A 62,134-nucleotide genomic window follows, 5' to 3' on the forward strand; every position below is an offset into this window, starting at 1 on the left:
TTCAACAACCGAAAATGAGTTTAAAGGGGGATGCACCTTATAGATTCAGAAATAATCCCATTATCGTTATCGAATGAGCTCACTTGAGAAAAGATAAAATAATGGTCACAGAGCGATCAAGTTAATCTTTGTTGGTATAAACAGATATACATACTGCACATTCTTTTAAATATTATACAAAAATTTTCAAGGTTATTTACAAACAGTTCCACTATTGCCCATGTAATTGTGCCCTTGTTACTTGATGTGCTCAGTTCTGGGTATAAACTTCTCCATAGACACACTGTGTCTCTTGGTGGCGCTGTAGGTCCACCCGGCGCTGGAAAGTGTGCTGACAACGGGAGCAGCTGAAAGGCCGGTAGCTGCTGTGCTTTCGGCTGTGGGTGATGAGGTTGGAGCTCTGGCTGAATCCTTTACCGCACACCTTGCACACGTGTGGTTTCTCACCTGAACAGGGAGCAGAAATAAGCCAGGCCATCATGTTTCATGCTAAAGTTTGAGATCCATAAATAGGACATTTTCTCTTGTATCCCCTCACCTGTGTGTATGAAGGTGTGTTTTTTCATATCAGACTTCTGGTGAAACCTTTTGCCGCAATACTGGCAGGGGTATGGCCTCGTGTCAGAGTGGATGAGGAGATGAGTGGACAATGTAGACGAGCGCTTGAAGACCTTCCCACACACTTTGCAGCCAAAGTTCCGCTCCTGGACACAAAGGCAAAGGCTATGAATAGTCCCCGTCGGACCAGGATTGAATAAAAAAACACTTAAGAGATAAAGACCTTTGCTCTGCTGTAGCTGCCAACTGCTTCGAAACCAAAGGGCACATGGGACATGTCTGTAGTAGTGAGCGATCTTGTCAAAGGAATAGAGTGGTTGTTGTTCACTCGATCCTGCGGGTGACTGCTTGACATTAGGACATCTGAAAGAGACTGAAAAGAGTGGGACAAGAAAAATGAAATAAACTCATATTAGGTTCAGTTTTGTAGAAGATTCGTTTTGCACAGAAATAGGTAAAATGGTACCTCAAGGAATCACCTAAGACATGGAAATGATTTTAAAATTTATTTTGTACCACCTCGACAATATACATCCAAATGAACAGTTTTGCCAAAAAACGGGGAAATATATTAAAATCCTCAATTTCTCTCCTTTTTGTTTTAACATTTTTCATTCATTTAATCAGTGATGGTTCTTGCATAAAGTGCACCCTTCCTTCTGCGCCTAAATTATTTTCAGTATAAAACTAAGAATCCCCTCTGTTTTACAGTGTTTCATAAATTCTGTTTTAAAGAATCTATAAACAATCTGCAATTAGTAGTTATTAATCCAGAGCAGGTTTTATCAGTCTATGTATTTTAGATTTAAAACTAGAGAAGATCAAATATTCCAGGTTCATTTAAAAAAGCTCCAGGTGGTTCTGTTTGGCACTAAGTAAAAAGCAGAGAACCAGATGCCAATTTCAGCGCATCAGTGCAAGGCTCAATTTCTCACAGTGTGTACACTCTGTACAACAAAGGAAAGTGCCCTTCTCATTGACCGGACTTGCAAATGAACGATAGAAAGCAACTGACAGATAACCTTTTTTCCGTTGAATGCTTGTGCCACCCTCTGATATGGTAAGTCATATTTCCAACATAAGAAAAAATGCTAATAATGCTTATATTGTACATAATTGTCATCTTGAAACAAACTCAATTAAGTAAACTGCAATTCAAGTATGTTTCTAGGACATGAACTCCATAACATAAAACAAAAGCAGGTTAAATTACTAATAATAAAATTTGCATTAATAGAGATATTCTTTAGAACCTGTCTAAGATATATTTATGGTCAAAAAACATGCTTTATACTATTTAAAATAATGTTAATAATGTAAATTTTCAAATGTTATCATCTGTTCATAAGAATATGATTCCATGGAAAATGTTTTCTGCCAGCTCTTCAAACTATAACTGATCAAGTACAAAAAATGGCACATTTTATGAATTAGTCATTTTCAAACCTTTGTATTGAGACGGGTTAATTGTTTCTGCTGGAATACTCAACAATTTGTCTTGTGAAATTATAGGAGGATATCATCAGCATATAGTTTTGCTTGGATAACAAAACACAGTATTTACATTTTGTTCTGTCTTTTATTCTTTGTTTCATAAGAATGTGGTTATCCTCACCTTCTCACAGAGTGGACAATTCCTGGTGGGTGATTTGAGGTCAGTGTGCGATGTGTGGTTGAGCAACAAGAAGACAAGCCTCTCCAGTTCTCTCTCTCTGTCAGATTGTTGTTGGTCTGATGACCATTGAGAGATCGGCAGAGGACAGTCTCCTTTCTCCCCAGGGGCTTTAGTCAAAAAATAAAAAGGATTAGGATTTCTAAACCAGTGGTTCCCAAACTTTTCAGCTTCCAACCAACATCGCAGTGCAAGAAACACATGACCCTGACTCTCCGTTTAGTCTACAAGCATTTCTACTAAGTCAATTAAACATTAGTATAGTGACAACACAAACAACATCACCAGTGGGTATATTGCTTTTATCTATTTGTTTTCTATTTGTTATTTCAGCTTTTTATATCTTTTAACATTTATAGCAATTATAGCATATGGAATATGTATAGAACATGCTTTACTATTATGATTTTTGGTAATTAGCTTACCTTCTGCTGATTTGCAACCCCAAGTGGGGTCTTCACCCCAACTTTGGGAAATATCAATTTAAGCTATACTTTTAGAGCTTTTAAAAAGTACAACAAATATTATATTTTGCTCTTTAATTGCCAATTATGGTCCTGTTATAATGTAAAAATTATCATTACAATAATGATCTCACCACGAGCGAGGTGCACCAAGAAATGGTTTTATACCTGAAAGCCAGAGCTTGTCCTTTGGGTCGCTGTAAGAGCTTTCTGCCAATCCATCTATTTGTGAGCAAGGATCATTCAAAAGGTCTCTCATCCCAGGGCATAAAGGTTGTGGAGCGTCTTCAGGATTCCCAATCCTAGACTGCACAGCGTGTGTTTCAGCCTGCTGTCTGAAGTTGTCCCTAGGTGGGCTAAAAGGAAGCGTCCGTTTGGTCTTAACAAGAAACGAGCGCGGCATGGCAGAAGCAGGCGTCTGAAAGAGTAACAATTTGCACTATAAATCTGCAGAAGTCTGAGAAGCCAACTCTTTCATCTCACTTTTAGAGCCTCACACACACTCAGATGTCACACACCTGTTGGTTCGTCTTCAGTTACAATGCCAAAGCTTGAGGTTTCCTTAACAAATACAGCCTGCCACCTGCACAAAGGTTTTGAGGGCTTTCACTAAGGATAACTCTGCTATGCTGGGAGGCAGCTTTGAAACTGATTCTGTTGCTGCTTTTACATGAACATGCTGTGCATACATATTTACAGCAAAAGCAATTAGATTCAGGATATTGAAACAACATAGGATTCCCTTAATTTTAAAATGAGGCTGTTACTATTTGTTTCTACATATATTGCAAGTTTTTAAAATGTTTCCCTGCCTGTGTCAAATAACTGTTGTTGACGGGTAGTGAAGTGAAAGAGAGGGAAGACCATAAGAGATTATTTGTAAAAAACCACATATCAGACTTTATTATTAGAGTTTATTTTAAACTCTGCAAATTTGTTTTTAATTCTTGTAAAGATTTCTCAAGCCCATGAAATACTATTGTAACATAATTACACTTCCTAATCTGGTAAATCTGTTGTATCTCATTCTGTCTCTGACATTTCTCAAATGCTTAAGTCCAGCAGATGATTGCTGTGTGAATAAATCCCAAACGATTGGGAATTAAAACTATCTTGGTCTATTTCTAATAAGAAAGCAAGCAAGAAATGGTTGATCTTACCTCAGTATTGTGGAGCTGAATGTTTCTTGTGTCATTGCTCGCAACATCCTCATTTCTTTTTCTCACACCCATCAACCGATGACATGTCACAAAGAGATTTGATTTGATTTTGAAAAGGCTGCTGAGGATTGTTTTACTGAAGGTAAAGGAAGTGAAACTACCTAAAAAGCTTTGAGGAGATAAAAGAATAAATAATAAAAAGTTCCAGCTTAACACCTTAGAAGCAAACAAGCCATATCTAATATTTATCTCTGACACTTTCTTGTTGTCAAACTGTTGAAAACAGAGCAGCAGCTTTGTCTTCTACAAACTTATTGATGGCTATAAAAATGTTTGAGCCTACCCTCAAAATATGGTGATAGTAAAATCCAGAAGATTATGGGTTTTTTTTAAGTTTTTTTTTATGTGGGACCAGTTTACCATTGATGGATTAATGTTGCAATGACTGTTCACGTGGGTGGACTTACAAACACACCAAGCATTGTTTGGAAAGTTTAAATATCTCATCGTTCTCATGTGAACACGTGAACCTTTACAGCCACGGGTGGGATATCCTATGGGTATTTTTGGAAATACCCTTTATTTTCACCTATCTAGGAGGTTTCTTTGCCACATGTGAGTCATTTTTCAGGTTTTGCATCTTCACCTATTTTCAGTGGCAAGAACGTTCACTTGATTCTAATTAGGGATGGTGATATAGACATAGAATTTGTTCATATTTTGTTGTATTTATTGCCATGATGATAAAAGTGATGATTCAACATATTACAAAATTTAACATGGACTTTATGGCAATGAACTCATTGAATATTGCAGTCACAAACAAAATTCATTATAAAGTTAAACTCACTCATGAAACAGGTGCCTTCACAATGCCAATTACATTAAGTAGAACATCTGTGCTGCTAAATACTTTGCAGTATTGACTGCAATCATATTTTGAAACAGAAACGCACGATTTATTTACTTTTTCATGGAGCCGACTGGGGAAAAAATTGTTCAAAGAAAAAAAGACACTTTTTCAACCTTATTATCAGTTTTTAAGGTGAGCAAACAACGTTCTACTACTGTTATTATGCTTAATAGTTATCCTTGTTCCTTGACTCATAGCCTGTAAGGGTGTCACTTAGTACAAGACCACTGACTAAAGAGCTGTTTAAAGAATGAGCTCAAAACTATACTATGAGAAAGTCCTGATGATAAAGCTATGACTCAGTATTTAAAGTTGAAACAAAGATGTTGAAAAATGAATAAAGTCTGGATTGAAATGAAACTATTCTCAAAAACAGAAAAACGAGTCATTAAAATGCAAAGAATACTCCAGAAAAATCCACAAATTCATTGAAATCAATATAACTTTTATTTTCCCTTGACCTAAGGGCACATGGGAAAATGAACCTGGATCTTTTACACTTATTCAAAACCATAATTAAACTCAATTCCTACTGTTGAAACCTTTTCCTTCTTTAAACATACTTTACACAGTTCATACCAGCTCAAGCATACAATGCAAAGTAAGAGAATGCACCACACAGATTCCTGGAACTGCAAGAGAGTAAGGCTGTTAGTAAATAACCTTTTCATACTTCTCACATTCACATTCCCACTGACTAATCAGTGCTAGTCTTTTAGCTGTTTGCTTAGTTTCACACATACTTCAAATGACAGGATAGAGGAGAGAGTTTTCTAAAAAATACCGATCACTTGACTTGTGTTGAATGTTGTTTTTAAGTGACAAAATGAGATAAAGAAAATTTGGGGTGAATCGTGGAGGATCTGGTACTGGATGGTGTGAAGCTTTTCCATTGTGGCCTATGAAGTGTAGGTTGGAGATATCGTATTTTCTTCTCACACTTTATATAAAAACAAATCATATTGGTATCTGGTGGTGAGATCTGTGACCTGTTGGCTGTTTTCCTAATCTCACGGTCCTTCAGAAGAGAAAAGTGTCAAATATGTTTCTGAAATCTTATCACAACATCATTCAAAAGCACATAAATTCAAGCAGCCTACAACAGACCCTAATGACAGAAGGTCCACTGCAAAGACAAAGGACTTATGACTTTGGACCAAATTTTTATGTAATCGGAAAGGTAAGCATTACCAAATGTAAAGATCATCCAATATCACTCGTTTTTACAGGTGAATATTTCAGCCACAATACAGATAACCAATAACCTTTTCGGAACAATGGTTATCATACTGTGGTACAAACAACACTGTTAGTATCTAGGCCGCCTTTGGTAGTACTCACACTAAAGTTGGATATTATTTGCCAGGTAATGACATAAAAAACAAATATGTTTGAGGCAGAGTTTATTAGCGTTACAAGCTAATAATGATTTATTTCTCTACATTTAGCAACATCTTCATTAAAGTAGGTTGTATATTACTGCCTGTGTGAAAAATGAAATGTGACACAAATCATCAAAAGTGCAAAAAAACTGTTTAAATAGTAGGTGACACTAAGCAGGGCAGCCATATTGTATTTTGAGGTCTGATTTGGTGACATCTCTTAGACTTCTATAGACATATATTCTATAGCATTTCAAACTTAAACTTTAGAAATGTCAAATTCTGAAAAATGGGCCACACAATTACACAAAAGATAAACAATATTAACTGATCAATCTGAAAATTTCGAGGTCCTAAACAAATAGCCCTGTTGTAGCCTTCTATTCAGTGGCGGCCGGCCCACAGGGGGCGCCACCCTCCTTGATAAAAGAGGGGGAAATGTAAAATATATTTTTACAAATTCTGTTATACATATATAAAATTTACTTACTAAAGTGTGCCTCTATGTAATATGAAATATATAAAAACTACATTTCCCACCTACTGATATTCATTCACCAGTGAATTCCCACAGACAGACTTGCATCTTTCTATCATGGTGCCCCAGTGGTGCAGTCGAATAGTCAATCGTGTGCAGCTGCTAGAGCAAATGAATAAAAATGTATGGCCAATCAGTGTCGCAGAATTTCATGGCCTTGGGGCACTGAAAATATCACCCCTCGCAGGTAAAAACAAACAAAAAACGCTTGTGCCACGCAGTCAATCAAGGGGATTATGGCAAACTTAATGAGCGAGGTGGAGCTTCACTGAATTCGGTGAGATCCTTATTTATCTACCTGTTCACTAGTAGGATGGTGGAGGAGAAAATCTGGGCTAAGGAGCAGGACCCGACAAGCCCAACGCTATCATCAACCAGCAGGCCAAGGAGAAAAAAAAACGTGTACAAATGGGGTTTTTGCAAGAGTTGGTTTGAGCGCAAGTTGTGGCTGATCGTCTGTGGTATAGCGAATGCACTTTTCTGTTGTCCCTTTTTTAAAGTGCCAAATGTGATTTAACTTGGACACAGCCAGGACAAACAGACTTAAAGCATCTCTCCAAACATATTAAGAAGCACAAACAATCAAGAGTTCATATGGAAAACTGTGTCAAGCTAGCTGTGCTTGGAAAGATTAGCATAGCGGCGCAGCTGGATGACGGACACCGCATTGAGTAAGAAGGCATAATAAGGAGGTTGAAAAATCATCATATTTTTTTTTTACTCTTTGACTGTATTAGCTTTTGTGGTGCTTTTAAACTGGCATTGCACGGGCATGACGAAAGGGATGCTGTTCAATAGTATTTGTCATCTCACCGTTGATTCAATTAGGTATATTCAAGTAGGTAGAGGTATTGTTACATCAGCCACACCAAGAATATTTTTCCCCAGGTGCCATTACTTCTATTGTTTTAAAAAGACTGTCAAGATGGTGGTACTTGGAAAATGTTGAAATTACCGACTTGTCAAAACTGTTTTCCTTTTCATTGATTTGCATTCATGGTCATGACAAATGCATACACTAAAGAAAGTAGTGTATGCCTCATAGCCCATTCCTCTGCGCAACAGTTTGGCAGGGACTAGCGGTGTGGAGATAACTTTGGGGTTTTTGGTGCTCATGCGGTAGCCTCCAGCCTGCTGGAATGACCGAGCTTCCGGCTTGGCCTGCATTGGGGGATGCTGCAGTACTGGGTTGGGTGGTATAGTGTCCTGCATTTCTCTTTTTGACACTTTCGCCCGAAGGGTGCTGATCTGGTGCTTTGCAGCCATTTTAACATCTTTGCACCTCCAACTTCACACCTTTTCTGTATATGTGTATGTATTCCACATACCCACACACATACAGAAAAGACAATCACACACACACACTATAGTATAATAACTTTGTAATAACCTCTGTATTTGTAAATACCTGCAATCATTGTAACTTTGGCACAATCACCTCCACTACTTACTGTACCTAAGTTATTTTATTTTATTCTATTATTACAATACACTGCTCAAAAAAATAAAGGGAAAACTTAAACAACACAATATAACTCCAAGTGAAACAAACTTATGTGAAATCAAACTGTCCACTTAGGAAGCAACACTGATTGACAATCAATTTCACAGCTGTAGTGCAAATGGAATAGACAACAGGGGGAAATCTTTGGCGATTAGCAAGACACTCAATAAAGGAGTGGTTCTGCAGGTGGGGACCACAGACCACTTCTCAGTACCTATGCTTTCTGGCTGATGTTTTGGTCACTTTTGAATGTTGGTGGTGCTTTCACACTCGTGGTAACATGAGACGGACTCTACAACCCACACAAGTGGCTCAGGTAGTGCAGCTCATCCAGGATGGCACATCAATGCGAGCTGTGGCAAGAAGGTTTGCTGTGTCTGTCAGCGTAGTGTCCAGAACCTGAAGGCGCTACCAGGAGACAGGCCAGTACACCAGGAGACATAAAGGAGGGCAACAACTCAGCAGCAGGACCGCTACCTCCGCCTTTGTGCAAGAAGGAACAGGAGGAGCACTGCCAGAACCCTGCAAAATGACCTCCAGCAGGCCACAAATGTGCATGTGTCTGCACAAACGGTTAGAAACCGACTCCATGAGGATGGTATGAGGGTCCGACGTCCACAAATTGTGCTCACAGCCCAACACCGTGCAGGACGCTTGGCATTTGCCAGAGAACACCAGAATTGGCAAATTCACCACTGGCGCCCTGTGCTCTTCGCAGATGAAAGCAGGTTCACACTGAGCACATGTGACAGACGTGACAGAGTCTGGAGACACCGTGGAGAGCGATCTGCTGCCTGCAACATCCTTCAGCATGACCGGTTTGGCAGTGGGTCAGTAATGGTGTGGGGTGGCATTTCTTTGGAGGTGGCCCTCCATGTGCTCGCCAGAGGTAGCCTGACTGCCATTAGGTACCCAGATGAGATTCTCAGACCCCTTGTGAGACCATATGCTGGTGCGGTTGGCCCTGGGTTCCTCCTAATGCAGGACAATGCTAGATCTCATGTGGCTGGAGTGTGTCAGCAGTTCCTGTAAGATGAAGACATTGAAGCTATGTACTGGCCGGCCCGTTCCCCAGACCTGAATCCGATTGAGCACATCTGGAACATCATGACTCACTCCATCCACCAATGTCACGTTGCACCGCAGACTGTCCAGGAGTTGGTGGATGCTTTAGTCCAGGTCTGGGAGGAGATCCCTCAGGAGACCATCCACTGTCTCATCAGGAGCATGCCCAGGTGTTGTAGGGAGGTCATACAGACACATGGAGGCCACACACAATACTGAGCCTCATCTTGACTTGTTTTAAGGACATTACATCAAAGTTGGATCAGCCTGTAGTGTGTTTTTCCACTTTAATTTTGTGTGTGGCTCCAAATCCAGGCCTCCATTGGTTAATAAATTTGATTTCCATTGATGACTTTTGCGTGATTTTGTTGTCAGCACATTCAACTTTGTACAGAACAAAGTATTCAATGAGAATATTTCATTCATTCAGACCTAGGATGTGTTATTTGAGTGTTCCCTTTATTTTTTTGAGCAGTGTACTTGTTCTTTCACATTTACCTTGTTCTTCTTTGATTGTACATTTCCTAACTATCTGCACCCTACTTGTGTGTTACTAAGGGCAGCTGCAACAAATTAATTTCTCCATTGGGAGATCAATAAAGTCTATCTTATTTTCTATAGAGAGAAAGAGAGAGAAACATATTATTACATAGATTTGTGAAGTTTTTTGGTCTAAAGCTTTCGACAGCAAAATGTGTCAATGAAAAATAACAGCGTACAGGAATGAGGAAGATCCCGATGTAAATATAAATTCAAATCACCATTCTCTTCCTGCCTTCTTTTCTCTGTGCAACCCTTGCTACATAAAAAATATAGAAACATTCTTGTGAATTCTGTAGCCACTTTCCACTGTGATGTGTGGAGATGTTCTGAGCTTTGCTGATACTCACACCTTGGGAACATCTGGGTGGGTTTGAAGGCTGTGCTAGCAAACTGTCTAAAAAAAAGAGATTGACTTTATGTCTTGCTAAAGTCACATATGTTTTCTTTATAGTCGCTAATATTTATCACATGTATATCATAAAGTAAAACATTATAGATAGTGAATGTATTCCTTTCTCCAATTATTTCAGAATGTAGTTTTTACTTAGTGCCATCAGACCGAAATTAAACAAGATAATTTAACTGATTAGATGTTCACTTCAGTTATGTACTGAAATAATATGTAGTTGTTTTTTCTTTTATAATCTTTTTAGCGTATACATAAAATTGGGAGAAAAATATTGTTTTTCTGCATGTATTGCTTCACAGCAGTTAGCAAATCCTACATGTTTTACCCACTTAACCCACTTGTAGCCACTAAATCAACCCAGGCCGTTTTGACTCATGGCTGGGTTACTAAGTGTGTGGGCATGACCCAATGCAGAATTTGTCTCTTTGCTTAGTTGCACTTCATTGCATTTAATCGTGAGTTTGAATGACAAACATTTGCACTTTCTATGAATTTTATGGAAAAGACAGCCATTCCTTGCATGTTCACTTTGAGAAAGTACCAATGATTCCACAACTCATAAACTCTTGATAACCCCATTTTCAATTTCACCCTTTCTCTTAAAGTCATAGATGACAGTGCAGATTTCCTGACCACCTACAAATGCCATCTATAAAAGAATGATGCCATGATAATATGAAAATACTGATATGAAACTAGCTGTGTGCATTCTATACTGAAATTATAAAAGTCAACATGTAGGCATATGCTTTTAAAATCATTTTATTTGCCTCTTAAAGATTCAAGTATTTTCAAGTAACAAAGTCTGAATCTGTCCTCAGATTGAATACTATTGTCAGAGATCACATATGAACTGAAACCAACACTTTTTTCAGTGTGTCTGTATTCTTGCATGCATCTTATTTCCCTTCTGCTCTGAGCAGCATGAAGTGGAGCCAAGCCTTCCTTGATGTGCAGAAAGACAGGCATGGCAGAGCACTGTGGTTCATGTGGTGGGGGGCTTGGAACCTTCTCCCAGGGGTTGTCTGAAAGAGCACACGAGATGAGTGCAGGGAGCCAAGACGAGCTGGTGGGTTCGGTGGGTTTCTGCTTTACTTGAGCTGGGGGGTTTAGGGGCTTCTTGTTACCCTGATGGTGGCATAAAACTGTCTTTCTAGGAATCTGAAACCTAAGGAGGAGGTAGGAAAAGAACAACAACATGTGAAATTAGTCAGTTTTTTCTTATCCTGTGTTTTAAAGATTTTTGTCATTCTACCGAAAAGCAACTAAACTATGCGAAATAGTAGGCATAGGCATAATAGGCATAGAGAAGCATTGTCATAAAAATATATATGAATAAAGGTGATATAAAAAAATTTTATGTAACTTTTTAAAAAGTAAGAGAAAGACCTAAAGGAATGCAGCAAAATATTTTCCTCTTAAGCTAACGTTACAAAGTACAAAGCACAGCCACTGACACATTTGGCCTACAGAATCACACAACTACCCCGTTTGTTAAAGTTTTAAAGCACATTTAAGCTATTTTTTAATCACATTTTCTAGTTTCTAGTCTGTACTTAGCAGCTAGCTTTGTTGGCAACTTTTAGCAGAGGAGCTAATTAAATTTAAAATGTTAGCAAAAACACATACTAGCTAACTAGTATGTTTTTTCAGCATAAAGCTTGTATTTTCATAAAATTAAAAATACATTTTTAGGTCTACTTTGACTTAAAATATGGAGGGTAGACGAACAAAACATTTTATTTGCAAAATGGTGGTTGTTGTGTTTCAACATTTTCCAAACAAACCAGATTGGAGAGTTTTTCAGTGTACTTTTCTTGGGAGGGGTACATCTGCAGACTGTAAGTGGGAGGACTTTCATCCACACAAACATTGCTTGGTTTGTTTAATTGGCCCAGCTTTCCCTCTGTTTCTTTAAAAGCTATGCCCATAAGCTAAAGATACGCCCATGGTGACCTGGGCCTATCTCATTCAGTTATGTTTTGCTTTATTTAGGTTACATCTTTCCTTGTTACAAATGTACCAACTTACGTTTCGGTCAGAAAAAGAGAAATCCGCCAATCCCAAAATCGCGCTGTTAGGATGTTTTGAATTTGATGGTTAATGGGGATGTCCTAGGTAGTATACTGGTGTACGAAATGTATAAGGTAAGCTAGCTTACTTGATTAACAGAGTAAAGGTATAAATGAACCAAAATCAAAACACAGATTAACCAAATTATTAATTTCAGTCATATGGTACTTTATATGACAAACAAACCTCAGCCTTACAAGTCTGTTTTTTTACATCCAAAAAGTGTGGTTTATTCATACAGATAGCGATATGTATTACATTTTCAAAAATATGAAAGTTGGATCTAGGATTGATATTACAACCCACTAACATTAAACCAAGTGCCAAGAGACATTGAGGGCCATGGCCAAGTGTGGGGATGAGCAGAGGAGGTTAAGTGGAATGTGCTCAGGAGGAAGAGGGAAAGTGGCATCCAGCTTAATTTGACATATTGAAACATGGAGAGTGAGCAGAGTGACACTGGTAGTTTTGCCACAAATAGATCTTTTGAGGACGAGGATTTTTGATCCCCTTCATCCCCAGAGGTTGAGGGAGGCTTTATGGAGCCCAGCAGGCTTGAGCCTCATCAGTTTGAGCTGCTGGCTCAAGGTGCTGGGCCAGCAATGCCCAAAGCTCACTCGCTGCTGGCAAGGCAGCAGAGGACAGAATGGTTCCAGTTTCTGAGTGGTAAAGTGATGTTAGCTGCATCATTGCTAACATGAGCTAACATTCAAAGCAGTAACAAACTTTCAGAAAGTTTACATTTACATGTAGATTTATATTTTCTTAAGTAAAGCATATGATCGAAGATATAAAGCATAAAACTCTTTGAACAAGGCTCCCAATTCCAAATCTGACTCGCTATGGGGGCGAGTGTCTGAGAGAGATTTTTTATACCTGAACATGGGGGCTATGACGTAGACATGTAACAAGGTGTACCATTTGAACCAGTAGGAAAATTCAAGAGTGCAGCACCAAGATGGGTTTGGGACAAATATTGCTGAATTAAACAATATTACATGAAAATGTAAAAAATTGCACAGTAACAAAAAGATAGGTTTCTTAAGGCCCAATTTATACAGTTCATCTGGAAAAAAAAGTTGATTTCGGGTTCAGTTCCACTGTCAGCATATTCCATTTCGAAGTTCTTGTCATGGCTTGTGTGGCGGAGGACCCTAGAATGCAGACGAGCAGGAAGTATCGTAATGTAAAAGTGGATTTAATAAATGCAACTCACTCCAGCAGGTGGTGGCAAAAACAGGCATGGACAGGCAGGCAAGACAGGCTTGGCATAAACAGGACAGACTTGGCAAAACCAGCTTTGCATGACCAGAGTGAATGTTTCCGCGAGGGGTAAACAGGACGACGGTGTATATATGGAGCGTTGTAAAGGTGAACCGAGAAGACTGATTACATGATCCAAGTGGACCAAATGAAGCTGATTGTTATGGTTCACAGGGGCAGGGAGAAACAAAACGTAACTGGGCAAAACAGAAATCCAAAGATATAAAACTAATCGGGAAAACACAACATACAGAACATGAACAATACTAAGAAACTAAAGCACAGCCAGGAAAACAGAAGCAAGATCCAAAAATGTAAACTGGAAATAAGAGTAACTAAAACCCAAGCAAAAACCAAAACATCCTCAAATCATGACAGTTCTACAATCAGTAGGATTTGTTAATATATGTGCTGATATTTTCAGTGACCAGTCCCACTGGTAATAGCAAAACAGACAAATCCTAATGTATTCCTCTGTATTTTGCACTTTTTAAAACTGCATCTATCATGCCTACAGAACTGTGTTCAGGTTGATGTGTGTTGTGCTTTTTCTCACCTCCTCTCCACAGGGTGCAACCGGCAGGTGCAGCTCCATATGTGTGGTGCATGAAGGTTAATCAAGAGGTGCGTTTAAGGAGCAGGAACCAAGATCTACAAGCATTGCAGAAGCATTGCTCAAGCAGGTTTACTGAAAGTTCTGTTTAAGCTGGTGTCGGGAAATGACTCGCCTAGCCTCTGACAGCCTTCATACAAAAGTCTCACCCTTCTTCAACTGGTGGTCTGGACGACCGAGTAGCCTCTCGCAGTCATCCACACTTTCAACAGTCACTTTTGTTCACGGCTGCTCATTCCCTAATTTACAACTGGCTCTTGGTATATGGGCTAGGTTAATTTTAGTAGCTCGGCACGAGCCCCAAGGGCGCTGTTTTAACAAACTTGACTAAGGCAACCTATAAAAACCTCTTAAAATATCTTAGAACCAGCCAACAAGACTTTTTACCACCAATGAAAAACCAACAATACGGTGACTCAAATAATTGAATGTCCACGATTTAACTAGGATTTTATATGCTTTCTTTAATTAGTAACGCTTTTGCAGGGGTCAGTAACAGCTTTAATTCGGCAACACAAAATAATTTCAATAATAGAAATGAATCAATCAACTCAACCTGTCTTTTCCTGATGCTGAAACTAGTGAGTTTGGAGAGGCTTTGAAGACGGAGGCTCATCCATGCACCTGATGGAGAAACATTCTTCTGGTAACAACGAGTGATTTCTTGAAGGGAATACAACTTAATCTTCAGTTTTCTTCCTTTAAGTGGCAGGCACTGATGCTCCAGGCTTTGATGGTTAAACAGGATCTTTGTTGTTATTTGTCTCAGAAGACAGTAGTTTCCAGAGGCTGAAGAGTTGAAGGAAACCCGGAGACATAAATGAGGTTGATTCAGGACTTCCAGAAGCCTGAAACTTGGAGCAATCAGCTGTTCACCGATCAAGTTCACTTCTGTTGTCTGGATAAAAAGGCTTTAGATGAAATCAGATTCTTAATTCTGAGGCACAGTCCTTTCTGGGCTCACTGGTTGATCCTCTTTTTAATGCAGTCGATCAGTGGGGCTGTGTCTCTGTTCCTTTTCCATCCAAGCTTATCTTCTCCGTCCGATCTTGTTCGCTGGTCTTCTGCGAGGAAACAACCCCGTTCCCTCCTTCAGCATTGCTTTTATGGTGCTTGATGCTTTCACCAGCCAGCCCCTTATTAGGCTTCTTAGTTATTGCGGAACCTTTTCACCTCAGCTTCTTGATTATTGCTCAATACTTTAGTCATGGTCATTGTGACCTACTGATTCTGTTTCTCGGCCTTGGAGATGCCGATAATAGCCACGCAGCTGGCTGTAGTCGCATCCTCCCTTCCTCCCGTTTGCCTTGAAAAGGTTCGCTGTCAGCATGCAGCTGGCTCTCGTCACTCCAAGTCATCTTACAGTTCTTTCCCTAATCTGCTCAGTTTTAAACTTTACACAGTATTATACTTTCCATTCTTCAGCTTTCAGCATTCACTTTAAAACACCGTTGCAAAACCATCACTTCATTCTTTTTATTCATGCTTCACAAATGATTAATGTTATATTTTTTCATATATAGCTGATTGAGAATGTCAAACCTTAATGTTTTTTTACTCTAATTCTCAGTTCTTAACCACATTTCAATCATACATCTTTTAACTTGTTAATCAATGACTACTAATTTCATTTAATACATGTGAAAGAATATAAAATCATCATACATCATTGGATACTTGTTTATACTTCTGCAAAATATAAGAGATAACATGTGGCAGATAATATGTGGCTCCACACAGGCCTCTCCAGTATCTCAGCTCCAGAATATCAGAACATGCTTGTTTCACTCCCTACTGCTTCAACTGTGTGTTTTACTAATTGTTGCATGGATTACACATAAGGATATTTATTGTAACTTTCATGGAGTTAACTGTGAGCAGTTACTAAATGTTGCATAGATTACATGGAAAGATCTCACCTTATTTTGACACAGAGGAAAACAGAACTGAGATTGAATTTGTTTTTTTGTTTTTTTGGATTATATAGCTATAAAAAGACTTATATAAGACTGGTGATAATTTAGTGATCCAAGTGAATGCTATTTTTTACTTTTCTATTACATAATTACTTTGCAAAGATATACCCATAAAGTATGCAGCTGACAGCTTATTTACATCTGTTTACTTATTGTCTATTCCAAATACACTCACCGGCCACTTTATTAGATACACCTGTCCAACTGCTCGTTAACGCAAATTTCTAATCATCCAATCATATGGCAGCAACTCAATGCATTTAGGCGGGTAAACATGGTCAAGGTGATCTGCTGTAGTTCAAACCGAGCACCAGAATGGGGAAGAAAGGTGATTTAATTGACTTTGAACCTGGCATGGTTGTTGGTGCCAGACGGGCTGGTCTGAGTATTTCAGAAACTGCTGATCTACTGGGATTTTCACGCACTACCATCTCTAGGGTTTAAAGAGAATGGTCCAAAAATAGAAAATATCCAGTGAGCAGCAGTTCTGTGGGCGCAAATGCCTTGTTGATGCTAGAGGTCAGAGGAGAATGACCAGACTGGTTCGAGCTGATAGAAAGGCAACAGTAACTCAAATAACCACTTGTTACAACCAAGGTGTGCAGAAGAGCATCTCTGAATGCACAACACGTCGAACCTTGAGGCGGATGGGCTACAGCAGCAGAAGACCACACCAAGTGCCACTCCTGTCAGCTAAGAACAGGAAACTGAGGCTACAATTTACACAGGCTCACCAAAATTGGACAATAGAAGATTGGAAAAACGTTGCCTGGTTTGATGAGTCTCGATTTCTGCTGCAACATTCGGATGGTAGGGTCAGAATTTGGCATCATCAACATGAAAGCATGGATCCATCCTGCCTTGTATCAACGGTTCAGGCTGGTGGTGGTGGCGTAATGGTGTGGGGGATCTTTTCTTGGCACACTTTGGGCCTCTTAGTACCAATTGAGCATCATGTCAACGCCACAGCCTACCTGAGTATTGTTGCTGACCATGTCCATCCCTTTATGACCACAGTGTACCCATCTTCTGATGGTTACTTCCAGCAGGATAACGCACCATGTCATAAAGCACAAATCATCTCAGACTGGTTTCTTGAACATGACAATGAGTTCACTGAACTCAAATGGCCTCCACAGTCACCAGATCTCAATCCAATAGAGCACCTTTGGGATGTGGAGGAACGGGAGATTCGCATCATGGATGTACAGCCGACAAATCTGCAGCATCTGTGTGATGCTATCATGTCAATATGGACCAAACTCTCTGAGGAATGTTTCCAGTACCTTGTTGAACCTATGCCACGAAGGATTAAGGCAGTTGTGAAGGCAAAAGGGGGTCCAACCCGGTACTAGTAAGGTGTCCCTAATAAAGTGGCCGGTGAGTGTTAATCACTGTACAATGTAACCAGGGACAGTTGTGATATTGTTAATAGTTCAATATTCAAAAACGTTGACGCCAGTCAGGAATTCACTCTTTCTTATTTATTCAAATTAATTGCTCCAAATCCAATGAATGAATATTACTTATAAGAGCTGATTGATTTTATGAAATCAAGATATTCCAAGATTATTTTTTGAACATTGTAATGAAAGTATGGGTTACTGTAAGCCCAAATGCTTACTCAATTTGCTTTCTCTTCCATCGTTAGGACGTCCACACCACTCTCACTAAAATCTGCATCAGGTTTGGGCCTTTGTTTACCACATTTCATTTTCCATTACGTGTTTCAAATAGGGAGGAACTTGGATTGGACTGTTAACTAACATGATCTTCATTTAAAAAGTATAGTATTCTATCTTGGAATGCTGCATCTTATACAAACATAATGATAGTTTAAAGGTTATAGACTACAGTTCCTATTCACCTCTCAGATATTTTGAGCGTGGAGTTTTTTTTAAGATGAATGAAATCCCCATTAGCATTGGTCCAGTTGTCAGTAGCATGAATGGGATTCTCCAGAACTTTTTTCTCCAAGGTAAAATTGTTCAAGGAGTTCACAGCAGGTAACATAACAACTACATTGTTTTACTTCACAAAATTACAACACAAAAAAATAACAATAATTTAAATGTTTACTTATTAAGGAGCAAAATTACAGACTACGCATAACTGCAGCTATGCTCTAATGTCTTCTGGAACAGCTTCTTATGACAGAGTAGAGAGCATTTAATGACATCACAGCAGTAAATAAATCATTATCAATGATCACAGCAAGGAAAACGTCACTTGTGTTGGTGACAGGTCAGACCACATACTCTGTTTTTTGATGTTTATATCTGTAGCTACTGTGGCTGGTGGCTTAAAGTGGTTTCAGTCATGGGACTTGCAAAATGAAGTGATGTGCCACTTTCTCACAGCCAGCAACTTCTCCTGTCACCCTTTGTAACCCCCACCCACCCATCTAACACTCATTTCCGCGCAGCTTTTCGACTTTCTTTGGCTATGTAAGTTAAAAGAGCAAAGGTTAAGGTCAGTGCAGGGCTTTCTTTTACTTTGTAGATGAGTGAAAGAAAATCAAGTCTTAAGAACCTTTTGAAATTTTGATGCCTACATGCATTACATGCAAGAGGCACTCATAGTTTTGAAATATACTAAAAGTATTAACTCATAACACTTTCCTTGTCATACATGACTTCTTATCACTAGGTCTATTTTTATTACAGCCATGGGAACGTTGGACTTGACCTATAATATTGTAATGTATTACAGAGTTGTGTACAAAAGTAAAAGCCACAAAGTTCTCAAGTAGGCCTTTGCCACCCACTGAACAGGAAACAAATATTTTCCTGAGGTATTTTTCTTTCTATGTTACAGCTTATCATATCCTCCCACTCTCTTCAATCAATTGCTGTCAGATTGAAAACAGAGTCAGATTAAAACCAAATGGTTGCACTGTTGTGCATTTTTTATTTCAATACCAAACTTTGTAAGCATAAAAGATTGACCCAACCTTAGCAACATCAACAACTTTTAAAGGCCCATGAGTAGAACAGTCTAAAAAGTGGCAATGCTGGTAATAGTGGTTAAATAGAGTAATGATTATATCAAAAGCTCTCAAATTCAGCCAACATGCGGGCATCCCTACTCCCACACATGAGACCGAATGAGAGCTGAATCACTTTAACTACGCAAGGTTACAAAAAGGTAAGGAGGTGTGAGAACTCTAAATTGACATGGTACACATGACAGCTGCTGCCTATGTATGAAAACATAACATATTCAGCTTGCAGAGGTTCCAAACAGATCTAACACATCCCATGGTGGCTCTAACCATAGCAGTAGTAGCCTTTCTTTTAAAATGGCAACAACAGTCAATGAATTGATAGAACTAACTTTGAAAAACAGATAGAAATGGGTCACAAACACAGTATAACAATACAAAAGGTAGCTTTTTATGACAAGGTAGTAAGGTGAAGTAGACTTGGTATGGCCCAGGCAAGAGGTAGCACATTCTCCATGTGAGGCACACTGGTAGATTACTCCAAATCAAAGACCTTAAATAATTAGGTATGTATAAATAATTCAAACACATTCTTATAAAAATATTGAGAAAAAAAAATATTTAAATGTTACATAATGGAATTCTGTGCAGTATTTATAATAAAGCAGCTCTGGAGTGTGCAAAGCTTAAAAAAATGTATCATGATACGCCTGTGTTAGCTGTTTGAGTTTTGAGTTTCCTTCTTGTCTTTTTCTGTGCACTTCCCTGTTTATGTTCTTTAGTTGCTGTTATTTTAGTTCATCCATTCTTTACTTATTTCTTGTATTTCTGTACATTTAGGGTTCTGTTAGATTCCTTCCAGTGTTTCTGTGTTCCTGTTCATCTGTGTTAATTAGCCTCCCTCCCTCAGTAGCTCTGCATTCACCATCCCACTAGCAGCTCCACATGTAATCTGATTACTTCTGCTGGTTCAATGGTCATTTCTCCTTATTCTGCCTCTGTATTTAAACTCTCTGGTTTCCATTGCTCGCCACTGGATTCCATTATTTGCCTGTTTGTTTCATGCCATCTCATTGCCCGTGTTCCGTGTCCTGTGTTCACCTCTGTAAGTTATTTCAGTTCTGTTATTAAATACTTCTACTCACCATGCAGCTCCTACGGTCTAGTCTGCATGGTGCATGGTCTGTAGGTTCTACAAAACCCCACCTCATCTTGACACAATGGGCTTTTTATAAAATTCTAAAACAACACTGACTTTACTGTGCATACAATAAGAGGGTTTAAAGCATAAATTTGATTGAAGAGAGCTTAGAGAAGAAAATCTAACCTAAAATGGATGCTGACTTCACTCTGCTTCTATGTACTAGTAACATTTGTTAGAGTAAAAATCTGCTTAGCATATTTTAAATTTCAGTAATTAAATCTTAAATATTTGGTAATACAAACTGTTTTTTGTAAACCAGAGAGGTGACAGTATAATGGGCATACATTATTAATTGTTTTCTTCTGAATAAATACTGTAGACATTTAATACGATGTGAGAGGTCTGCAACAAGCTGCCGATGTTTTGTCATGATTTGGACTTGTGAATCCTGCAACATAACACAACCCCACCCAAAGCATATCTGCCTAAAGGCACGGATGTGAGAATGTATTGGCATAGATTGCAAATAAAAAGGTGTCAAGCCGCAAGCTCTTTCACATCACAACTATAAAAACCTAGGGTGTTAGTAGGATATGGTCCGCTTCTAATGTGCATCCTGCCACATCATAGCCCTGCTGTCTAATTTTACAGCCGTGTTTCTCTGAAATACAGGTCCTTCTCAAAACATTAGCATATTGTGATAAAGTTCATTATTTTCTATAATGTAATGATGAAAATTTAATATTCATATATTTTAGATTCATTGCACACTAACTGAAATATTTCAGGTCTTTTATTGTCTTAATACGGATGATTGTGGCATACAGTTCATGAAAACCCAAAATTCCTATCTCACAAAATTAGCATATTTCATCAGACCAATAAAAGAAAAGTGTTTTTAATACAAAAAACATCAACCTTCAAATAATCATGTACAGTTATGCACTCAATACTTGGTCAGGAATCCTTTTGCAGAAATGACTGCTTCAATGCGGCGTGACATGGAGGCAATCAGCCTGTGGCACTGCTGAGGTCTTATGGAGGCCCAGGATGCTTCGATAGCGGCCTTTAGCTCATCCAGAGTGTTGGGTCTTGAGTCTCTCAACGTTCTCTTCACAATATCCCACAGATTCTCTATGGGGTTCAGGTCAGGAGAGTTGGCAGGCCAATTGAGCACAGTGATACCATGGTCAGTAAACCATTTACCAGTGGTTTTGGCACTGTGAGCAGGTGCCAGGTCGTGCTGAAAAATGAAATCTTCATCTCCATAAAGCTTTTCAGCAGATGGAAGCATGAAGTGTTCCAAAATCTCCTGATAGCTAGCTGCATTGACCCTGCCCTTGATAAAACACAGTGGACCAACACCAGCAGCTGACACGGCACCCCAGACCATCACTGACTGTGGGTACTTGACACTGGACTTCTGGCATTTTGGCATTTCCTTCTCCCCAGTCTTCCTCCAGACTCTGGCACCTTGATTTCCGAATGACATGCAGAATTTGCTTTCATCCGAAAAAAGTACTTTGGACCACTGAGCAACAGTCCAGTGCTGCTTCTCTGTAGCCCAGGTCTGGGGAATGCGGCACCTGTAGCCCATTTCCTGCACACGCCTGTGCACGGTGGCTCTGGATGTTTCTACTCCAGACTCAGTCCACTGCTTCCGCAGGTCCCCCAAGGTCTGGAATCGGCCCTTCTCCACAATCTTCCTCAGGGTCTGGTCACCTCTTCTTGTTGTGCAGCATTTTCTGCCACACTTTTTCCTTCCCACAGACTTCCTACTGAGGTGCCTTGATACAGCACTCTGAGAACAGCCTATTCGTTCAGAAATTTCTTTCTGTGTCTTACCCTCTTGCTTGAGGGTGTCAATAGTGGCCTTCTGGACAGCAGTCAGGTCGGCAGTCTTACCCATGATTGGGGTTTTGAGTGATGAACCAGGCTGGGAGTTTTAAAGGCCTCAGGAATCTTTTGCAGGTGTTTAGAGTTAACTCGTTGATTCAGATGATTAGGTTCATAGCTCGTTTAGAGACCCTTTTAATGATATGCTAATTTTGTGAGATAGGAATTTTGGGTTTTCATGAGCTGTATGCCAAAATCATCCGTATTAAGACAATAAAAGACCTGAAATATTTCAGTTAGTGTGCAATGAATCTAAAATATATGAATGTTAAATTTTCATCATGACATTATGGAAAATAATGAACTTTATCACAATATGCTAATTTTTTGAGAAGGACCTGTAAATTTAAAAAACAGCAAACAGCTTTTTTCTATCAGCAAGTCATAGACGTTTTTCATTGCATCTTGTTTGTTGAAATACAGAGAGAGAGGAAAATGATATTAATGCTGATATAAGCTTAATGAGATGTATTTTTAATTATTTTATTTCAGCTGAGAAGACGTTTAATGGTGGGAGACTGATTAGACCTGATGAATACATAAAAAAAAGTGCCAGTTTGTTAAGCTTATTGTTTTAGTCTATGTTTCAAGATGCAACTTAAATAGTTTTGAAATGCAGAATTTTAAAGGTGTCAGGAAGTAAATATTCAATTCAATTCAAATTCCATTCAAAAATACTTTATTAATCCCAAAGAGAAATTAAATGTTGTTATAGCTCATATTATGAAGGTTTCCTCAAAGAGCCGTTGTAGATGCTGATGGCTGTGAGCAGGAAGGATCTCCTGTAGCGCTCCGTCTTACAGCAGATCTGAAGAAGCCTCTGACTGAAGACACTCTGTTGTTGTAGGACAGTCTCATGAAGAAGATGCTCAGGGTTCTCCATAATGTTCTTCATTTTATGAAGAATCCGTCTTTCCACAATGATCTCCAGAGGTTCCAGACGAGTCCCCAGAACAGAACCAGCCTTTTTTATCAGCTTGTTGAGTTTTTTTAAGTCCCTGGCTCTGATGCTGCTTCCCCAGCAGATGATGGCAGAAGAGATCACACTTTCCACAACAGACTTATAGAAGATATGCAGCATCTTGCTGCAAACACCAAAGGACCTAAGCTTCCTCAAGAAGTACAGTCTGCTCTGTCCCTTCTTGTAGATGGCTTCACAGTTGCATCTCCACTCTAGTCTATTGTCCAGGTGAACACCGAGGTATTTATACTCCTCCACCACCTCCACTTCTTCTCCCATGATAGAAATAGTTTTTGACTTATTCCTGTTTCTCTTAAAATCTACAATAATCTCCTTTGTTTTAGTCACGTTCAAAATTAGATGATTGTTTCCACACCATGCCACAAAACAGTCCACCACCTTCCTGTACTCAGCTTCTTGTCCATCTCTGATCCACCCCACAACTGCAGAATCATCCGAGTATTTCTGCAGATGACAGGAGTCTGTCTTGTACTGGAAGTCTGAGGTGTACAGAGTGAAAAGGAATGGTGAGAGTACAGTCCCCTGTGGTGCTCCTGTGCTGCTGACTACCTGGTTAGACTCACAACCCTTCAGTCTCACAAACTGTGGTCTGTTTGTCAGGTAGTCTTTGATCCAGGAGATTGTTGAGGCCTCCACCTGAGTCTTCTGGAGTTTCTGACAAAGCAAATCAGGTTGGATTGTATTAAATGCACTGGAGAAATCAAAGAACATGATCCTCACAGTGCTGCTGGCTTTGTCCAGATGACAGTGGGTTTGTTGAAGCAGGTGTATGATGGCATCTTCAACTCCAACTCCACAGCGATAAGCAAACTGAAGGGGGTCCTGATGGTTTACTGTTTGCTTACTCAGGTGGGCCAACAGGAGTCTCTCTAGGACCTTCATGATGTGGGATGTCAGGGCAACAGGTCTATAGTCATTGAGGACTGATGGGTGAGTTTTCTTTGGTACCGGAACAAGACAGGAGGTCTTCCACAACACCGGAACCTTCTTCTGGGCCAGGCTAAGGTTGAAGAGGTGCTGCAGAATCCCACAGAGCTGCTCTGCACAGGCCTTCAGGACTCTAGGGCTGACATGATCTGGACCTGCTGCCTTATTCCTATTCAGTCTCTCCAGTTGTCTCTTCACCTGACTTCTTGAGACACACAGGTGGAAGGGGGAAGCAAAGGAAGCATCAGCATCTTCTGATATGGTTGAAGGCAAACATGTAGAAGCAGAAGGGTCTAGGGCTGAGGTGGAAGATAAAAAATGTGAGGTGTTACTGGACAGCTGTGGGTCCTATGGGTCAAAGGAAGATGGAATGTCTGTTCATCCATCTATGAGAGACTTTTCACGTGTAGATTTTTTTTTATTTAAAAGCTGGAATGTGTTTTTCAAGTCCTCACTAACAAAGGCAGTTAGGTTTACAAATGCAAAACATAGTTTGTTTGAAAATCTTTAAAAACAATTAATTTCCAATATAATCACTTACATGCATGCTTGATAAATTGTTTGGCTGCAAATGTTCTCTAACTATTTTGTACAAGTATGTTGTGTATGTTTTGTAAGTTGGTAGCACTGTTGCCTTGCAGCAAGAAGGTTGTAGGTTCAATTCCCAGCCGGGGGTCTTTCTGCATGGAGTTTGCATGTTCTCCCTGTGCATGCGTGGGTTCTCACCAGGTACTCTGGCTTCCTCCCACAGTCCAAAGACATGCCTGTTAGGTTAATTGGTAACTCTAAATTGCCCTTAGGTGTATGAATGAGTGTGTGCGTGATTGTTTGTGTGTTGCCCTGCGATGGACTGGCGACCTGCCTCTCGCCCATAGACTGCTGGAGATAGGCACCAGCTCCCCCGTGACCCACTATGGAATAAGCGGTAGTAAATGATTGACCTACTGACTGACAAATCATTGCAACTGGTTTGCTCCAGGAGCTTATAGGCAGCACCTGGAGCATGTCTCTCTCTTTGGCTGCACTGCTTAGACGAAAAGGTGAGTGCTTGTTCCACTAAATGAGTATACTGTTAATCTGAAGAGTTAAACCAAATATACCTTGACAATTGTGTCTTTTTATGCTTTTCTTAAAATTGTTGTGCCATTTAACAAATTGTTAGCATGCTAATAAGCTAAAATGGAACATCTTAGCTTATTTTGCTTCTTAGCTACAGGGCAAATGGTAGACAGTCACAAGAACTTAATAAACTATTGTAACAAAAAAACTAATAAATGATTTTTACTCAGTAATAACAACAATTTGTTTTAGACTTGTAATCTAAAAGCAGACTTCTGTAGCTAGTTTGTAAGCTACATATATGTTTGGTATATTCTTAAGACAATTCTAAAATTGTTTTAGTTGCAATTTATAAGGTTTTACCAGGGTCACATGCTAAACCACAGGGCAAAATAATGATTGTTGGGGACAGTACCTCAATAAACTCTTTATATAACCAATTTCTGGTAATTCTTTGTCATTTACTAATACAACAAAACAAAATGGTGTTTTGGACTTATAATCTATCAGAAAGGGATTCTGAAACTATTTTACACATTTACATATGCTTTTATTTTCTTTTTGTATTATTTTAGTGCTTGTCTAATCTTAGAATGTCAAACTAAAATTGTTAAAAGAACATTATATTAACATAGACAATGATTGTACCTAAATGAATAATTTTAAGAATCATTTTGCTCTGTTCTTTTTTATTTGAATTTATATCATAAAAGTTGACATCTGTGGCTATTTTGTACATTTAAGTGGTGTTTTAGTGCTATTTCTTTATTCATTTAGAGCTAATCTACAGCAGGTTAGCATGTTAACTAAGTCGATGAGGGAATGCTCTGTGCAACCACAGAGCAAAATCATGGTAAACAGTCAAAATACCTCTATGCCTATTTTAATAACCATTTTTGTTCAATTAATATCCACATAATGAAACGATTTATTAAACAATTATGTTTCAGGCTTGTGATATGCACTGATCGTATAGATTCAACAAAGTGGTTACATTCCCTGTCCATACAGACAGGATAGCATGACCCAGTTACTGCAGATTTGTTTGACTTCACGTCTGATACTAATCTTTTGTACTCACCCCTCCCAGAGGTGCTCTATTTGACTGAGATCTGTTGATTTTGGAGGGCATTGGAGTTCAGTGAAATTATTGCCCTGTTCAAGAAAACAGTTTGAGATAGTTTGAGCTTTGTGACATCCTGCTGGAAGTAGATATTAGTAGACAGGTATAATGTGGCCATACAGGGATAGACATAGTCAGCAACAATAATGCTCAACTCATACTCAGTTGCCCAAAGTGTACCAGAAAAATGTCTACCATACCATTAAACCACTCCCACAATTGTGATGCTTACACAAAAGAGGATGGATTCCTGCTTTTATGTTATTTACACTAAATTCTGACCCGACCACCAAAATGTTGCAGCTGAATAGCAGGCTAATCAGACCAGACAAAGTCTTTACAATCTGTTTTTGTCCGGTTTTGAAAAGCCTGTGTGAAATGTCGCCTCAGTTTCCCATTTTTAGCTGGCAGGAGTGGCACCTGGCATGATCTTTTGCTGCAGCCCGTCCTCTTCAAGGTTAAAGATATCGGATGCTCAGAGATGGTACTCTGTAAACCTTGGTTGTAGCGAGTGGTTATTTAAGCAATGGTTGCCCTTCTATAATTTCAAACTAGTCTGCCCATTTTCCCCTAATATCTGACTTCAACAGTATTTTCATCCCAACATTCCAACTGCTGCTCATTAAATATTTTCTCTTTTCTGGACCATATTCTGTAAACCGAAGACAGTTGTGCATGACAACCCAGCATATCAGCAATGTCTGAAATACTCAGATCAGCCTGCCTGGCAAAGACCATAAAGTCAGTTTTCTTTCTCATTTTGATGCTTGGTTTGAACTTCAGCAAGTTGTCTTTATAATGTTTAGATGTCTAAATGCATTAAGTGGTTTCCATTTGATTGCTGATTTGCTATTTGTGTTAACAAGTAATTAAACAGGTATAGTAAATGAAGTAGTTCAGTGTAAAAGTAAGACAAGTAACTCTTTGTAAAATTATGCTGTGTATGTGTTTTGCTTTAGTTTACTATTATTTTAGAGCTAATCTAGAAAATATTAGCATACTAAAATGCTAAACCAAGATGGCGACAAAATGTGGCAAAATAGTGGTAGACAGTAATAAGACTTTAATAAACTATTTAATAACCATTGTTGGTCAGTTCTTTTTCATTTAATTATACAAGAACACAAGATCGAGGCACGTGACGTCGCCCGGTACGGCTGAGCCGGGGTCCCACCCTGGAGCCAGGCCTGGGGTCGAGACTCGTCGGAGAGCGCCTGGTGGCTGGGTTGCTTCTCGCGGGACCCGGCCGCGCCAAGCCCAAACAAGAGACGCGAGACCATATCCCAGTGGGCCCACCACCTGCAGGGGGAACCGTGAGGGACCGGTGCAAAAAGGATGGGGCGGCGGACGAAGGCAGAGACCTTGGTGGCCCGATCCCCGGATGCTTAGGCTGGCTCTAGGGACGTGGAATGTCACCTCGCTGGGGGGGAAGGAGCCTGAGCTTGTGCGGGAAGTCGAGTATTGGAGAGCAGAGTCTGGCCGATAGTCGAACCCCGGCTTCAGGAGGAGCAGTGTGGTTTTCGTCTCGGCCATGGAACACTGGACCAGCTCTATACCCTCTACAGGGTACTCGAGGGTTCAGGGGAGTTTGCCCAACCGGTCCACATGTGTTTTCTGGACCTGGAGAAGGCATTCGACTGTGTCCCTCGTGACGCCCTGTGGGGGGTGCTCCAGGAGTATGGAATCGGGGGCCCTTTACTAGGGGCCATCCGGTCCCTGTACAAGTGGAGCAGGAGTTTGGTCCGCATTGCCGGCACTAAGTCGGACCTGTTCCCGGTGCATGTTGGACTCCGGCAGGGCTGCCCTTTGTCACCGGTCCTGTTCATAACTTTTATGGACAGGATTTCTAGGTGCAGCCAAGGGCCGGAGGGGGTCTGGTTTGGGGACCAGAGGATTTCGTCTCTTCTTTTTGCAGATGACGTGGTCCTGCTGGCCCCCTCTAGCCAAGACCTACAGCATGTGCTGTGGCAGTTCGCAGCCAAGTGTGAAGCGGCTGGGATGAGGATCAGCTCCTCCAAGTCCATGGCCATGGTACTCGACCGGAAAAGGGTGGCTTGTCCTCTTCAGGTTGGAGGGGAGTTCCTGCCTCAAGTGGAATAGTTTAAGTATCTTGGGGTCTTGTTCACGAGTGAGGGAAAAATGGAGCGGGAGATCGACAGACGGATCGGTGCGGCTGCCGCAGTAATGGGGGCGCTGTGCCGGTCCGTTGTGGTGAAGAGAGAGCTGAGCCGAAAAGCAAAGCTCTCGATTTACCGGTCGGTCTACGTTCCTACCCTCACCTATGGCCATGAACTTTGGGTCATGACCGAAAGAACGAGATCCCGGATACAAGCGACTGAAATGAGCTTCCTCCGTAGGGTGGCCGGGCACTCCCTTAGAGATAGGGTGAGGAGCTCGGCCATCCGGGAGGGGCTCGGAGTAGAGCCACTGCTCCTCCACATCGAGAGGAGCCAGTTGAGGTGGCTCGGGCATTTATACCTGGACACCTTCCTCTGGAGGTGGTCCAGGCACGTCACACCGGGAGGAGGCCCAGGGGACGGCCCAGGACACGCTGGAGGGACTATGTCTCTCGGCTGGTCTGGGAACGCCTTGGGCTCCCCCGGAGGAGCTGGAGGAGGTGTCTGAGGAAAGGGACGTCTGGGCGTCTCTGCTGAGTCTGCTGCCCCCGCAACCCGGTCCCGGATAAAGTGGAAGACGACGAGTACGAGTACAAGAACACAAGAAAGTATGTTTCAGACTTGTAATATAGAAGTAAGCATCTCGGTTTTGGATGTTGGTTTCTGGCCTGACTGGGCAATGAAATTAACAAGAAGGTGATGCTAATGTGCCAGTTAGGCTCTGTAAGTAAATACAACCTTTTAATGACCTGCTACATTTTACATCAAAGCTTCTGTAAACATTTTATAAATATATGCAGTAGTTACATGTCCGAGTCAATGGCTGGCTCTGATTAAGCTGCGAGATTTCTTGATTAGTTAATCAAAAAAAAAAAAACTACAAAACAAATTAACAAATCACTGTCGCAGAAAATCCAGCCTGCACACAAATACCAAAATGCACAATGACTGAACTAATTTAAGCAGTATTAATTTCATGAACAGACTGTATTCAAGGTATTTTACTGGACTTAAAAAGGACTCATGAAGACTATTCTATTGCATTCACACGCACAAACATACACCCACCCACACACAAACTTTTAAGTTAAAATGGTTGGAAGAGCAGTTCAAGAATTGCAGAACACAACATGGTATTTTCCTCCTGACATTATTTTAACTCTTCTCAGTATTCATTTTTTTTGTCAGTTCTCAGGTTAAGAACTGGTTTGTTCCTATTACTTATTTTATTTTGAACAGTACAGCACAGGAATCATTACATACTTCGGTTAGATATAATTTACACAGCGGGAAACTGAAATGTCGCGGTGTAAAACAGTCAGCCCTGTCAGTCACACTTGTGCATTTTACTACAAGATTTTCCTCTGTGGCATTGGTGAATGCCACTCTTACTCACATACATATGTATTTACCACCACTGCTGCAACTTCCCCACCACTTGTTTTCTAACTCTATGCTCATTGCTCAACAATACATACAGGGACATGCATCTCCATACTTGTTCACACAGCGCGGATGCATAGAACACACAACCATGGCACACCAGCTGTGCGAAGTAGATCTCATTGTGGTTTATTGTCAGTTTGCATCTCTGCTAAAGATTCTTAGTGGTCTGAAAACTAAAGGAAATGCCATATGAAGAAGCAGACGATGTAATCCTTCAGTATGAACAGACATTAATATTTAACTGAACTGAGAAAGAGGTCAATTTTAGAACTATCGCTATCTGCGATAAAAGTAGGATTGTGCTACTTGTAGGAGCTGGTACATTGCTATAATTACAGGTGTGGATTCAACTGTAGCTTTCTGGGTCTAAACACTGATTTTGGCGTCCTCTGCTGGATGATGAGGGAAATACCAATATCAACAAAATACCAACATCAACACGTAGATTCTGAAAGTTGCAAAACTGACTGATAAAATATCTTGTTCTTGCCAGTTCTGAACTTGATGTAAGCATATGATATATGGGAATATATTTCTACCTCACCCAAGATTATTCCATTATCATGTTTTTTGTAATAAAGTTTAAAATATTTTCAGTGGGTGACTGGTTTATCATCTTTCGGTAACATACTATAATGTTGCAACAATGTAATTTGGCATTATTTACTCAAAGAAACAAGGATTTGAATAATAAAAATTCTAGTGGTCAGTGAATTTTCAGGATTCTTCAGTTATATTTTGTTTTATGGAATATGAAATCTGTAACTCTATTTACATTATCATACTTGTATGAAATTGTTTTTATTAGTTTGAATTGAAGAAACAAGATTTCTCCAAAAACTTGTCAACAAGCAAAGCATCTCTGAGATTTTTTTTTCATGCCCAATTAAAGTTTTTTTTAAATGTCTGGCTGACCTTAGTTCAAATCAAATCATGACATCTGGCTTGCTCTACATAGCAGATGATTGCTCATTGACCAAACAAGTCAAGGAGTTTCATTAAGTGCAGAAAACCTTAAAACAAATTAAACTTCAGTCATATATTTACTCTTCACATAAACACAGCAGCAAGTTAACAGTTTCAAGCAGGGTTATGTTATAAAACCATATCCAAAGTTTCAACATCTCAGAGTTCTGTTCAATCTATCGTCAGAAATTAGAAAGAGTTTGGCACAACTGCAAATCTAGATTGCGCTCCATAAATTTGTCTTTCCTTCTTTAAAGAAAGCCACAATCCTGCTTCTCACATGCCAAGTATGGGACAAAAAATATATGGAAGAAGGTGCTCTGGTCAGATGGGACCAAAACAAAACTTTCTGTTTTCCATGCAAAAAAATTGTATGTGGAGGGGAAAACTCACATCCACCTTCAAATTTCTTATCACAAAAACATGGTGGTGGCTGCATCATGCTGTGGGGATGCTTTTCTTCAGCAAGACAGTGTAAGTGGTCAGACTTTATGGAAAGATGCATGGTGCTAAATACAGGGTAGTCCTCGAAGACTGGGGCAGTGATTCACCTTCTAGTAGAAGCAGTTTAGATCAAGGGAAATTCAAGTCCTAGTCCAAGTACATATTTAAATAGAAACTGTGGTAAGACTTTAATTTATGTTAATTAATTTATGTTTACAGACACTATCCATCCACAACTGATTTTGAGGAATTTTTAAAGATGAATGGGCAAGTATTTTAGTCTTTATTTTAGTACGTTGCATTGGTATTTCACATGACCCCCAAGAAAACATCGAAGTTTGTGATTGTAATGTGATAAAGTGTGAAAATGGAGACTGGGGTGTATACCACTGTGAGTTATTTAACAGAGGGTCTATAATTATTTCTCCAGGATAATTTTATCCTTATTCAGCTAAACAAATACCGGCTAAACTTTGACTAGTTAACTTTAACTGTTGGGGTACTCTTCTAGTGTAATTCTCCAAACTAGCTTTTATATGTGGCCAAAAGAAAAACTCTTTTCAATGTTGTTTCTTAATACAGACATTTTAAAGTTTTAAAGTAAAGCCCCATTTTCTACATAAACAAATTGAGCAAAAATACTATTTTAGTTGTTTGCAACTTTGCAGAGTTGAAGACTGTACATAATGAACCTTGGAGAAACAATTTTCTAGCCATGAATTTTGTATAATACTTGTCATAGTATTTTTGTCTGTAGCTGACGGCTGCAAGCAAATGTTTAGCAGGCCATGGGATCTAGGAGTGAGCTGGAATTCTCAACAGCATTTTCTCAATTGCCATGGCAACAATTTGAAAAGCTGTGTGTCGGCCAGCTCAGGAGGAGTTTGTTGTTCGCCCCAGAACCAGACCGCGCCGGCCTGAACTCTCTGTAAAGTGGTGGAGAAAGAAGAGGAGAAACGTTGTGGAACAAGTTTTCAATCAGGTAGGCAAAAATAGGTTAATGTTTTTAGGCTGTTCTCATTTGTTGACTTTTTATTTGTTTTCTAATGGCATGCGCTGAATGTAAGATGTAAGATTAACTAATAATAGTTGTAACGGGAGCGCCGTGGTCCAGGGGTAAAGCGCGTAACCCATGTACGGAGGCTACAGTCCTCAATGCAGCTGTCATGGGTTCGAGTCCTGGCCCCTTGACCTTTGCTGCATGTCTCCCCCTCTCTCTCCAACCCATTTCCTGTTGGTCAACTTACAAAATAAAGGCAACTAGTGTCATAACATTAAAAAAAATTGTTTTTATAGTGTTTAGCTTAACCTGCCACAAGTATGTGCACAAAACCCAAACCGCAATATTTACAGAAATAAATCTTTTCTTACAGATATCCTCAAAATATTCAGACTGAACCATGTTCTCCCTCTCAGAACTGGCCCGTCTGGATCAGCCTCAGAACACATATAAACTGCTGAAGCCCTGGTGGGAGGTCTTCATGGACTACCTGGTGGTCCTGATGCTGATGACATCTGTCCTGGCTTGTACTGAGCAGCTGTCGAGGGAAAGGGTTGTGTGCATTCCTTCCGAGCTGCCTTTAAATACAAGCATCAGCGTTCAGGATCCATCACCTGGAAGGGATGCAGCCCTCACATCTTCTAAGACCCTTCTGCATTTTCCTCACAGCATCGGCCCAAATCTCCAATCTCCTGCGCAGGGACGCCGCACACATCTTGTGTACCAGCAATATATTTATGTTAGCCAGGTATTGTTATGTGCCTTTAGATGATATATGACTATAAGAATAAATTGTTAAAGCAATTTACAGGAATTTACAGTAATGGGTTTAAATGTTATTTTGGAATGCTACATTTATTGAGTTATTTTTGCTTCATTTAGACTGTTTTATGTATTTTCAGAAACAGAATCTCAAAACCTTTAGTTATAATAATTAAGCAGCTTTTTAGAAATTATTTGCATTTGAAGAAAATATGCATGTGTGCAAAAGCTATGTTTGCCTAAATATTAGCACTCTCTGAATGTAGCTAGAATACAATAGAATAGAATACAATATCCTTTATTGTCATTGTCACGAGTACCTCAAAACTGAGAAAAAGCAATTTGATCAGTGCATAACAGTAATTTGGTAAAAACATAAAATAAAAACACACGTTCACATATTCATACTGTTTGCACAATTACCACTATTAACTATTGCTGTTGGATAGAAATTGTTCTTGAATCTGCTTTTGTCCTTGTTTTAAGTGATCGGTAGTGTTTGCCTGACGAAAGCAGTTCAAACAGAGAGTGATGTGGGTGAGAAATGTCATTCATGTTGTCATTGGCTTTTTGGAGACAGCGAGAACTGTGAAGTTCTCCCTTAAGCAACTTGAAAGCCTTGATGCTCCTTGTGGCTAAGATCTAGGCGACATGCAGAAGATTTGCAGAAGGCAGCTTTAATCTAAATGTCAGATACAAAATGCTAGCTGACGTTGACTACACCTGATTTGGCACAAAGTAAATGTCCATGTAGGTTTTTCTTATTGCCTTTAAACATCTTTACTTAGTGCTTCAGCCCTTTATGTTATTGTAAAATTAGCAAAAACCAACAACAACAGGCAAGCGTATGTTTTCCCACAATACCCAGGTGTGTGCTGACTGGCTACAGCAGGCAACCCACAGCTCCACAAAGACAATGTTTTCAATGTACCTCAGGAGGTGTAACTCTGAACTGTAGTAAACCTAACAGTTGTCCACATGCATGCTGGAAAAACCACTGTGAGTTGCTAATTGTTACTCTGAGAAACCACTCTAACTACAGTTGGCAACACAAGCTGGCATCAATGCATTTCTCAACATTTTGTGCGTCCAAAGACTTTGGATCCACATTTGTACACAGAAATTGTAGAGTTCTTTGTGGGCAATTCATTTATTCAGAGACAAAGCAACATAAGCGAAAAACAATCTGTTATTGCTACACTAGGATCTGTGGCAGCCATTTTGGATTTTGAGGCCTCAGACGTTTCAAGCTACAATCTTGACTTTGGGTTCCACTGCCAGTGTATTTCTCTGACCTGGAATTTGAAAGTTTTGATTTTTGTGTACAAACGTAACACAGAAAGGTTAGCTTGTGTTTCTGTTTGAGAGTCTAATCATGGAGAAGGAAGTTAGGTTTTACTTGTTTTTAGATTTTGACGCATACACTACTAATAAAATATAAAACAAACACCTGCTAAATTTAGTAGCTGTTTTAGAATACTAAACCTTTATCCCATAATGCTCTTTATAGAGTAACAAGTTAACAGCTGACATTGGCTGATTAATTCGTCAGGCTATACACAAACTGCAGGCTGACTGACTCAGCAGTGTGTCTTTCTTGCACTGGCTGTCTTTCAGCCATCTAACCAGCAGTGCCCAGCAACTTGTGGAGATGAGGCAGCACAGCATTACTTTGCCTCATACATCCAGAGAAAACTTTGATTATCCAGCAGTTTCTCTGCATTCTCATTAAAAGGTCTTTGAATTGTAGGAAGGGCATGTTGGAAATTCTTTATTTTTGACACCAGACACTGACCCATGCCTGGTGAAAATTTGTTTGGCAGCAGGTTTGCTTAAGATACGGTTATTATGGTATGGCTGTAACCATTAACCTGCTTCTCCTTAATTGAAAATGTTTTGTGTGTATGTCTGTCTAGGTGTGCTACCATCAAGCTTTGCCTTTGTGTTCACGCTTCTTCCCCTACATGGCCTTGCTGCAGTCTCTTGTGCTGGTAGCCAGTGGCTCCTTCTGGCTGCATTTCCCTCACACATCTTCTCGCATAGAACAGTTCCTGTCCATCTTGGCAAAATGCTGTGAGTCTCCCTGGACATCCCAGGCTCTGTCCGAAGCTGCACTCCAGGAAAACATCCAAGATTTGGAGAGACAGCCCCGCCGAGCTCCTGTGTCTTCAGCTTGCTTTTCAATTCCAGCGGTCCGCACAGAACACTCAAGCATAGACTCGGGCACAGACAGCCCACTTTTAAAGAGATCAACCTCCCCGCCTTCTCCATCCCCTTCCACCCTCTCCTCTAATTCTACGATATCATCCAGAACACTTGGCTCTGAGGTGCACTTCTGTTCTTCCAAGCCTTCAGTGAAAGTGGAACGCCCCAGACAGTTACTGAGTCTAGATAAAAGTGATGGAGAACAGGCCAGGGCCCTGTTTGAAAGAGTCAGGAAATTTCGGTCTCACTGCGAAAGCTCTGCTGTCATTTATAAGGTACTAGAACATCTGCAGTCTCCAATCTATTGGTTTATTTAGAAAACATTTTAATGTCTGGCAATAGATATTGGTAACCAACACACTAATAAGGATGTATGCTATCATTTAGAACAAAAGTTCATACCAGATCATACTTTATCTAACTTTTAAACAAGGTCTCATTTTCTCTTTTCAGGTTTACCTTTCCCAGACAATATTTAAACTGCTGATGGTAATGGTGATCATGAGTTACACCATCCCATTTCTCAGCTCCCTCTCCTTCAACCACATCTGTCATCCTGGGGAGCGAACACTAGTGGGTTACGCAACCTTTGAATGTGTCCATGTGCTCTCATCCCTTCTGCGTAAACTTCTTGTAGCCTACCTAATCCTTCTGGGGCTTTATGCTCTTCTCAATTTTTACACCCTCAGCTGGATTTTTCACAGGTTAGGACTCACATCAATGATGGCATTTTCACTTACAACCACAAGGCAATAAGATAACAAGAGTGGGTCTTGAAGTATGCTTGTTTGCTTACTCAGGTGGGCCAATAAAAATGTATCCAGGACTTCTTCTATGATGTGTAACATTAAGTCAACAGATTTGTAGTAACTAAAGAGGGAAAGGATGAGACTCCATCGGTACTTAAATCAGGCAGAATGTCTTCCAAAGTACTGCAGGAGCCTTTTTATGAGTAGGGTGTCACACGAATACTGTGGGTCAAGAAAGGACGGGAGGTCTGTTTGGCTGGGAGCAGGAGAGGAGAATGCCAAGCTAGTTCCTGAACAGCATCCTGAAGAATGTGTTATTTGGGTTCTTCTTGTAAACTTGTAAACTAAATAACTCCCTGTCTCATTCCATAAAGCTTTTTTTCTTGTAAGCAATTATTTCAGCTCATTGATAATCCATGCCTTTGAGGACACACCTCACTGTTCTGATGGACATGGTGTTGTTCACTCAAAATGTTAGATGATCACACGGTCTTTATGTGGCTCAAAGAGTGCATTCCAGTCTGTGGCCTCAAAACAGCCCCACAGAACTCCTTTAGCTTCTTGTGACCATCTTCTAACTGTTCTTTTGGTGCCAGGTGGCCTCTGAACAATTGGTTTACACATTAAGTAGAGACAGACTGGATCATAATCAGGAGGAGGTTGTGCAGTGGAGCTGTATCCATCCTTGACATTTGCGTAGAATTCCAAGGTTTTATTCTCTGCTACAGAAGAGAGAGATGTTTGATTTAGTTATGTGATAATGCAGCCACGTTTCAGTAATGCACATAATACTGCATTGCCTATATTCTGGTATATTCTAGTCTTCCCCAGCACTTTGAGCCCATGCATTTTATTTGCAAGAGATTTTAAAGTCTCAATTATGACTGATGGATGAGATGGTTTAAATCTTCTCCGATTTGCTCCCGCAGTTCTCTAGTCTGGTTTTCATTTGAACCTTTAAAATGTCAGTGAGCTTCTCCTGCTTGTAAACTACGATTACTCATTGTAAACAAGAGCAAAAAGTGGAAATCACTGGAGCAGCACAGCTTTCGCACAGGAATGAAAATCATTCAAAACAAGTTATGCTTCATTTAGAAAACAAATGGAAAAAAGATATAGATTTGCTTGCAATAGAGCAGAGCTATTGGAACAAGGTTCTAGAGGTTATGGAATAAATTAGTAAATAAGAGAACACATTGGAATTTGATGTAAGAGGCCTTATGAAAGAATTAAATGTAAGTGCAATTATATGTTTTTTTGGGTTGGCGTACCTTGTGTTCAATTTTATATTTCTCATTCCATTTTATGTTTTTGTTGTTTCAATATATCTCTCCTTAGCTGTCTTCGAAAATATTTCTTCCAGTCCCCAAACGAGCTGTGGTCCCTGAAAGACATTCCTGATCTGATGAATGACTTGGCCTTTCTCATACACATGCTGAACCAATATGATTCATTGCTGGTCCAGCGTCTCTCCGTGTTTATGTCCCCCGTCAGTGAGAGCAGACTGCTGGAGCAAAGCCTGGAGAGACACTGGGGAGAAGAAAAGCTACATGCTATGACCAGTACAGATATGGATGGCTGTACCTCTCTGCAGCTTGTGGCCCTGCCTCACCTTCCTCCAGCTCTTTTCACCCTGAACCAGCTTCAGGCCCTCAAACTGGAGCTCATCACTGATGCCAGATTTACTTCACAGGTGGCAAACATGACTTCACTTAGGTGAGATGAACAGGCCAGCTTTGAAATTAGATTAATATGCTTTTCAAATTCCCTTGCTTTGATTTTTTTTTTCTTACCAACAGGGAGCTCCATCTTTACCACTGTACTCCGGCTGTGGATCCCAGTGCACTTGCAGTCCTCCAGGAACGTCTAGAGGTTCTTCATATCACCTTCGCTCAGGCATCACAGATCCCCAACTGGGTCCTCTCACTCCGCAACCTGCATGAGCTCCATCTTTCAGGTCGTTTAAGCAGTGAGGGTAGTGTTGGTCGTGGATGGGCAATGGGGAGCCTGCGTCAGCTCTGCCACCTCCGTATTCTAGTAATTCGAGGCTTGTTACACAGAGTCCCTGCAGAGCTGTGTGAAGTGGCAGGAGGTTTGGTGAAATTACTGATGCATAATGAAGGCACAAGACTACTTGTTCTGACAGGCCTTAAGAGAATGGCCAACCTCACGGAACTCCAGCTGCAGGACTGTCAGCTCGACCGCTTGCCCTCTTCCCTGCTTGTTCTGACTAATCTCCGGGTGCTTGACTTGCAGCATAACAACTTGAGAACCCTAGAGGAACTGCTCAGTCTGGCACACCTGCGACGTCTTTCTTGCCTTAAACTTGCTTACAATCGTGTCTTGGTGCTGCCACCTAGTGTCGGAGTCCTTCGAGGCTTGGAGCTTCTGGATCTGTCCAACAACCAGCTAAAGAGTCTTCCACTGGCACTCTTTACTCTCCACCGACTTCGTCGGCTTTTATTGGCTGGCAACCTGCTTTGTGAGCTGCCCTCTGAGGTTAAGGCTTTGGAATTGCTCACAGAACTAGACGTCAGTGGAAACAGGTTAGAGAGCCTACCCTCTGACCTCTTCAGCAGTTGCTTGGAGCTCCGTATCCTTAATGTGTCTCGCAACTCTCTTGTTTCACTGCCTGGGGGAATTACAGCTTTAAGCCATCTGTCTAGGTTAGATTTGCGCAGCAATAGTTTGGAAGAGTTGCCTGCTGAACTTGGCAGCTGTTTGGGGCTCTGTGGAGGTGGGCTCCTGGTTGAAAGGTGGCTCTTTCTATCCTTACCTCCACATGTCCGGGACTTCCTAAGCCATTCTTACTCTACCAGTGATGTATACTTCAAGGATCACTCCCGGCCAGAGTCGGTTACTTTCCCATACTCTCCCACCCAGTGGAGCTTCTCTTCAGCTCTAGAATCACGAATATAAGGTTTAGAGGTGATTGTATCCCTACACTTGGTTTTGTCACTTTTAAGTTTTTGCAACACTACGTATATTATTTTAAACAGAAAGTAGTTTTTGCCCTGTCTTGTCATTGACAAGAGTAAAAGGAGTCTTAGAATGGTGCATTAAAATTTTTTTAAGAAAAATGCAGATTATGTTTTGAATACTGGTCTTTTCTGAAACTAATCTTAACATGAAGTTGTCTCTGATATGTTATATGGAATAATAACAGCACCTGGGAGATAAAGCTTGGGTAGAATGTTTGGAAAACATGTAGAACATTTTATCACGGTTTGTATTTTTTCATTTAAATAAATGACAGTTTGCATTTTTTTATGTCTTTATAATCAGCTATACGAAAAAAATATTTACACCCACTGATCACTGGATTAGGAACCATCTCAGCTTAGCATGTCAGCATTGTAACGTTTAATAAATAAAAAAGAACAAAAAACATACACAAAGAGTTTCGTCAGCCTATTTTTGCACTTAGCTACTTTCTTAGGTTTGCCTGTTTCATTACTTGTTAACACAAATAGCAACGGAGCCAATCTAATAGCATTTAGGCATCTGACATGGTGAAGTTGCCATGCTCAAGGACAATCTGAACATCAAATTGGGGAAGAAAGGGGATTTAAGTGACTTTGAACATAACACGGTTGATGGGGGGAAGAATGATCCGAAAAAGAGGAAAAATTCTCACAAACAGCAGTTGTGTGGATGAAAAAAGCCTTATTAATGGAAGAGGTCAGAGGAGAATGGTCAGACTGGTTCAAGATGGTAGAAAGGCAACAGTAGCTTAACCGAGCAATACAACCAACAGTGTTGTGCATAAGTGAAGCTCACATATTTGAGAACTTTTAACTGAAAATATGCTGTATCTTACTCAATGAATCTGAAAGGAAGTGCAGCTCTGCCTAACAGTTATTTTTAAGTCACTCTATTTACAGATGAATGAAAGATTTGCATTGTGTCTTTCTGGCGGGGCATTAAATGTTTCACATAGCAAGAGCTGCATTTTTCTCGAGGTGAGTGCTTATAAGAGCCTATGTTGGTAATGTAGGCCTTTGCATCTTAACTCACCTTAATCTTGCCCACAAAGCTTCAGCTTCACTATATACGTTAGACTATTAACTGAAGGCTCAAGCCCTAACCGTCACAACTAACAGATTAAAGTGGGTTTTTTTACCGTTATTTTATTATTTATGGGCTAGAGATACAGCCAGATGATCACAAATGCTGCAGCTGTATTTTGTTACATTTCTAGGTTTTCCCTTAGATCATCCAACAAGTGAGTAGCTGAAATAATTTATATATATTTGAGATTTTGTCTGCTATTTTGCTTATACATATTCAGGATGTTATTAAAGGACAACATTGTGGTGTTTCAAAGTGAATGCAGTTACAAATGTAGTTGGTAAAGCGCCTGAGCCTGCTCTTCGCTGCTGACTGAATGCGCCTGAGCCTTCGCCAAGCTGCTTCCAAGTGCCAGAGCCTGTGCCAAGCTGCCTCCGATCGCCAAACTCCGCTCCTCGCTTCAAGCTGTTGCTGCTAGCACCTTGTCCACCAGTTCTTGAGTTCTCCAGTGAGAGTGTCCAGATGAACCCACCTCATGTTCCTGTTCCTGAGCTCCTCTGTGTTCAGGTTTCAGAGCTTCTCCACGGCTCCCAGCCTTCAGAGTTTCTTTGTGGCTCCCAGGCTTCAGAGTTCTTGGATAGTGTGCTCCATTAACCTTCTTCATCGCCGGCCTCCAAGCCTCCTGTATTGCCACCATCCGCAGCCTCCAAGGTTTTGTTTTTATTTCTGGCCCTCTGTTTGTGGCTCCTTCGGCCCGTCCAGTTCGGGTTAGTTTTTTTCCCCATGGCCTTATCAGGACATCTTAGAGGGCCCCTAGACGGAAGGGTAATGTCATGATCCACACCTGTTTGTATTTTGTCGATTGCACCCATCCGTTTTCCGCATCATTCTTTTCCCCTCAGTTATATTTAAAACTCTCTGGTTCCTGTGCATCCTTTGTGTCTGTAATTTTATTATTCCATTACATTCAAATACAGGTCCTTCTCAAAATATTAGCATATTGTGATAAAGTTAATTATTTTCCATAATGTCATGATGAAAATTTAACATTCATATATTTTAGATTCATTGCACACTAACTGAAATATTTCAGGTCTTTTATTGTCTTAATACGGATGATTTTGGCATACAGCTCATGAAAACCCAAAATTTCTATCTCACAAAATTAGCATATCATTAAAAGGGTCTCTAAACGAGCTATGAACATAATCATCTGAATCAACAAGTTAACTCTAAACACCTGCAAAAGATTCCTGAGGCCTTTAAAACTCCCAGCCTGGTTCATCACTCAAAACCCCAATCATGGGTAAGACTGCCGACCTGACTGCTGTCCAGAAGGCCACTATTGACACCCTCAAGCAAGAGGGTAAGACACAGAAAGAAATTTCTGAACAAATAGGCTGTTCCCAGAGTGCTGTATCAAGGCACCTCAGTGGGAAGTCTGTGGGAAGGAAAAAGTGTGGCAGAAAACGCTGCACAACGAGAAGAGGTGACCGGACCCTGAGGAAGATTGTGGAGAAGGGCCGATTCCAGACCTTGGGGGACCTGCGGAAGCAGTGGACTGAGTCTGGAGTAGAAACATCCAGACTCAGGATGGCGTGTGCAGGAAATGGGCTACAGGTGCCGCATTCCCCAGGTCAAGCCACTTTTGAACCAGAAACAGCGGCAGAAGCGCCTGACCTGGGCTACAGAGAAGCAGCACTGGACTGTTGCTCAGTGGTCCAAAGTACTTTTTTCGGATGAAAGCAAATTCTGCATGTCATTCGGAAATCAAGGTGCCAGAGTCTGGAGGAAGACTGGGGAGAAGGAAATGCCAAAATGCCAGAAGTCCAGTGTCAAGTACCCACAGTCAGTGATGGTCTGGGGTGCCGTGTCAGCTGCTGGTGTTGGTCCACTGTGTTTTATCAAGGGCAGGGTCAATGCAGCTAGCTATCAGGAGATTTTGGAGCACTTCATGCTTCCATCTGCTGAAAAGCTTTATGGAGATGAAGGTTTCATTTTTCAGCACGACCTGGCACCTGCTCACAGCGCCAAAACCACTGGTAAATGGTTTACTGACCATGGTATCACTGTGCTCAATTGGCCTGCCAACTCTCCTGACCTGAACCCCATAGAGAATCTGTGGGATATTGTGAAGAGAACGTTGAGAGACTCAAGACCCAACACTCTGGATGAGCTAAAGGCCGCTATCGAAGCATCCTGGGCCTCCATAAGACCTCAGCAGTGCCACAGGCTGATTGCCTCCATGCCACGCCGCATTGAAGCAGTCATTTCTGCTAAAGGATTCCCGACCAAGTATTGAGTGCATAACTGTACATGATTATTTGAAGGTTGACGTTTTTTATATTAAAAACACTTTTCTTTTATTGGTCGGATGAAATATGCTAATTTTGTGAGATAGGAATTTTGGGTTTTCATGAGCTGTATGCCAAAATCATCCGTATTAAGACTATAAAAGACCTGAAATATTTCAGTTAGTGTGCAATGAATCTAAAATATATGAATGTTAAATTTTCATCATGACATTATGGAAAATAATGAACTTTATCACAATATGCTAATATTTTGAGAAGGACCTGTATATTCATCCATTATGCGCCTGCCGTTGTCCTATTGCCACTATGGTCCCTAACCACAAACTGTGATTTAAAGTGAGACATTTTTTTAATCATCCAACTAATCTGTTATTTAATGCTCTCAAGGAACTCTATGATGAAAGATGGGCCATGGTAAATACAAGTATATTCTTGAGAAAGTCCTGTGTCAGTCTTCCTGTGATATCAGACTGGGACTGAGGTTCACCTTCCAGCAAGACAATGATCTGAAACATACTGCTAAAACCACACTTGAATGGTTTAAGGGGAATCATTAAATTTGTTGGAATGGCCTATAGGTCCACAGGTGTCAAACTCCAGTCCTCGTAGGCCGGTGTCTTGCAACTTTTAGATGCGCCGCTGCTTCAACACACCTGAATAATTAGGTCATTAACAGGACTCAGGAGAACTTGACTGCATACTGAGGAGGAAATTTAGCCCTTCGATTAAAGTGTGTTGGACCAGGGACGCATCTAAAAGTTGCAGGACATTGGCCCTTAAGGACTGGAGTTTCATACCGCTGACCTAGTCACAGTCCATACCTCAATCCAATTGGGAATCTGTAGTTAAACTTGAAGATCACTGTTCACAACTGAAAACCATCCAAAATGGAGGGGGTGGGATGTAAACAGTTATGCACGTTGAAGGCATGTTCTGTAAATGAAATAGTACAAACTCCAAGGGGGATGGATACTTTTGCAAGGCACTGTATAAGTAACTTTAATGTCCCTTGCGAGCTTCCCTACACCGAACACATCGTCGCTCATATCCCGCTTTTTCAGAGTGTGAGGTACCGTGGCACAAGTTCTGTCCAATCGCTGACTGCAGTTAAACAAATTCACCAATGGTGTTAATCTTTTTTCAGTCGTAGGTGGAACTTCCGGTTGCCTGTATAAACCGACTGAGGCCTCCCCATGCGGTTTTGATCCGGTTGATTCATAGTCAACGTCGTACGGGTATTAGCTCTATTTTGAGCTACGTTATTACAGTTGAAATTGTTTAAGAGGTTAGTTTAAAGTTCAAGTTTCATGTTTTAATTGTATGTATTTAGATTCTGTCGGAAGGTAGCCTGTGTTAAATTCAAATCGTAATTAGCTTAACCCGGACATTGGAGCTGGAGTGTTGTAGCTTAGCATTTAGCTTAGCTTCCACTTTGTCAATTGTGTTGCTTTTCCGTAAATTAACCTGTTGTGTTAACTTTTAAGTTTATCTTCGTATAACCAACTGCTCATATTGATATTGAGAGCACATTGAGAGCGAGTTAGTTTTCAAAGGTAAAACTCGCCACGTTAGCGACGGTTATGCAACACAATAGATTTTCAGTTTTAGCTCTCAGAAGCTAACAGGTTTGGCCAAACCGATGCGCTGCCGGGCCTGTTTTGGGTGGTTTTAAGTGCTGATGTCGTTTATGTACGCTTTTTGTGCAGTCTGTGGCAACATGCCGCTAGTTTTAAGAGCATCGACCAGAGTTAGCTAGTACATTTTATACCAGTAGATTTTGACTAGTGTGTTGGGCTTAGACAATGCAGATGAAACCATCCAAAGTCTAGTTCGCATTGTCCATGGCAGAATGCAACCTGTACGGAAACACAACGTCGATAAGCGGCACGCTGCGTAATGAAAACCTCCGAGAGTAATGATTCATTTTCTGTGTCCTAGACAAAGACACAGCAACACGTATAATGGCTGAGAATGACGTTGATAACGAGCTGCTCGATTATGAAGAAGACGAGGAGCCACAGGGAGCCCCTGAGAGCGCAGCCCCTGCAGGGAAGAAGGAAGTGAAGGGATCCTACGTCTCCATTCACAGCTCCGGCTTCAGAGATTTTCTTCTGAAGCCAGAACTTCTCCGCGCCATCATAGACTGTGGTTTTGAGCATCCATCTGAAGGTGAGGGTCATATAATGGTAGAAGGTTGAGCCAATGACATTCCATCTTTTTAATTGTTCCTTGTAGCATTGCTGCACAAAGCCACAGTTTTCTGATTCCACATATCTTGTGCCTTTTCTGGGTGCTATTAATTTACTTTTTTATGTTTGCTTAGTTTTGTACGCTTGAGGTTAGGTTTAAGTTTTAGAACTTGATATCCCCAAGATCTTTAAAAAAAATCCTATTAAAGGTTTTAGGAAGTTATGGTTTCCAAATTAATTAAAAATTTCCATCACACCACCTCGGCTGTGTAAAGTTCTTTAAATAAGACGCCAGTGTCTCATTGACCAGAGTCTCTCCGGCAGTTAGGAGCATAGACAGTGATGCGTTTTAGCTGGATGAAAGAAAATTATAATTGAAAACTGTCCCAAATTACCTGTTGGTCAATGTAGAGTATGAAACGAAGCTTTTTACCCCAAATCCACTGACCCCATTCAGTAATTTAGATCAACATATCAATCACTTTGGGTTGACAATGTTTGCCGTGTTATTGCTGTTCAGTTTGATCAGAGCTTCTGACACGTGCCCTGGTTGGTACACCAGTAAATGGGTCAAAAACTTTGTCTACCCAATTTGTTTTGTTCTGTACACACTGTAAAACACGGTGGTGGCAGCATCATGCTGTGGGGATGCTTTTGTTCAGCTGGTCAGGGCTAATGGGCAAATAAATGAAGCTAAAATAGTGTCATCCTGCATGATTAACATTAATTAAAGACCTTTAAGGGGCTATAACATGCTGTATTGTAGCAGATCTTGTTGCCATCCAACACAGGTGATCACCTACTGTATTTATTGGAATGTCACTTCTTTTCTTCTTGGGTATTCTGGTTGCTGGTTGCCATCAGTTGCACTCTGCATCAATAATTAAAACTGGCAGATCTAGTGACTCATGTTGCAGAGCTTTACAGCATATTTTAGATTACACACCCTAGCATTATATAGGTGTGGAATCTCTTGCCAAGCTTGTTTGTTTTCTCCTGAGGTATCATTCAAGGAAAATATTCCTTTTTCTAATCACTTGGAATTATGAATACGCCACTTAACTGATACAGACTGGTGGCAAAATATTACCTCTAGACCCTTGAACAATTAGTGGGTTTTTTTTATGTGCTTCTGGGTATGCTGATTAATATGGTTTTATCTTTCTGCTTCCAGTCCAGCATGAATGCATCCCACAGGCTATTCTCGGCATGGACATCCTGTGCCAGGCCAAATCTGGTATGGGCAAGACTGCTGTGTTTGTCCTGGCCACACTGCAACAGATTGAGCCTGTTGATGGACAGGTCGGTATATTAGTTTAATTGACCAGAGCTGTGACTTAGGCTGAACAGTTTGGGTTGGATTTATTTTATTTTTTCAAATTTGTTTTATAGAAAATGGATGTTTTCAGCTGTGAGAAAAGGAAACCCATACGACAGCCAGAGCCACCAGTTTCTTAATCTGTATTTTCATCTGCCCCCTCCCCAGGTTTCTGTACTAGTCATGTGCCACACGCGAGAGCTGGCCTTCCAGATCAGCAAAGAGTACGAGCGTTTCTCAAAGTACATGCCCACCGTGAAGTGTGCCGTGTTCTTTGGTGGCCTGAACATCAAGAAGGATGAGGAGACCTTAAAGAAGAACTGCCCTCACATCGTAGTGGGAACACCCGGTCGGATCCTCGCTCTGATCCGCAACAAGAGCTTAAGCCTGAAAAATGTAAAACATTTCGTCCTAGATGAGTGTGACAAAATGTTGGAGGCGCTAGGTATGTCTTTCTGTTCGATATTTGTGAGCTAATGGCAAGTTGTTTTTTCTTCTTATCAATAATTTTAACCACTCTGTGTGCAGACATGAGGCGTGACGTGCAGGACATTTTCAGGATCACACCCCACGAGAAGCAGGTCATGATGTTCAGTGCAACGCTGAGTAAGGAGATCCGACCGGTCTGCCGCAAATTCATGCAGGATGTAAGTGAAAACTCAAGTCTGTTGGTTTTCTATATCTGTCTGTAAGAAGCCGGACCTAAAGACATGCAGCACAGGTTATCGGAGTCGAGACTCGGAACCAGGAACAGCCGTGTCTATTACTAAAGCCTGTACATGGATGCTCGCTTTACCGCTACACCACGTGTAGCACCCATGCTGTACCCCTTAAATCTTAACTATTGACATATTTTGTCAAGTTTGGGATGTGTTGGGTTTACTTTGAATTGCCCAAATTAAATCCAGTGCAACAAATTGCCTTCAGGAGTCATGTAATTATTAACCAGGGACTACCAGTGTTGAATTTAAACCTAAAATCCAGCTGTTCTGTGAAGGCCCAAGCAAATTGTTAGAGTACATTAGTGAGCAAACCGCATCATGAAGACCAAGGAACACAGCAGACGGGTCAGGGAGAAAGTTTAAAGCAGGCTTTGGTGATATCACACTTTTTAACATCTCACAGAGCTCTGTTCAATCCAGTCCTCTAGAGCTGCTACCCTGCAGCTTTGAGATGCATCTCTTCTCCAGTACACATTGAATCAAATGACTGGCCTTTGCCAAATGTGATGCCATTCTGAAGAGCCAATCAAATCACTTGATTCAGCTGTTTGGGAGCAGGGATGTATCTAAAAGTTGCAGGACACTAGTACTTGAGAACTGGAGTTTAAATTGTCCCATATTCTATGGCATAAGAGGTGGACAATCAGTTTAAGGCTCGTCTTAATTGTTCCTGTGACATATCTGGATTGGTTGCACTTAGCCATAAGCCATGTACAGGAAATATCTGCAAGAAACCACCTGTCTTTATGCCAGACTATGTTCGCTGAACACACCAGCAGGAAATATGGTGGTGGCAAGGAGAAGAAAATATCTTTGGCTAAACTTAGAAATTTATCTTCACAGATGCGCTTTCCATTTTATATATATGTTGCAAAAGACTTGGTCTCCAAATATGTAGATTTTCACAGCTTGTAGAGACGCAGCCCAGAAGACGTTCAGATGTAATTTCACCACTGTTGGTTTATCACACAATACCTAAATGCATCGAAGTTTGTAGTAGCAACTTGACAAAATGCAAAGAAAAGGTATGAATTCACTATAGGGTAGTATATTTTTTTAAGTAGTTACTTATAGCATCCTGTCTTTTGTTCCTGCAGCCAATGGAGGTGTTTGTAGATGATGAGACCAAACTTACACTTCATGGTCTGCAGCAGTATTACTGCAAGCTGAAGGACAGCGAGAAAAACCGCAAGCTGTTTGACCTTCTTGACGTCTTGGAGTTCAATCAGGTAAATCTATGGATCAAACACTTTTTGATGTTGCTTTGTCCTGGTGTTTCTCATGTTAAATAACTTGTCCTTGCAACAAGTGTGGTTAAATCTCAAATGATCAGAATATCATGAAAATCTTCGGTGATTTTTTTTTTTTTTTTTTTTTTGTGCCTTTTCTTTTGTGAGTCATCTCAGAAAGTGAAATTCATTGATTTATGACTTGATTCATTACACACGGAGTGTAATTTCTTTCATTTAGATGATTATGGCTTGCATATAGTAAAAAAACAAAACAAATTCAGTGTCTCAGAAAATTAGAATGTTGTGAAAATTTTGCAAGCTCATGGCTTTACACATTAATCAGCTGATTGACTCAAAACACCTGTAAGGCTTCCTGAGCCTCTAAATCACAGGTGTCAAACTCTAGTCCTCAAGGGCCAGTGTCCTGCAACTTTTAGATGCATCTCTGCTCCAACACACCTGAATCAAATAATTAGGTCCATTAGCAGGACTCTGGGGAATGTGACTGCCATTTGATTTTAGTGTGTTGGACCATGAGCACATCTAAAAGTTGCAGGATATCGGCCCTTCGAGGACTAGAGTTAAGTGCAAGGAAAAAGTGTAGGGAAAGCTGCAACGGGGATAACCACAGCCTTGAGAGGATTTGTAAGTAAATCCAATCGGTGGCTTCGGGGAACTTCACAAGGAGTAGACTGAGACTAGAGTCAGCGCATCAAGAGCCGCCACACATAGACGAACCCTAGACATTGGCCACAAATGTCTCATTCCTTGTATCAAGCCACTTCTGATCAAGAGACGTCTGAAGCATCTTACCTGGACTATGGAGAAAAAGAACTGGACTGTTGCTCAGTGGTCCAGTCCTCTTTTCAGATGATAGTAAAGGTTGCATTTCATCTGGAAATCAAGGTCCCAGAGTCTGGAGGAAGAGTGGAGAGGCACAGAATCTACGTTGTTTAAAGTCCAGTGAGAAATTTCTGTGGTCAGTGATGATTCGGAGTGCCATGTCCATAGTTGGTGTTGGTCCGCTGTGTTCTCTGACGTTCACCTGCAGCCATCTACCAGGATTTTTTAGAGCACTTCATGTTTCCTTCTGCTGATAAACTTAAGGAAGATAATTTCATTTTCCAGCACGACTTGACTCCGGCACACGCTACCAAAGGTACTCAAAGCTGGTTCAAAGGCATAATCATCAAGCAATAAAGGCTTGAAATATTTCTCTCTGTGTAATAAATCTGTATAATACATGAGTTCCACTTTCTAAAATGAGTGACCAAAAAAGCCCCAACAATTTTTCACAATATTCTAGCTATTTTTTGGATATACGTGCATATAGGCTGGTGGCATGCCTCTAAGTTCCAGTGCTCTACCTCTAGGTGGTGATCTTTGTCAAGTCTGTGCAGCGATGCGTCGCTCTCTCTCAGCTTCTGGTGGAGCAGAATTTCCCTGCTATTGCCATTCACAGGGGAATGGGTCAGGAGGAAAGGTGAGACTCCCCTACAGCTCATCACTTTACTTGCATGCGCTAATGAACACGTGCTCTGCCAACTTTGACTTGCTAAATGTGTTTATGGGAGCCGAAGGCATCTTAATTTAACTCAACACATTATTGCCTTCAAAGCAGGATGGTGTCCAGTAATGCTTTCAGCAGCGGTGTTATTGATCCCTGCTCCTCGTCACCCCTCTTTGCAGGCTCTCTCGCTATCAGCAATTCAAGGACTTCCAGAGGCGGATCTTGGTAGCGACCAACCTCTTTGGCAGAGGGATGGATATTGAGAGAGTGAACATAGTCTTCAACTATGACATGCCTGAAGACTCGGACACCTATTTGCACAGGGTGAGAAACTAAAGAAGGAAATCTTTAACCAGGTTTCCTTCTTCTTCCCTCACCAGTTTGAAATATTTCAAGAATTGATTTTAGTTTAGTTAGTAAGGTCTTACATTTAAATTGTTGAACCGATTAGGTTGCCCGTGCTGGTCGGTTCGGAACCAAAGGCCTGGCTGTAACCTTTGTGTCTGATGAGACCGACGCCAAGACTCTGAACGATGTGCAGGACCGCTTTGAAGTCAACGTGGCCGAGCTGCCAGATGAGATTGACATCTCATCTTACAGTAAGTGTTTATTTCACGATGAATGGCTTCCAAGACCACAGCTTTGACTAAAAGTGTTTAAAGTAATCCGTGTCAGAGCCTTAAAAAAAGATTCAGATAGTAATCATGGCAACAATTGGGAGCTGTCGTGTAGCTTTGGATCTCCCGTTATAGCTCATACAAGTTAAACCTGCTGGTGAAGAGTTGGCATCCTCAGCTGTTGTTCTGTAGATCTTTGCTCCTCCTAACGTCTCTCCTTTGTCTCCCACCCAGTCGAGCAGTCCAGATGAGTCCCCCAGCCAGACAGAAGTCTCCTCATCGTGGATCCCGTCTTTTCTTTGGAAGCAGATGTACTTCACTGTTGATTTGAAAGCTCTGCACGTTTGTTCACAAAACATTTATTTTTTATCGTCTGTTTATGGGGAAGGGTGGGGGGGGGGGGTGATTTTAATTTGTCTTTTATGGTTTTGTTTTTTTTGCCCAATTAAAACTTTTTATAAAATGCCACTTTTATCATTGTGGTCTCTGGTGAGACGGTCTCTGTGTTGTCTTATTGCAGTGTTGATATTAACCTCATTAGACCCGAGGAATAACTTGGGAGTTATTTTATTTCATTTAGTTTTTTTGTTTGCTATATCCCAAGCTAACCTTTTATTTGTAGGGTTTTATAGTTTTTCTCAATTGATTTGGCTCATGTGGCAGCTCTTTTTATGAGTTTCTTATGAAATGCCTTCTATATATTTAGTTGAGTCGTAGAGATGAAATGGCAGATTTTGGTTAGAGGTACTGCACCAAAAAAACTGATTTTCACTATGTTTGTCCTTGTATTTTGGTGTTAAACTGAAAATAAATTGGAACCAAACAAATTAGATACAGTGACTGCCTGACACTAACTTATAAACCACACTAGCAACTAGGCATGAGCTGGTGGAAAACTTGCCTTATACAGGTCCTTCTCAAAATATTAGCATATTGTGATAAAGTTAATTATTTTCCATAATGTCATGATGAAAATTTAACATTCATATATTTTAGATTCATTGCACACTAACTGAAATATTTCAGGTCTTTTATTGTCTTAATACGGATGATTTTGGCATACAGCTCATGAAAACCCAAAATTCCTATCTCACAAAATTAGCATATCATTAAAAGGGTCTCTAAACGAGCTATGAACCTAATCGTCTGAATCAACGAGTTAACTCTAAACACCTGCAAAAGATTCCTGAGGCCTTTAAAACTCCCAGCCTGGTTCATCACTCAAAACCCCAATCATGGGTAAGACTGCCGACCTGACTGCTGTCCAGAAGGCCACTATTGACACCCTCAAGCAAGAGGGTAAGACACAGAAAGAAATTTCTGAACGAATAGGCTGTTCCCAGAGTGCTGTATCAAGGCACCTCAGTGGGAAGTCTGTGGGAAGGAAAAAGTGTGGCAGAAAACGCTGCACAACGAGAAGAGGTGACCGGACCCTGAGGAAGATTGTGGAGAAGGGCCGATTCCAGACCTTGGGGGACCTGCGGAAGCAGTGGACTGAGTCTGGAGTAGAAACATCCAGAGCCACCGTGCACAGGCGTGTGCAGGAAATGGGCTACAGGTGCCGCATTCCCCAGGTCAAGCCACTTTTGAACCAGAAACAGCGGCAGAAGCGCCTGACCTGAGCTACAGAGAAGCAGCACTGGACTGTTGCTCAGTGGTCCAAAGTACTTTTTTCGGATGAAAGCAAATTCTGCATGTCATTCGGAAATCAAGGTGCCAGAGTCTGGAGGAAGACTGGGGAGAAGGAAATGCCAGAAGTCCAGTGTCAAGTACCCACAGTCAGTGATGGTCTGGGGTGCCGTGTCAGCTGCTGGTGTTGGTCCAGTGTGTTTTATCAAGGGCAGGGTCAATGCAGCTAGCAATCAGGAGATTTTGGAGCACTTCATGCTTCCATCTGCTAAAAAGCTTTATGGAGATGAAGATTTCATTTTTCAGCACGACCTGGCACCTGCTCACAGTGCCAAAACCACTGGTAAATGGTTTACTGACCATGGTATCACTGTGCTCAATTGGCCTGCCAACTCTCCTGACCTGAACCCCATAGAGAATCTGTGGGATATTGTGAAGAGAACGTTGAGAGACTCAAGACCCAACACTCTGGATGAGCTAAAGGCCGCTATCGAAGCATCCTGGGCCTCCATAAGACCTCAGCAGTGCCACAGGCTGATTGCCTCCATGCCACGCCGCATTGAAGCAGTCATTTCTGTAAAAGGATTCCCGACCATGTATTGAGTGCATAACTGTACATGATTATTTGAAGGTTGACGTTTTTTGTATTAAAAACACTTTTCTTTTATTGGTCGGATGAAATATGCTAATTTTGTGAGATAGGAATTTTGGGTTTTCATGAGCTGTATGCCAAAATCATCCGTATTAAGACAATAAAAGACCTGAAATATTTCAGTTAGTCTGCAATGAATCTAAAATATATGAATGTTAAATTTTCATCATGACATTATGGAAAATAATGAACTTTATCACAATATGCTAATATTTTGAGAAGGACCTGTACACGGCCAGGCTGCTATAGCCAAACCTTTGGTCACTCATGCCAATGCCAAACGTCGGTTTCAATGGTGCAAGGAGCGCAAATCTTGGGCCGTGGGCAATGTGAAACATGTATTGTTCTCTGATGAGTTTACTTTTACTGTTTTCCCCACATCCGGGAGAGTTACGGTTTGGAGAAGCCCCAAAGAAGCGTCCCACCCAGACTGTTGCATGCCCAGAGTGAAGCATGGAGGTGGATCAGTGATGGTTTGGGCTGCCATATCATGGCATTCCCTTGGCCCAATACTTGTGCTAGATGGGCGCGTCACTGCCAAGGACTACCGAACCATTCTTGAGGACCATGTGCATCCAATGGTTCAAACATTGTCTGACCACTGTGCAGGACTTGTATATGTCATTCCCAAGACGAATTGACGCTGTATTGTCCGCAAAAGGAGGCCCTACACCATACTAATAAATTATTGTGGTCTAAAACGAGGTGTTTCAGTTTCATTGTCCAACCCCTGTAGTTTAAAACTAATCCTCGAAAGATGTTGTTCATTTGTTTGAGCTGACTGATGGGTGTGCTGCCCCCTGCAGGTGGAGGAACATAATGGCCACATCTTTAAGTCCACTCAGTATAGCATCCCTACTTACTGCGAGTACTGCTCCTCCCTCATCTGGATGATGGACCGAGCCTGCGTTTGCAAATGTAAGGATCCAAAACTAAACATTCAGAAAATATCACTGGAAAATATGATGAGTTGACCCAAATATGATATTCAATTAAAGAACATGAAATAAAGAATGCAGAACTGGAACAATATCGTGTTCTAGTCTTTCCCTGAATTTCACATCATTGTGTGTAGTTTCTGGTTCCACCCTGGCACACTCCAACACACTCCCAGTACACACGGTGTCCCACTGAATACACTTTCCGTATGCTTTCCTGAGTGTCAGCAAAATTCAATTACACCTCCCTCTCCCTTCATAAATCTGTCTTCTATCTAGTTACAAAGCTTTCCTTGCAGCGGTGCAGAGAGCCGACTCTCTGGACACCTTGAAGCTTCACACTAGTCTTTGATTGTTACAGTGGGCTGATGTTGTTGCTCTGCCGTTTTTAGGAGAAGCAGGCTGATGGTTGTCTGTTTTTGTCTGTTTTTGTGCCGCTCCGCTTGCCACAGAAAGTGCTGCTCCAAGATGACCACCAAGTGCAGTAAAAAGGTGCGTTTTAACCAGATCTTCTTCTTGTTTCGGGATGCAGCGGTATTTGATTGCGAAGCAGAATGTTTAAATCTAAGCATGATGATTTATTGCATTTTCTAGCACCATTAAGGCAAATTAAAAGATGAAAATACTGATAGAATTTTCTTTCTTTCTATTCCTTTCTTCAGGTATCAAAGTACTTTACACCCTGAGAGTCACTTCTAAATTCAAAACACAGGAAAAAAAAGTCACAGCTGCAAAAAACTCTAGCAGAGCATTTTCAATCTGCTGTTCTTCTCTGTCCTGATCTTATTCAGTGCTTTGGAAAAATATTCATACCCCTTAAATCCTTCATATATTATTAACAATAAAGTTCAGTGTGTTTTAATAGGATTTAATGTGATAGACCAATACAAGGTAGCGCATAACTGTAAATTAGAAGTAAAAGGAATTTTACTAAAACAAACCTATGAAATGTGATGTGCATTTGCACTCAGCCCTCTGAGTCAATACTTTGCAGGACCATATTTTGCTGCAGTGCACTTGAACATCTAGAGATGGAAAAATAGCCTAACTTCAATCAAACTGGATGGCGAGCATCTGTAAACATCACCTTTCAAGTCTTGCCACAGATTCTTAATTTGATTTAAGTGTGGATATTTACTAGGGCATTTTAACAGACAAATATACTTCGGTCTAAACCATTTCATTGTAGTACAGGCTGTATGTTTAGGGCAGTTTTCCTGCTGGAAGGTGGCTCTTCGTCCCAGTCTATAGTGTCTTTTGCAGCAGGTTTTGTTCCAGGATTATATGTGCTTAGCTCTATTTATTTACACACCAACTCTGACCAGCTTCACTGTCCCTGCTTCAGAACAGCATCCCCACAACATGGCACTACCTCCATTGTGTTTTATCTTGGTAATGCTATATTCAGGGTGATGTGGAGGTTTAGTTTATTTGCCACATGTGGCACTTTGCATATAGACCCCAATGTTTTGCTTCGTCTCATGTGACCAGAGCACCTTACTCCATATGTTTAGAAGCCTTTCCAGAACCAATGCATTTATTCTGAGAGTACGTTTCACTTGGATAGTCTATTTACAAATTACGAGACTTCTTAATACATTTGGTTGAATTGCATTTTATTTAGGGATATCAAAGTAAAGGAGGCTGAATTAAAATGCATGGACACTCTTCAGATTTTTGTTGGAAAAAACTCTGAAGGAATTAATCATTTTTCCCAATAAAGCACATTGAAGTTGTGGTTGTTATGTAAAGAAAATTGAAAAAATCAATAAATATAAATCATTTCTCGTGGCAGGGTAGTTGTCAGCAACTCTAGATAGTAACTTTGTTTAGGAATGTGCAGATTGTGTTTTTGCTAAATATTACCTGAGGTATCATACATAAACCTGTCTATTGGGATTTGTCTTGTAATGTAACAAAAACTGAAGCAGTAAAAAAGTTGATCTGTTTCTTACATTCAGGAATAGTTGCTGAAACCAAACGAAATGCCCCAGCCTTGAGTCTCGTTTGTTCTGTTTTGGCTGCCATTTTTGTCCTGTGTGTTCTTCTGTTAAAGTACGACCCGGAGCTGTCGTCCCGTCAGTTTGGGGTGGAGTTGTCCCGTCTGACCAGCGAGGAGCGCGCCGTTCCCCAGCTGGTGGAGAAACTCATCAATTACATTGAGATGCATGGCCTCTACACGGAGGGAATCTACAGGAAGTCGGGCTCCACCAATAAGATCAAAGAACTCCGACAAGGCCTGGACACAGGTCAGACATTTGCAATATTCTGAACTGATATCCTTTTTTATTTATTACGTCTTTAATACATAAAAACAGTGTTTTCTAAATATTATCATATTTGCAAAACGACGGAACAGTCAGCCAACCCAAACCTTTGCTACGTTTCTATACGTCTATTGATAATGTAATTTTTTTGAGTGTCATTATTGTTGGATGGTTTTTTACATCAGGCAGAGAAGCTGGGTAACATTGTACGCTGTGTCTGTTTTAAGTAAATGTTAGAAACGCATCGATCATAGATTTTGTGGCACAATAATGATTTTCTAAATCTGTGACCTGCTGACATTGATTTGAACCAAGTCCATTTTAAGAAAAATGAATAACAAAAGTATTTTTTTCTAATATTAGAATAAATGGGGCCATCTTAAAATCATCTATTTGTGGTAAATGTAAACAATGACGTAAACAGCCCAAAGTTAGGTTGGCTTGTATCTGCGTCACTGAAAGAGAGCAGTCAGTACTAAACAGCTCTGTACTTCACCAGGATGTTGTAAATATTTCAGAACAAAGACCAAGCAATTACAGAGATTACATTTTAAGCTATCTTCCGCATCTTGTATTAGTGAAAAAGCATGACTAGCATGGTTCATATTACTAACTGAAAATATTCTTCATGTGTATTCTCTGTAGTGTACGTCTTCTCTTAGGATGCCCACATTCACACATCCAGCACGTTCTGTGACAGATTCACTCTTTAAAAGGATAAAACAGATCAACCTTTCTCATTAACTTTTATACATTAAGCTTTTTGTTATAAGCTGACCTGTAACCCCTGTTGAAGCTATTGCTATGGTTTTTGTACTTCCTCTTACTTCTTTTTACAACATATCACTAATACTAAAAGTGGCAAGTTTAGTCGTCGTCCTGCAGAAACAACTCCCTCAGCAAACCGTATTGTCAGTGCAACCTGTTAGTGGGTAAAAATGTACCATTCACTGATCAGAAAAAAAGATCTCATTTCTAGCTTTCAAAATCCCTAATCCGGGTTGGTCAAACATAAAATCTGCCAATTCTTGTCATCAACAAATTTTTCTGTGCATTCCTGATTCCTACCTGATTCCTGACTATTTTCTCAAAGCAGTGGCGGATGCTGGTCTTTCAAGGAGGGGAAGCTCAATTTCAAGATCGCTGATTCGCTCATTTCGCTGTTAATCAAAAAGGGATTCAGCCTCAGACAGATCATCCAATCATCATGCAGAAGCTGAGCGTCCGATGGGCGGGACAAAGCCCAGCATTTTTGCTTCACTATTGAACTCAGAGTTTAAAGCACTATGAAGCTGCGGGAATGAGTGAGAGGAAAGCTGCGTCGTTACCAGTTATAAGAAGCTGATTCTGAACAAAAGTTGAACGCGTTGTAGCGCATATTTAGTCAATGACATGAACACACAACAGTATTTATTTGACATTTTAGGGGACGCTGAGCTTCCCTTGCAGACTTAGAACAATCGCCACTGGCTCAAAGTCTTTTAGAGCTTAAGAACTCCCTGTAAATAATTACAATTACTAAGGTCAGCTCTGTTTACTACGCAATGCACTGGTCATCGTTTGCAGTCAAAGGAATCAGAGGTCATGTATCCAAACTCTTTTTGGTGTAGATGTGAGCAGCGTGATTCTGGATGACTACAACATCCATGTCATTGCCAGCATACTCAAGCAGTGGCTTCGGGACCTGCCCAGCCCGCTCATGACCTTTGAACTATACGAAGAGTTCCTCAGAGCCATGGGTAAGCTCTTTATTTCAGTGTTTCCTGCCTAAAGGCTCAGCCTGCAGCTGTTGGTTTACCTTCAGTAGTTAACAGGGTTCAGACAGTCTGGATAAGTATTGGAGAAAATATTTTTCAGGTCCGGATAAAATATCTGTATGTTCAGACTTTATTCCCTGTCCGATTGTGTCATCCATCCATCCATCCATCCATCCATCCATCCATCCATCCAAAACTGTACAAATATCTGCCACAAATTCATAAATTTTTGTATTAATAGCTTAACATTAGCTGAAAAAAGACAGAGACCTCTGTCTCAGGAACCTGGTTTAGGTTCTGTGGCCTCAGATTGTGTGTCGGTCATCTGTTTTCAGGCCAGCCAGACAAGCGGGAAGTGATCTGAGGCGTATACTCTGTAATCGACCAGCTCAGCAGAACACACCTCAGCACATTGGAGCGTCTGATCTTCCATCTGGTCAGGTGTGTGATGTTAGAAAGATCAGCCTCAGCGCAAAAGTCTCAGAATTCGATAGTTCATGAGGCAAAAACACAGTGTGAAAAAACTGTTACTCTGTATTTCATGTATTGCAACGTCTTTGCTGCATTTCCTCTGTGGGATTTGGGATTAAAATAATGCTACTGTGTTTGCACTGCAGGATTGCCCTACAGGAGGAGACGAACAGGATGTCCGCCAACGCACTAGCCATCGTCTTTGCTCCCTGCATCCTCCGTTGTCCTGACACCATCGACCCACTGCAGAGTGTCCAAGATATCAGCGAAACTACAGCGTATGTCTCACTCTAACTCCAAACAATCCTCTGTGTTCACAAACACCTACAAGCAAATGTAGCTATGTTGCAAGAAACCTGTTTCTTTTTTCCAAATGGATTGCTACTCAAACTAACTTTCAGGATTAGTCTAAACTAATAAAAGACTGAATCCCATTAGTCTGAATTAGCGTAGCTTCTAAAGTGCAGGAACCTCAGTGGAAGATGTCCATTAGATTGAGAGTCGGTTCCAAGAGGTGGATCTGTGTTGTTCATCGTGTTTACTGGTAGTGAAAATCACTTTATTTGTAATGTCCATTTGCTACAATTTTATTTGTTTGTTTTTTTCATTTCTCTTCTCCTCTGTTGGAAGTATGATTATTGATTGATTAATCCTTATCAATAATTATAATTAAAAATCCTAATTTGACAAAATTAATTTCTTAACCAAAATCCTCATTTATGAATCGAGACCAGAGATGTCTTCTGGTGTTGTAATTGTGGCTCAACGCCTTTGATAATTACAACCGTTAAATACTCAGTAATAATTAATAACTATTACCAGAGATGTTGCTGTTTAATCGACCGTTTCTGCCAAAATGTGTGGAACTTTTAACCTTATCTTGACTGACGAATCACTCTTGCACAAAATAAACACAAAACGCCTTCTGTTACCATCTATGTGAATATTTATTAAATTACAGCCCTGATACAATCCGTTCTTCTGATTTAATAATCTTCACCTAATCAAACACGCAAAGTTCTACACAAAAGGTGTAAAATATCTAAACAAAATAAAGCAAAGTATGGGATCAAACCAGCATTTATGGAAAAATGATAATATGACAAAGGGATGTGGTGGTGAGGGGCGGTTGGGAGCAGAGCTCAAACTGCAACTCAGTCATAAAACGTCCCCCAACTCTGTGAGGTGAGCAGACAAAGAGTTATAAAACTTTTGACGGCAAGCTATTAGGCAGTAAAATTGAAGACAAAGAAAATGGTGAATTTCACCATGAGGTTATTTTAACAGTCCAGTCTCACAGCGTACCTGCGCTGACTCTCAGGTGACAAATAACCCCACAAAACACACACAAAGCTGGGGAGCGCAGCGGCTTCCAGACATCCAACACGACACGTCAAAGTTTCAATAAAAAGGTTACATGCACATATCATTCAGGACACATTAGATTAAATAGCGAATCTCATCGCACTAAAACCTCCTCTACCCTGCTCAGACTTTCTAAGAAAGAAAGAAATAATAAAAGGATGTGTTTTACTTTGTTGAAGTCTCCCTTCTGAGGGGGGTTGAGAGAGAGTGGGGTGGAAGTTGGAAGTTAATGTGCGTCCACAGTTTACTTCAGGAAAAACGGTCAATCTTTGTCCTCTGGCCTCCTTGGCGAAAGGGAAAATATGATCTGACCATCAAAGTCGACTGGACAAAACAAGGTGGCGATTCGTCTCCTCAAAACTCCGTGTTTTTAGTTACGTGTTAAACTCACGTCTTCGATCAGCAAAGTGAAATTTCTGGCCTTCTTATTCCAGAAACCTCAGTTATGAAATGTTCGTTGGCCAACGAAGGAGAATAAATGAAATCCACTCAGGACACTTCTCCAGGTGATGCTTCAGATGTTGGTAACCGGACCCGGTCTCCAGCTGAAGGCGAGTGTTCAAAATGGAGGCCTCCCTATATAGCGTCTTGTGACGTCAGACTTGGGACGCCCCGTCATATCAGCCGTAGTGTCCGATGGGATTTGTAGGAGCGGACTGTCCTGGATACAAAATGGCCGACAACGCCAGGAGGCCTGGTGGCGTCCAGCAACGTGCAAATGGTCCAATATTCAGCCAACAAATGGTCCAACACCTCCATCACATTTGACCTTTTTGACCTAACTTTAGCTGAATGAATCTGCTGCAGTGCAAGTGAATATTGAATATTTGTCCTTTTCTGACTTGACTTCATTTTTATCTGTAGGTGTGTGGAGCTGATCATCAACGAGCAGATGAGAAAGTACAAAGCTCGTCTGAAGGACATCAGCAGCCTGGAGTTTGCAGAGAGCAAAGCCAAGAGCAGACTGACCCAGATCAGGCGGTCCCTGGTAAGATCGGCCTGAGTTTCAGACCTGTTGAGATGAAACCTGTGATATAAATTATCATTATGCGCGATCATGGAGGTGTATGCTGTTTTCTGGACTTGTCCCCCACCCATCATTAAAACAAAAGCAAGGTTCTGCTCCATGAGCAGCTGGCATGGTTTACCTACTAAGCCATGGCAAGAGTTCATTTACATCTTCATCCAGGTTTTGTTAAATATATCTTTATATATGGACAAATGATACCAGTCTTAAGATCTGACAATCCTGCTGGGATCCTGCAGAGGGAAACACTGACCTGCAAGGAGCACATTGTGGGATTATAGTGTCTTGCAAAGTCTTCATGCCCCTTGAAATATTTCATTTTGTCAGCACAAAGTCGTGCAAATTTGTGAAATGGAAGTAAAAGGATATAGGCTTTTTAAATTTTTGCCGAGAAATATTGGAAAAGTATGTTTGTATGTAGCCCCCTTAACTCTGATACCATTAATAAAATCCAGTTGCCTAATTAAAAACTAGAGTCCGTCTGTGTGTAGTTTAATCTCAGTATAAACCCAGCTCTTCTGTGAAGAGAACATTAGTGAACAAACAGCATCATGAAGACCAAGGATCACAGGTCAAGTTTAATGCAGGGCTACGTTCTAAAACAATATCCCACTTTACAGAGCTCCGTTCAATCCATCATCTGAAAAATAGTATGGAACAACTATAAACCTCCAAACAAATGGCAGGTTGGCAAGAAGACAATAAATCAGAAAAATAGCCAAGAAATCAATGGTACCACTGGAAGAGCAGCAAAGATTCAATGCTCAGGTGGGAAAATCTTTTGATAAGGTAGCTAGTAGACCTGGGCGATATATCGAGATTTTAAAACTATCGCGATTTTTTTCAAAAGAGTTATGAGATGAGAGTATATCGTTTATATCAAAATGGTTTACATTGCATATTAATTATTCTTTTAGATCCGCCAATTCTTCTGTCTCCTTCCTCATGTGTCTGTGTCGAACTTCCCAAAAAGTTCGAGCACTACACATCTTTTCCACCATTTGAAACAGCACCATAAAAACGAATACGAAGAGTGTGTTAAACTGCGTGCTGCAGCTCAGACTATGAAGTTTTCCCAGCCTCCTGCACCGAAACAAACCACGTTACAAAACTCATACACCCGTGCTGTGCTTTATGAGAGAAAAAGTGACAAGTGGCGCGAGATTACTACAGCTGTGTTTTTTGTTTTGTTAGGATGGAAAAGAGCATAAGACCACATTTTATTTGAGGAAGATTATTATTTTAATATTTGCCAGTATTGTTTTTGGGCCATTTCTTATGTACACCTACACCTGTCTAATAATGTGTCTGCATCTGGGACGAAACTTTGACTCAGAAGTATACTAAAATATATAAAAAATTATTTTGAGATACATATCATGTTTCGCCATTTAGCTTAAAATTATTGAGATATTATTTTTGGTTCATATCGCCCAGCCCTAGCAGCTAGTAGAAGTAGCAAATCTGGCCTTTATGAAAGAGAGGCAAGAAGAAAGCTGTTGTTGAAGTAAAGACATGAGAGGCCCTGTTAAACGTTTTCCACAAGAAATGCAGAGGACAGAGCAGTCTCTGGAAAAAGGTGCTTTTTTCAGATGAGACCAAAGGTCAACTTTTTGGCTTATGTGAAAAACGGTATGTACTGCGCATCACCCAGAAGACAGCATCCCCACTGTAAAATCATTACAGTGCCGGTATTTTGCTGTGGGGAAGCTTTGCCTCTGCAAGGACAGGGAAACTAGTCAAAGTTAATGGGAAGATGAAGGGAGCTAAATACAGGAAAATAAGGTAAGAAAACCTGTCTGAGGCTGCAAAATACTTGAGACTGGGGCAGAGGTTCACCTTACAGCAGGACAAAGACTGTAAGCAATACATCCAAGCTCCAATGGAATGGTTTAGATCAAAGTATATATGTAGGAATGGGCCCGTCAAAGTCTAGGCCTAAATCCTACTGAGAATCTGAGGCAAGACATTAAAATTCTTGTTCACAGATGCACTCCGTCCTATCCATCCATCTGACAGAGCCTGAGCAGTTTTGCACAGAAATATGGGTAAAAATGTTTGTGTCTAGACGTGCTAAGCTGGTGGAGACATGCTCCAAAGGACTCCTAGCTGTAATTTCAGCAAACTATTTTCACTCACTGGGCCTAATTATTATAATACATTAAGAAAAAATTAAACCATGTGTCATTTTCCTTCCACTTCACAACACTTCACTGC

General features: G+C 40.7%; 4 protein-coding genes and 1 long non-coding RNA gene across 5 annotated transcripts in view; 4 read left to right on the top strand and 1 right to left on the bottom strand.

Annotated features, from left to right (window-relative positions):
* LOC124864969 (zinc finger protein Gfi-1b-like) overlaps positions 1 to 3,140 on the bottom strand; it is a 3,548-nt gene extending 408 nt beyond the window's left edge. Inside the window, exons 1-5 of the mRNA XM_047359918.1 lie at positions 2,863 to 3,140; positions 2,174 to 2,340; positions 782 to 931; positions 539 to 704; positions 1 to 447 (exon numbers count right to left, since the gene is read on the bottom strand). The exon at positions 1 to 447 is cut by the window's left edge and continues 408 nt beyond it. Coding sequence (XP_047215874.1) covers positions 251 to 447; positions 539 to 704; positions 782 to 931; positions 2,174 to 2,340; positions 2,863 to 3,097 — 915 coding nt within the window. The 5' untranslated portion in view covers positions 3,098 to 3,140 and the 3' untranslated portion in view covers positions 1 to 250. The remainder of the gene's footprint in view (positions 448 to 538; positions 705 to 781; positions 932 to 2,173; positions 2,341 to 2,862) is intronic.
* Positions 3,141 to 31,990: 28,850 nt separating this feature from the next.
* LOC124864082 (volume-regulated anion channel subunit LRRC8D-like) lies at positions 31,991 to 39,265 on the top strand. Its single transcript, XM_047358705.1, has 6 exons — positions 31,991 to 32,163; positions 32,555 to 32,929; positions 34,860 to 35,423; positions 35,602 to 35,852; positions 37,236 to 37,613; positions 37,697 to 39,265. Exons 2-6 carry the CDS (start codon positions 32,582 to 32,584, stop codon positions 38,814 to 38,816), a joined length of 2,661 nt encoding a protein of 886 aa, XP_047214661.1. The 5' UTR covers positions 31,991 to 32,163; positions 32,555 to 32,581; the 3' UTR covers positions 38,817 to 39,265.
* A 4,086-nt stretch (positions 39,266 to 43,351) lies between these two features.
* On the top strand, positions 43,352 to 50,391 carry LOC124864303 (ATP-dependent RNA helicase DDX39A-like). Its single transcript, XM_047359035.1, has 10 exons — positions 43,352 to 43,508; positions 44,162 to 44,392; positions 45,587 to 45,714; positions 45,899 to 46,175; positions 46,259 to 46,377; positions 47,550 to 47,681; positions 49,058 to 49,167; positions 49,374 to 49,518; positions 49,646 to 49,793; positions 50,046 to 50,391. Exons 2-10 carry the CDS (start codon positions 44,185 to 44,187, stop codon positions 50,060 to 50,062), a joined length of 1,284 nt encoding a protein of 427 aa, XP_047214991.1. The 5' UTR covers positions 43,352 to 43,508; positions 44,162 to 44,184; the 3' UTR covers positions 50,063 to 50,391.
* A 3,078-nt stretch (positions 50,392 to 53,469) lies between these two features.
* Positions 53,470 to 55,403, top strand: LOC124864305 (unconventional myosin-IXAb-like). The gene is made up of 2 exons (XM_047359038.1): positions 53,470 to 53,522; positions 55,087 to 55,403. Exons 1-2 carry the CDS (start codon positions 53,499 to 53,501, stop codon positions 55,300 to 55,302), a joined length of 240 nt encoding a protein of 79 aa, XP_047214994.1. The 5' UTR covers positions 53,470 to 53,498; the 3' UTR covers positions 55,303 to 55,403.
* Positions 55,404 to 56,646: 1,243 nt separating this feature from the next.
* Positions 56,647 to 60,634, top strand: LOC124864306. The gene is made up of 4 exons (XR_007037288.1): positions 56,647 to 57,036; positions 57,390 to 57,495; positions 57,672 to 57,803; positions 59,755 to 60,634. It is a non-coding gene; the product is annotated as an uncharacterized LOC124864306 (long non-coding RNA).
* The last annotated feature ends 1,500 nt before the right edge of the window (positions 60,635 to 62,134 follow it).

Source organism: Girardinichthys multiradiatus, chromosome Y (genome assembly GCF_021462225.1).
Source record: "Girardinichthys multiradiatus isolate DD_20200921_A chromosome Y, DD_fGirMul_XY1, whole genome shotgun sequence".
NCBI classification, from domain to species: Eukaryota; Metazoa; Chordata; class Actinopteri; order Cyprinodontiformes; family Goodeidae; genus Girardinichthys; species Girardinichthys multiradiatus.

Bases quoted from the DNA above. Each gene is read 5' to 3' on its own strand.
- LOC124864082 (XM_047358705.1), top strand. From the start codon at position 32,582: ATGTTCTCCCTCTCAGAACTGGCCCGTCTGGATCAGCCTCAGAACACA. The intron at 32,930-34,859 runs GTATTGTTATGT...ATGTCTGTCTAG, and splicing joins AATATATTTATGTTAGCCAG to GTGTGCTACCATCAAGCTTT. The intron at 37,614-37,696 runs GTGAGATGAACA...TCTTACCAACAG, and splicing joins GCAAACATGACTTCACTTAG to GGAGCTCCATCTTTACCACT.
- LOC124864303 (XM_047359035.1), top strand. From the start codon at position 44,185: ATGGCTGAGAATGACGTTGATAACGAGCTGCTCGATTATGAAGAAGAC. The intron at 49,168-49,373 runs GTGAGACTCCCC...CCCTCTTTGCAG, and splicing joins GGAATGGGTCAGGAGGAAAG to GCTCTCTCGCTATCAGCAAT. The intron at 49,519-49,645 runs GTGAGAAACTAA...TGAACCGATTAG, and splicing joins CGGACACCTATTTGCACAGG to GTTGCCCGTGCTGGTCGGTT.
- LOC124864305 (XM_047359038.1), top strand. From the start codon at position 53,499: ATGACCACCAAGTGCAGTAAAAAG. The intron at 53,523-55,086 runs GTGCGTTTTAAC...CTTCTGTTAAAG, and splicing joins CCACCAAGTGCAGTAAAAAG to TACGACCCGGAGCTGTCGTC.